Source organism: Terrapene carolina, unplaced genomic scaffold (assembly GCF_002925995.2).
Source record: "Terrapene carolina triunguis isolate 2854851 unplaced genomic scaffold, T_m_triunguis-2.0 Scaffold247, whole genome shotgun sequence".
Taxonomy (NCBI): Eukaryota; Metazoa; Chordata; order Testudines; family Emydidae; genus Terrapene; species Terrapene triunguis.
In genome coordinates, this window is record NW_020664598.1 from 7,639,422 (window position 1) to 7,693,405 (window position 53,984).

Below are 53,984 nucleotides of genomic sequence, written 5' to 3' on the forward strand. Positions count from 1 at the left end.
GGTAGACGCGCATCCTTCTTTTTCGAAGGAAAGCCGCTACCACTGACATGCATTTTGTAAAAACGCGCGGGGCTGTTGCCAGGCCGAAGGGCAAGACCATAAATTAGAAATGGCGCTGGTTGACAGTGAAGCGCAGCAATCGCCGGTGGGTGGGCCGGACGGCGATGTGAAAATAGGCGTCTTTCATATCGAGGGCAGCATACCAATCCCCCGGATCCAGGGAAGGAATGATGGTACCGAGAGAGACCATACGGAAACGTGGTTTGAGCAAGTATTTGTTTAACTTGCGAAGGTCCAGAATAGGACGGAGGCCCCCTTTTGCTTTGGGAATGAGGAAGTATCTCGAGTAGAACCCTTTTCCTCTGAGGTCCGGGGGAACCTCTTCCACCGCTCCCACTGAAAGGAGGGTCTGTACCTCCTGCATGAGAAGTTGCTCGTGAGAGGGGTCCCTGAAGAGGGACGGGGTAGGTGGGTGGGAGGGAGGGGGCGAGGAAAACTGGAGGGTATAACCTGTCTCCACCGTGCGGAGGACCCAACGGTCTGATGTTATACTGGGCCAAGCACAGTAGAAATGAGACAGGCGGTCCCCGAAACACAGGGGTGGATCCGGAACGGAGATGGGTACACTGTCCTCGATCGCAGCTTCAAAACCCTGGCTTGTTTCCCGGCTGCGGTTTGTTTTGGCCTTGGGTTTGGCCTTGGTTAGGCGTATTGTTGCGCCTACACCTGTTATCCCTGCCCCTTCTGCGGTACGGCTCTTGTCGAGGGCGAGGATGGTACTGCCTTTGCGGAGGTTGGGGCTTAAAGGGCTTTCTCTGTGTCACCGGGGTGTGCATCCCCAAGGACTTGAGGGTAGCCCGAGAGTCCTTGAGGCTATGTAGCCTGGCGTCTGTTTGCTCTGAAAATAAGCCCGAACCCTCGAACGGCAGGTCCTGGAGGGTGTTTTGTACCTCCGGAGGAAGGCCAGAAGACTGCAGCCATGCAGAGCGTCTCATCACAACACCTGACGCGATTGTTCTAGCGGCTGCGTCGGCAGAGTCAAGTGAGGCCTGTAAAGAGGTTTTGGCCACCGCCTTCCCCTCGTCCACTATGGCCGCAAACTCAGGTTGTGATCCCTGAGGCAAGGCGTCCTTGAACTTGGACACTGATGCCCATGAGTTAAAGTTGTGCCTATTCAGGATCGCTTGCTGGTTTGCGATCCGCAACTGGAGGCCTCCGGACGAGTAGACCTTCCTGCCAAATAGGTCTAGTCGTTTTGCTTCCTTGGCCTTGGGGGCTGGGGCCTGCTGGCCATGCCTTTACCGTTCGTTAACCGCCGAGACGACCAGCGAACATGGGGCCAGATGGGAGAAGAGAAAGTCAAACCCTTTGGACGGGGCAAAGTACTTTCTTTCCACGCCCTTTGCAGTTGGCGCAGAGGAGGCTGGCGTTTGCCACAGTCTTATAGTTTGACTGGACCGTTTTTATGAGCGGGAGCGCGATCCTGGAGGGACCCTCTGGGCTCAGAATGTCCACCATCGGGTCCTCCTGCTCAACCGTCTCCTCTGCTTGTAGTCCCAAGTTGAGGGCTACCCGGCGGAGCAGGTCCTGGTGCACCTAGTGGTCAATAGGGGGAGGGCCGGACACTGTTGTGCCCGCCACGGCTTCGTCCGGTGAGGAGGAGGTGGTCATGGCCTTTTGAGCGTCCTCGTCCTCCTGTAACTCCTCCTCAGCGGGGCGGCCCTCCGGGGTGCGCCCCCTGCCCTGAGTCAGGGACAGTGCCGGGCTCGGTGCCGAGTCCGCCCTCTCTGTGTCAGGTGGTCTGGAGACCGTGGCCTCCGCACGGGAGGTAGGGCGGCACCGTGGGGAGCGGGACCGGTCTCCTGAGGGGCCCGATCTCGAGGTTCTGGACGGAGGGCCTTGTTGATGATAGGCCCACGGAGTCCAGAACGGCCACTGTCCAGGATGGCTCCAATGCGGCTGCCAAGAGGCCTCGTGCTGTCTAACGGCGTGCCCTCTGCGGCCATATCTGGAAAGACCCGAGCCCTCTTCCGATGCTAGGGACGGTGACCTAGAGGGCCACGGCGGTGCCAGTCCGGTGCCGTCGGGACCGGGACCGTGAGTAGCGCCGTGCCGATCTGGACCTGGAACGGTACCGTTGACCGCGGGACCGGGAGCGGCTGCGGGAGGATGGTCTTGGGAGCCTCGCCATCGAAGCGTCCCGGCGCCTGCTCGAGCCAGGCTGCTGGGGCGGTGCCTCGCTCGCATCGGGGCCTGTTTTGTGGTCCGTTGTGCGGCGGGAAGCCGGGAGTCCACCGAGGCGGAGCTCGACCGGGACCGGCGCCGTGAACGGTGCCGAGATGGCGACCGCGATGGGCGCATCATAGCCGGTTTGCCCTTGGATGGCAGTCGCGGCGGAATGTCTTTAGCGCGGAGTGTGCTTTCGGAGGACAATTCAATGAGGTCCTTTGCTGCCTCAAATGTGTCCGGGGTGGAGGGCTGTTACAACAGTTCCTCCAGCCCTTCCTCCTCACTCAACGCGCTCGTCCCGGGGCTCGACGGGCCCTTCGGCGCCGGAGCCACTGATACCGGGACCTGTATCGGGGCCGTCACGGCCTTGGCCGTACTTGCGGTCTTTGCCGGTGCCACCTTCTTGTGTGGGGAGCGCCCCCGGGCCTTAGGCTGGCCCTTCGACTTGGCCGGCGAAGACCACCAATGCCGGGCGTGTTCTCGCGTTGGTGGCACCATGGGCTTAGTCTGCACCGCCGGTGTCGGGTCGCGGACAGATGCCGGGGCACTCCGCACCGAAGTGGACGGTGCCGCGGAAGAGGAGGGCTGTAACGCCGCCTCCATGAGGAGCTATCTAAGGCGAAAGTCTCTCTCTTTCTTAGTTCTGGGCTTGAAAGCCTTACAAATTTTACAGCGCTCCTTCTGGTGTGCTTCCCCGAGGCAACGGAGACACGACTCGTGCGGGTCGCTCACTGGCATAGGCCTGCGGCACGCGGCACACGCCTTGAAGCCTTGGGCGTGCGGCATGCCCCGCCGCCCAGGGCCGGTGCCGGGGTTGACCAAACCCCTATCACCAAGAGATTTTGGTCTTTGGGAAGAACTAATCAACTACTTAACACTAAACACTTAACTATATTATGAACTGTTAACTATTGCTAATGGCTATGCTAAGGGACACTCTCAGGCGAGAGACAGAGTTGTTCCAACGTCGCCACGGGCGGTAAGAAGGAACTGAGGGAGGGTTGGGCCGGCAGGGGTATATATACGCGAGGGCGGGGCGCCGCTCTGGCAGGAGGGGAGACCCTGCGGGCCCGACGGGAGCCGCTGAGGGAAAAGTTTCCGACGATTCGTGCACGCGGCGTGCGTACACCTAATGTGGAATGGACGTGAACAAGCACTCGAAGAAGAAACTGTATTACTGTGTGTTTGCTTCAGCTTTCTCTCTGTACAGAACCCTGATCAGAAAGATTGTTCAGGAAGAGAGATGAATTTTCTTCTTCCCTAATGCCAGTACTATTGCTACCATGATCCTGGAGATAGACCCTGAGAGCACATGTAAGATCAGATTGGGAAAAGAAAAAAAAAAGCCTGCCATTCATCTGCAAAACATACTAGTCTGAGGATGGTAAGATGGACATATTTTGAAGACAAGCCTCTTTTAGGAACTTTCGATCTTTCAGACTGCGCCCTGCTCTACTTGTCTCTGATTCTCCAAGGACACCCAGTAGGCTACTAGCAGATCTGAGTTTGGAATTTCTCACAAAAATCTTTGCAGCAGGGAGGGTTGATAAAGCTACCTGCCACTGTGGAGAGAGGAAAAATAACTGGAGAGAACTTCAGGGGTGGGGCATTCCCCAGCTGTCAAGTCTCATTTTGCCCCCAAATTGCAAGCAGGTTAAAGTAGCCAGTATAACAGATCTCTGGACCTTAGCATGAAGAAACTATAGTTTAATACAAATCTGGGTTCTTTTTAAAAAAATCCTTCAGCGAGAGCATGAAATAATCCAGAAATTGGGCTGTTCACTGCTCTGTACATTGGCATCTGCAACAACCAGCCTGTTTCTTTCACCACTAATATGCAAGATTCAGGAGAAAGGATTTTCCCCCCAAACGCTTGTTTTAAAAAAGTTTCAAATCTTTATGAACGTTTTAGCCATTTTATACGGATCACCTCTAAAAAAATATTACTTACATAATAATTCTCATTCTTATCCTTCTTGAAACCTCATTTAATAGGTCCACCTATGTTAATCTATCCTGCTATTATGCTTTCACTTTCCCAAATATAAAAAGAATTTAAATTGGTTTCCATTTGTCATGTCTCCACATTTGTCTTCCTTTTTCAGACTGCAAGATCTGCAGGCAAGGACTGTCTGTGTTTTGAACAAATGCCAAGCATGCTGATAGTTATGTTTTGCTACACAGGATTAATTTAATAATTTTGTTAAATGGGCTATACAAATTTACTCTCTGGTCCTCCAGTCCCATTCCAGTTTGTTTCTATTTTCAGATCAAAGGTCTGATTGGTCCTCAAATGAAACATTCCTTCACCCAGACAGAAATTCAGATTATGTAAAAGTGATCATGTAAGAAGTCACACCGGTTAATAAGCATTCAAATGTTTACTACACAGCTACATACTACTAAATGTGTAGTCCTAGAAACCACCTATGCATGTTGTTTTCTGCTAGAGCTTAGTTTTCAACTTTTCCAAAAGTATCTCACAAGAAATCCAGCTTCTGATAGTGTAAAATCCCCCCCCCCCCGAAGGTTGGTCCAATAAAAGATATTATATCAGCCACCTTGTCTCTAACATCCCTCCCTGCAACATTTTCTTCTTCCTCCTCTGTTACCATTGAAAACACCACCTTATTCCCAGTCACACAGACTCAGCCAGGTAGTCATCTCAAATTCCTCCCAATAGTCTGGGTACAAATCTTGCTTTTACTCTTTATTCTGTTTTGAGGCTATGATCCTTCCCTCACAGTGCCAACAGCTAAAACCTCAACCATGATCTAATGAACTCCCATCTTTACTACTGCTCCTAACTTCCCCAACACATAACAAAACTGAGCCCCCACCAGGATGTGCACATCTGAATTGAGGACCACTTAATCATATTGTTGTAACCCTCATTCTTTCTTGTCCCCCTTCCCCTCAAATAACTTAAAATCAGAGTTTTCCCCATCTGTAAGATCTTTTCAGAAAGAGCTACAGCGTAAGCTGCATAGAACTCTGCCCACAAAGCAGCAAAGAGCTGTCCATACTTTAGCTGCCATGGACATCTCCCTCTTGGAACTGAGAAAGTATCAGTCTCACAGCTCAAGAATTTTCCATGCATGGAGAGTCAGAGACAAGCTTATTTCCTGACTGTAAACTGTTTGGGACAGAGACATGTGATTAAGACATTGGATTGTGACTCTGGAGATCAGCATTCAGTTTCCTGTGCCATTCGTATTCATTGGACCTTGGGGAAATTCATTTTCTCTCTCGATGCTTCAGTTCCCCCATCTGTTAAAATAGGAATATGTTCTTTCTTCCACTATTTTTCTTGTCTAAACAGTAAGAAAGTCCTTGGTGCATCCTATCTGAAAGCACAATGGAGCTGCTGTCTTGGCTGGGATCTTTAAAGCACTATTTTAATCAATGACACTTTTGGGTGCAATAATGTAATATGGAGACCTCCCACCCCACCAAGTTATTCAACTCATAGGTAGAATCATCTCCTCTGTAGTTTTACCTTCCCCACATCTAGAAAGGAAGCTGTCAGAAGAAGTCAAACTGCAACAATTTAATGTTTCACAAGTTCCAAGCAGGACAGAATTAGAACAGTTTTGAAAAAAGGGTCACAGTCATACATTAAGTGGAAAATAAAAATATGCAGACAGCATAGGACCAAGCTCTAAACTGAAACCCTATACTACTTTAAAGCATTTAGTTACAAGAATTCAGAATAACTGAATAATACATTTTGCTCCTAACACATGCTGCAAGATGGTGGTAGAGTTGTATAGATTATAGCAAGAAACTTCTCAGACTACACTTAGTTTGCTGCAAGTTTCATAGTGTCTGTTATTAAAAAAACATTTAAATCGCTTATCAAAAAGGGTAAGGAGTTTGTGTTTTAAATTTAACACTCTAAAATGCCCAGAGTTTCCATAAAGATTATTAGTAAGGGTTTTGTTGAACGGTGAATGTAGTAATATTTGTGAATCTTTGTATAGTTGATTGTCATACCACTCTGTGTCAAGGGCTCTGAACTATCAGATGATAAACTTACATTTACTACATGGACTTCTTCAATCCCCAAAAATGGTATATGACAGATTAGCATAGCAATGCAAGATGCTTTACTCAAACAAGATGAGTAAATAATTTCTTTACTTGGAATCTTTTAAAAAAAAAATTACATACTTTAAGATTTCATTTCCACTTCTACAGAGTAGCTAGAAACTATATATTTATCTGACAGTTTAACAGTAATGATGTCTAATGAAGAAAGTTGCTTCAGATCACAGCTGAAATACCAATAGTTCAGACATACTAGCTGACTAATTTATATCAAATAGTTTACCATATCAACATCAGTTAAACAGGAATAAAAATTTTAGACAAGTGATACCTTTTGACCTTTAATTTCTACAAAAACACATTTATATCTTCCTTGTACAACTATAGCCACTTAAAAGTAAGCTCACGTGTTTAGAAATTCTCTGCAGGGACATACGTTTTTAGGAAATACTGCATACAGAATATTCACATAAAACTTCCGCCATCTTTTACAGGCTGTCAAAAGGTTATTTTTAGCTGCAGAGTCAGATGATCTTGACTAACTGAGCCTGTGTCATGTCATGCATTTAGATCCTGCCCATGCACATCCTTGAAGATGTATGAGAATGCAGCCATTCAAAGGAGTGTCAAGGTTGGAAATCTGTCCCTATGCAATTCATTGAGATGACATTTCTCCTGCTTTAAACATTCTGTCAGTCTTGTTTATTTGTTTAAATAGTACAGTGCTGTGTTTTAAGTAAAAATGTACTTGAGATATAAATGTAGTGAAAAAAATCTTTATATCTTGGTTATAAGAGATGGTGAATGGTTAAAGCAACAAACTAAACTGGTATGGCATGCAGTTAGACAGCGGCTTTTCTTTAATTAGATCACTCTTCAGTGGTTTCCAACTTCACAGCAAAGGAATTTCTCTCAAGATAACTACAGGTTGCCATCCATTGCCATATGGATCATGAACCTCGGTTTAATTGAAACTAAGCCATTTCCCTTCTATTGTTTTCTAGCTAAAAAGTCACAAGTAGTAAGCTTTCATTTGCAGGTGATAGAGTGATACCTTTAAAATACACCTGAGATTTAGCAGTATTGTCTTTAGTAAAAGATGGCTAAGTTTCAGATATCAACACATATAAAAAAAGTGTCTAAAGCTTGTTCTATGAACTGTGTTGAAATGGACATTAGAAAACATTCTTTACACAGCTTCACTAAATGAAAAATAGTTTTTCAACCATAAGGCATGAATTATTAAAATCAGTATACCGCAAACATAAAACTTTTAAGATGCCTTCTATCACAAACCATTTTACGCATACTTCTCCCCCCACCCCCATCTCCACTTCTGAACATCTCCAGTTCTGTCTCTTGCCAGCCATCACTAACAGAATGCACCGACAGAGTTTATAATCTGTATAAAAATACAGTTTCCAAAAGCAAAAAATATATGAAATTATCAGGCACATCAGAAGATGCCTTTACATAGTTCAAGGATTCCTTATCAAGAGGATGCAGAAACCACTAAGAATGGTAGCTGGCACATCATACATTTAGTACTGCAAAGATTGCCAACTAATTTTTTACTTTCACATCTTAGTCCCATACTGCAAAAGATTTACAGTAAATGAATATTCAAACATGTATTATCCCTTCATATACATGTACTTGGTTCTACATTTATCAAGTGTAACATTTCACCAGATATAACGCTTGAATCTAGGTTATAATTGAACCTTCACACACTGTGCTGTCAGCTTCTTCTGTCCCTTCAGAAGAAAGCAAAAGTTTTCCCACAGCTCTGTAGAAGATAAGTGTCTAAGACATGTGGCTTTGTTGTAGTCCAAATCTTAGCAGATTCCAATGCCACCGACACAGTATTATGGAAATCAACTAGGTCTCAGTCCTTTAGTCAGACTTATCCTTTTTCTTCCCTGTTAAAGGCACTTTACTTGTGACAGCAGATCCTACAGCTGTAATGCCCCCAGCCACAGCAGAAACGCTTCCTTTAACCAGACTCACTCCCATGGAAGGCACTGCTGTAACAGCTGTTTTGGTCACTTCCAAACTTTTTCCTCCAATCCAGGCTACACCACCGATCGTGGCACCAACAGCTCCCTTTGTTACACTGAAGATGCCACCAGTCACACGAGAAAGCATGCCAGGCTGCTGCTGTGGATGATCTTTCAATGAACCTGAAGGACAAAGTGTAAACATTTGAGTCAGTAATGTTGCGATTAAGAAGTTTAAAAGAACACAGTTTATTCATCAGTATTGCTCCTTTTACATATTGTAAGATGTGTATCGTACAGACTCTTGGCTGGCTGCCTGGAAAGCGCCAGTGTTCACAGGGTTCGTTCTTATTGAAAGGTGAGATAAATGGAGCGAAGCCTAGAAGTGCCATTTTTTCACAACACAGATTAACGGACAGTGAGTCTTCCAAGTTTAGATCAGCTTCGAAGGGTACCCAGACTGAGGCTCCCCACAGAACCCTTCAGCTAATCCCCGTCTCTTTCCCTTCCCAATCCCCTGCCCCAGGTGTCAGTTCCACCTCAGCCTCTGAAGACCTCACTACTTCCATGTACCTCTCTGCCGGGCTTTGGCTACTGAAAAATTCACTTTTTTGCTGTAGGGCTGTCTCCCCAAGTGACAGAATTTAAATTCAGTACCAGAGCATGATATCTACTGGGCCTAAGGGAAGCAGAACTAAGGTTATGTTGGGAAGGGGTTGCGGGGAGGATATCCCAGCCTGAAAAAGGGCTGTTTGGTTTCTTTTTCCTCTCTAATTTTTGTTTTGTTTTGTTTGGGTGGTGGAAGGAAGGAAGGACGGACAGACATCCAGGTCGGTTCTTTGATCCACCCACCTCCTCCCTACCACCATGCGCACACATCCAGTTGGCCTACACTGGGCCCTTATTCTACATTTGGGGGAATTCAACATACCTTAAAGACATTTTAAGAAAGTGCACAGGTGCCCTGAAGTGCCCCCTATCCCAAAAGTCACTAAGAACTGCAACTAAAGACTTCCAACAGAAAACCCACCAGTTAAAATACACAAGAAAAACTCAAACCAAAAGGTCTTGCTGTATGTCACCCTATGCATCCCTCGTTTTTTATTTCCTGGCATTATGTGTAAATTTTAATTATAAGCTCTGGGGAGCATTATTTTTTGTTAGTATTATCGAAGCACCTACAAGTCCCAGTTATGGAACAGGACCCCATTGTACTAGTCGGGGTGCTGGAACAATTTTTTATAGTGGGGGTGCTGAGGATGAAACCATGTATTTGGTGTTTGTTACTACTACTTCAAACCAGGGGGTGTGGCAGCACCCCCAGCACCACTGGTACTAGGCACTGTACAAACAAAGAACCATGTGTTTTATAAAAGCTCCTTACATGGTTTAGATGTTCTATAGTAAGCCCATATTCTATACTTATGGTACGACTAAATATTCTCAAACTAAGAGGAAGTTTTAGAGTTATAGGAAAACATCCTAAACTAGATTGCTTTTCTATAAGCTTAAAATTGGAAATCCATCCTCATTATCCTCCCACATTTTAGTATTCCAAGTTTCTAAATATAAGCTTCAAGATGAAGAGAGAAAGACAGAGTAAACTTACAGTAGAAATGCTAACACAACCTTAACTATAGAAGTATTTTATCTTCTATAAACAGAGTACTTTTTAAGCAGTTTGTAATTTTCGACACTATTAGATGCTGGGGTAGAAAAGTTTCCACCCATACACCTGACAAATAGCCTAGTCTCACCATACAGAGAGGCACCTAGAGCATTTGTTTACATGGTATTTTCAGTGTCTAAAATTTACTCCATTAATACCACAGTAAAACGAAGAGTGTTCCAATGCAGCATTCTACAGTGCCAATGTTTGTTTACCTCCCACAGTGCTCAGTCCTCACCAAGTCTATTGCTCTTCTTTCTCTGAAAGATGTTTCAGAGATAGCAGGGCACGAACAAAGGGCCATAGTAATGAAGTAGTTCAGGAGCTACATAACTCTTATGATGATAGGTATCTGAAGAAAGAAGTTTAACTGTGTAGGAAATAAGCAACACACAGAGGAGAAGCGAGCAAGTGAATGGTGGTGGGTGGAACCAAAGAAAAGAGATGCAAAGAGGAGATAAACAGTAAGTAGGGCAGAAATGACTGGGAACAAACAATCAAGGAAATAGAGAGCACATGCAGGAAAACAAGTGAATGAGGAGTAGGGCAGGAAGAACAGTAAGCATCTCAAATATTATCTCCCCAGGCATGCAGTCACTCACAGACTGCTCCAACAACAGGACTCAGCCCTGACTTGGAACAGTTGTTAGAATATAGTTCAGTTTTCAAGGCCTCACTGCCAGTAGAAGTCAGTTTGCAGTGATGAGTTTTGTGATGTGGACATCTATGCACTAGGAAATGAACGGAGATCTACAACTCATTTCACATATGGCACAAAATAGTCAATGATAATGCTTTCAGATCAGTACTGACCTGGGCCAGAGTCAAACCAGTGAATTAGGCCATGTCTAGATTACACTTATGTCAGCAAAATTTATGTCGCTCAAGGGTGTGAAAAAACACCCTGGCATAAGTGGTAGTGTACACAGCACTATATCAACGGGAGAGCTGCTACCGCTGCTCATTGGGGGAGTTTTATTATGTTGATGGGAGAGCTCAGAGCAGCTACATGAGAGATCTTAAAGCGGCGCAGCTGTATCTGTACAGCTGTGTCACTGTACGGTCTCTTGTGTACACAGCCTTAGAGATGTAAGTTTCTATATCCATTATAAATGTCCCTAGAATACTTCAGACAAGAGGTGCCATCTCAGTATTGGAAACAACAGGGGTAAAAGAAAAGAGTAGAGGACATGGTAGCCCCTATTTGGGCATTAAAATGCTGCCAGCTTGCATTAACCTTTCTAGCAGGGTGGGAGATTCACTCACAGTTGTAAGAAGTTTACAAGAAGTAAAGAGGGACAAATTAAACTTTAAAAACCAACAACAAAAAAACCACCAATGAGTCACAAGGCAAAGGGAGCCCTTATCAGCACATTTTGATTAAGACTCAACATCTCAGACCCTGGTCAATCTATCCAGGAGATAGCCAAGGTTCAGAATTGCTTAATACAAGGATATTATGTGGCATATTTAATACTAAATCTTTTTTCAATATACAAGACGCTTGAAGTTTCACAGATTGAAAGAACGGTTTGTCTAGTTCTGGGCGGTTAAAAAAAAAAATCTATATTTCGATTGCAGTCTGTTGGTATCCTACAGTAACAAACGATTCTTATGACAGGAGGAGTTCTAGATCTTGTTACAAGGTCAGTCAAAAAGGTAGCTTGACTAACTCTCCTTCTCAATAACATTAATGTGTTTAGAGTGAGTAGGAAAAGGGAGTTTGCCACACTGAAGCTAGTTATTGAAATTTGCTATTGACTCATAACTCTAATAGAGATTGACATTAGAAGGAAGGGCCATAACAGTCCCAGTCACAACAACCCAGAAAGATACTATTAAATATATTTGTCGAAAAAGGAACAGCAAGGAAGTTGGTATCCCACTTTCCTCAAGGTGCTTTAGATAGCAAATTCTTAGTCAAAAGCCTATGGATAATTTCACTTGAGTATGATTGTTAGTACAACCATGTAGTTTTAACAGTGGAAACAACATTATTTCATTTCTTCCTGTGCTGTATGTTAGATATGCAGCCAGGACTAATAATATTCCTCGCAGCTACTGGCAGGGCCGCCCAGAGGGGGGGCAAGTGGGGCAATTTGCCCCGGGCCCTGCAGGGGCCCCACGAGCCCTGGCCGAGAATCCCTTCCCTGGCTACTCACCCGGCGACAGTCCGGGTCTTTGGCGGCGGGCCCTTCAGTCGCTCCAGGTCTTCGGCAGCGGGTCCTTCAGTACTGCCGAAGACGCAGAGCGACTGAAGGACCTGCTGCCTCCGCAGACTTGGAGCAACGCCCGGTGAGTACAAGTGTCGCAGCTGGTGGTGCCTTTTTTTATGTCCGCTCCCCCGCTTTGCCCCAGGCCCCCTGAATCCTCTAGGCAGCCCTGGCTACTGGTATTTTCTAGATCTGTTCCCTGAAGCTTACTGTTCGCTAACTGGCCTCTTGTTTCTGATCACTGCAATGAAGAAAGAATTAGTTTAAGAATGTTCTGTTTATTTAAGCAGAAAACGTATAAGCACATAGCACCTGTTCAAGATGTTGGCTCTACCAATCATGCAGAACAATCAGCTGCCTACAGAACAACGACTTACAGTGAGGGCTGGCGTAAAATGACTGCAGCCTGCAAAGGGTATTTATATTTTCCAGTTTGCAGAGAGTACTAGACACATTAGAACCAACACTGCTCTACACAAAAAATACTTTGCAATTCTGTAGTACTTTTCACCCAGAAACCTCATAACCAACCTTTCTTCTTCGAGGGCTTGCTCATGTCAATTCCAATCAGGTGTGCGCATGCACGTGCACAGTAGCCGGAAAATTTTTCCCCTAGCAGCATCTGTTGGGTCGGCCTGGGTGCCCCTGAGTGGTGCCTTCATAGTGCCCAATAAAGGGCCCTGCCGACCCGCCACCCCCTCAGTTCCTTCTTACCGCCAGTGACAGTAGCTGGAACTTCCCCTTGCTCTTGCTTCGGCAAGCAGCATAGCAGTACTTTTGGATTTTGCTGTAGACAGTTAGTTCTAGGCGGTTAGTATAGTGTAGCGAGTTCACAGTTACCGGGGGATTCCCCCCCTCGTTATTTGTCACTGGGGCATGCCGCAATCCCTGGGCTTCAAGACTTGCCAGGACTGCACGAAGCGCATGCCTAAAAGTGATCCCCTCACACCTCCTGTTTATGGTGTCTGGATGAGGGTCAACAAAAAGCCGGCTGCAAGATCTGTCGGGAATTCTGACTGAACTCTTAAAGAGAGGGAGCAGCAACTTAAAATCCTCCTCATGGAGGCAGCTCTCTGACCTCAGTGGGACCCAGGCACCGGGGATCCCACACCCAGTACGTCTTCTTCAGAGGAGAGCGCTCCAGCGCCGTCTTCAAGAGATCCAATGTCGAAGAAAGACATTGCCAATGAGGCTCAGCACTGTCATGGAGTCTCTCAGGGGCACTCCAGCCTTCGGCACCGGTCCCAATTGCCGGCACAGAAGAAGAAGAGGACGGAAAGAGGCCGATCCCCCTCGGCAAGATCAGCCGGAAGGGACCAGCCATCAGTGGCACCTCAGTCAGGCCACGGCTCCGAGGCTCAGAATGGGGCTACGTCGATTCCTGCCGAAGTGAGGCAGTTGAGTCTGGGCCCATCACACTTGCCGAACCCCTCACCAGAGGCTTTTGAGGCGGCGCAGCACCTGCTGAGACTCACGGCGCCGTTCTCGTCCCCACGGCAGGAAGATGCGCCAGCACCACAGGCTCCATCCCAGCAACCCATTCAGTCATAGGGAAAGCCGGTGATGATGTCACATTGATCCCCATCACCTCGGCACCCCCCACCACCAGTGCCTCCATCCAGGGAGCGCAGTCGGTCCCCAGGCTCCCGACGCTCTACAACGAGAGGTGCAGCACTGCCCTGAGCGTCCTATTCTGAAACAGAGTCAGACTCGTACCGCTCTGATTATAGTAGGAGCAGAAAGTCCAGCTCAAGACACCATAGAGGGTCCCGCCCGATGCAGTGGCCCTCACAACGGCAGAACCCGGCTCAGTGGCCCTTTTGGACTCCGCAGGCTTTCCATCAAGACCAGGGTCAGAGCTAAGGATCCTGCTCAGGAGCTGCATCAGTGGCATCTGCAACGTTCGTTCCGCCATGACCAGCAACCAAGCCATTACCGCCAGCGTCAAGACGGTCGGCTGCGGCACCATCATCGGCACTGACCAGAGCGCCGCCCTCGACAACGCCTTCGGCACTGGAGGCGTCAGCGGCTCAGACTGCTGCTACGGTGCTGGCTGCACCTTTGGCACCAACGACAGCACTGGCATCGTCATCAACACTGGCTGCGACGATGTCGATGAATACCCTGGTGCAAATGCTATACCAGGTGTCTACACCGGCACCGGCACGGGAACCAACATCGGCACCAATACCCGCGCCCTTCGCGGCACCGGGCCAACTGACCCCAGTCCCCCCGGGTCACAAGATCCCTCGGGTGGGGATGGTAGAGAGCAACCACCTCCTCTGGTGGCCTCCTCCTCCTCTTCGCCAGATGAGGCACTGGCGGGCACTTCCGTAGCCCCAGTTCTGGAGGACTCCAGGGTACTGCAGCAGTTGCTGCGCCGGGTCACCCAGGATCTGGACAATAAGGCGGAGGAAGTGGTATATGGTGCAGATCCTATGGCCCTTCCTGTTATCGCCTTACCGTTTAAAAAGATAATTACAGACATGACTAAGACTTTGTGGCAGACCCCGGCCTCGCTGCCACCCACCACCAAGCGTAACGAACGCCAGTACTTTGTGCCCTCCAGGGGTTATGAACACCTATATTCCCACCCCCAGCCAGACTCTCCGGTGGTGGATGCTGCTAACCAGTGGGAGAGGCAAGGCTTTCAGGGCCCTTCCCCCAAGAATAGGGATGCTAAAAATTAGATCTATTTGGGCGAAAGGTGTACTCAACCGGGGGGGGACGGGGACGGGGGGACACACACTATAACGCCGAATATCTAACAGCAGGCCATCGTCAGCAGGTACTCCTACAATACCTGCTCAGCGATGGCTAAATTCATGGAGTTGCTCCCCTCGGACTCCCATGCCGAATTTCCGGCTTTGGTCGAGGAATGGAGACTGATCTCCAGGGCGTCCATGCAGGTGGAACTTGATGGGGCAGATGCTGACACCAGGGTTATGGCCACAGGAGTAGCCATGAGAAGGGGCTCATGGCTCCAGGTTTCTGGTCTCCCCTTTGAGGTCCAGCAGACCATACGAGGCCTGTCTTTTGAGGGGGAGACTCTTTTTTCGGAGAAAATGGACAAGAGGCTAAACAGCCTAAAAGACTCCAGAGTCACCCTCAGGTCCCTGGGCCTCTATACACCGTCAACATAGCAGAGACACTTCCGTCCATAGCCTCCTCAGCGGTTCGGTCACCAGAACAGCCAGGGCGGGTCCAGAAGGAGAAACAGGACTGGCAGGAGAAGGCCACGTCAACCCTCTGGCCAAGGCTTGGGACAACCCAAGCTGTCTTCAGGGCCCAAACCAGCCTGTTGAAGGCATGGTTGAGGACGGTGTACCACAAAGACCGGATCCCACCCTGCCTTACCGTCTTGTCCCAACTATCCCCTTTCTACTGGGCATGGCCCCTATCACCTCAGACCACTGGGTGCTCCGCATGGTAGAGAGGGGATACTCTATCCAATTCTGTGCCCTTCCGCCCTTCCACCCCCCCTTCCCTCTTCAGGAACCCTTCTCAAGAGCAACTCTATCCAGGAGATGCAGTCGCTCCTATCTTTAGGGGCAGTGGAGAAGGTTCTTCAGGACCACAGGGGCGAGGGCTTTTATTCCCGGTATTTCCTAATACCGAAAGCCAAAGGCAGCCTCAGGCGCATCCTGGACCTGCGAGAACTCAATATGTTCATGAAGAAACTCAAGTTCCGCATGGTCTCTTTGGCCTCCATCATCCCCTCACTGGATCTAGTAGACTGGTATGCCGCCCTCGACTTGAAGAAGGATGCTTACTTTCATATTGCGATCACTCAGCCCCGCAGGAAGTACCTCAGGTTTGTGGTGAACAATACCCACTACCAATTTACCGTCCTTCTGTTCAGCAGCACCTTGAGTCTTCACCAAGTGGAAACTCAAGTCAAATTCATCAGGGCCACCTTCAACAATCTGGGTCTCCTTCTAAATGAAACAAAATCAACTCTGTCCCCCCGTTCAGAGAATAGAGTTTACAGGGGCAGTACTGGACTTGACCCAAGCCAGGGCATACCTGCTGGAAGCGAGGTTTAAGACCCTGGCCAGTATCATTTGAGGTCTCAGACGGTTTCCCACTACCACAGCAAGAAACTGCCTGAAGCTTCTAGGACACATGGCTGCCTGTACCTACATGATGCATCATGCCAGACCTAGGCTCCGACTGCTCCAGTCATGGTTATCATCGGTGTATTGACCAGCCCGGGATAGCTGGGAGAGGATTGTGACCCTGCCTCGCCCGGTCCTCAACTCCCTCCTGTGGTGGCTCGACCCTCAGGAGGTGCGCTCAGGAGTCCCCTTTGCCAGTCCACAGCCATCTCTTTTGCTAGTAACAGACGCATCAGACTTGGGAGCACATCTAGGAGACCGCAGGACTCAGGGTCTCTGGTCTCAGACGGATCTGGCTCTCCACATCAACATCAGAGAGCTGAGAGTGGTGTGCCAGGCGTGCCAGACCTTCCGGGCATACTTAACGGGACAATGTGTATCGGTTATGACAGACAACACCACAGCAATGTTCTATATCAACAAACAGAGGGGTGCACGCTCCTCTCCCCTGTGCCAGGAAGCCCTCGTGCTGTGGGACCCTCTGTGTAGAACATTCAATACACCTACAAGTGTCAGACCTCCCCGGGTATAGAACGAGCTGGCAGACCACCTCAGCAGGTCCTTTCACAGCCACGAGTAGTCCCTTCACCCAGACATCATGAATTCAATCTTCCAAAGGTGGGGATTTCCCCAGATAGACCTATTCGCTACGCAATGCAACAGGAACTGCCAGCAGTTCCGCTCCTTCCAAAATCATAGCCCAGGCTCCAGAGCGGACGCGTTCCTCCTCCCATGGGGAGGTTGTCTCCTATGCGTCTTTCTGCCCATACTGCTCGTTCACAAGGTACTCCTCAAGATCCGGAGGGAACAAGCTCAGGTCACACTGATAGCTCCAGCCTGGCCCCACCAGCACTGGTATATATCTCTCCTAGACATGTCCGTGGAAGCTCCAGTCACCCTGCAGCTCTTCCCGGACCTTCTGACACATGATCATGGTCGTCTCCAACATCCGAGCCTCGGGTCTCTGTACTCATGGCATGGTTGAACCCAGTGGAGCTTTCCTGTTCAGATCAGGTTAGACAAGTCCTCCTTGGCAGCAGGAAACCCTCTACAAGAGCTACCTACCTTGCCAAGTGGAAGAGATTTTCAATCTGGTCGGCACAGCACCATTTGTTCCCAACGCTGGCCTCAGTGCCACTTATTCTGGACTACCTCCTCCATCTGAAGCAGCAGGGGCTTTCAATCTCATCAATAAGGGTTCACTTGGCCGCCATCTCCGCCTTCCACCCAGGCGTGGAGGGCTGCTCTGTCTTTGCTAACCTGATGGTCAGCCGGTTTCTAAAAGGTCTCGACAGGCTATACCCTCATGTCCAGCAGCTTGTCCCAGCTTGGGACCTCAACCTGGTCCTCTTTAGACTCATGGGACCACCCTTTGAACCCCTGGCATTGCCCTCCCTGCTCTACCTCTCTTACAAGGTCGCAATCATGGTAGTGATAAATTCAGACACCCTCCTGGCTGAGGTTAAGGCCCTAACATCAGAGCCTCCCTACACTATGTTCTGTAAGGACAAGGTTCAGCTCAGACCTCATCCTGCTTTCCTACCGAAGACCGTATCACAGTTTTACATCAACCAGGACATCTTTCTCCTAGTATTCGACCCTAAGCCACATTCTAGTGGCAGGGAGCAGAGACTTCACTCACTGGATGTCCGTAGGGCGCTAGCCTTCTACACTGAGAGAATGAAGCCATTCAGAAAATCAGTCCAGTTATTCGTGGCAGTGGCGGACAGAATGAAAGGTCTGACTGTGTCGTCGTAAAGCATTTCGTCATGGATCATGTGAGTGCTACAGCCTGGCAGGGGTTCCTGCACCTCCAATCACTGCACACTCCCCCAGGGCGCAGGCTTTATCAACAGCGTTCCTGGTCCTCCATTCATGCTTACACCACGCACTATGCGATTACCCAGCAGGCCAGAGACGATGCGGCCTTTGGAAGAGAGTGCTTCAATCAGTGGACAACTCCAACCTCGCCTCCTGAATTTGGGCTTGAGAGTCACTTGATTGGAATTGACATGAACAAGCACTCGAAGAAGAAAAATGATTACTCACCTTCTCGCAACTGTTGTTCTCCGAGATGCGTTGTTCATGTCCATTCCAATACCCACCCTCCTACCCCTCCATCGGAGTAGCCAGCAAGAAGGAACTGAGGGGGTGGTGGGTCGGCTGGGCCCTTTATTGGGCGTCATGAAGATGCAACTCCAGGGAACGCCCAGGCCAACCCCACGGATGCTGCTAGGGGGAAAATCTCCCAGCTATTGTGCACGTGCGCACACACACACCTGATTGGAATGGACATGAACAACACATCTCGAAGAACAAAAGTGGTTTTTTTTGGTTGAACCTCCTGGGACTAGCCAGGTGTCACATCTGTAGAATTTGGAAGCTCTTTATGCCATCACTTTACAAAAGACTGGTCAAGTGACCTTAGAACTAAGCCTTTCCTCAAAAGAGAAGCCTGCCAAGAAATTCTTAGAGAATTGATCTTCATGCCAAGACTGAAATTGGCAGGCATCCATGTTTGGCTATCTCTTTAAAGTGATGAATTTTTAGAATTGTATCAGATATGAAGGCCCCATATGACATGCAAGGCCAGAAAAGTTCTTCAGGACAACTTAAACATTTAATTACAGAAGTTGCATAACTAAGCACATAAAATATGAAGTCTGCACTGGAAACCCGAAAAGTCATCCTCAGAACTTTTGCCCTGCTTAGGAGTTCTATTCCATTTCCTCCCTCACGCCAATTAACGTCTGCCATGTGAAGACTAGTTTAGGGTCCAATTCTGACACCCATGCACAGGTTAAGAAATTTCTTTCCTCACAGACAGTCCTACTGAAGTCAATAGTAACTCTCACAGAATAACACCAGAATGTAGCCCACTGAGATTTAAGATACAAATGAGAATCTGACATCATAAAACAGAAGTCCACTGAATCCAATGGATTTCACTTTCATAATAATAGAGGAGAGAGTAAGTAATATCATGCCTTCATGATTAAGACTGAATTGATTTGATTGGGAAACAATACGTAATAAATATTTTACTCAACTAATTGGGGTGTTTATAGCTAGTTGAAATTGACATTTTTTCAAGTCAGACATTTAAAAAAAAAATTCCCTAAAATACCAGAAAGATTTTTATTTACTATTTCATACATTTTCTCCCCTCTGACCAGTTCTGTCAACCCAAATACAAGGTTACACAGAAAAAAACAAACCTGCAACTGTTTATTCTCTTACTTGCATTCAGTCTGAACATCTTTCCCCTCCATACTCCATTTTTTTGGGGGGGAGGGAGAAAAGAGATCGCATTCCTCTCTGCAATCCTCCTCCTCAGCCATCTTTTTGTTAACAAATGAGCAGTAGCTCCTCCATAGTGTTTTTATCCCCTTCTCTCTCTCTCTCTGTTCTGTCAGTTCATCTTCTATTCTTTCCCCTTCACTCTTATCCAGTTTTGGCAGTGCCTTAATTCCCTCCTCTCTCTCTTCCTCTCCCCTCCCCCACTCCCATCTCTCTACTCAGATGATGTGCTATAATAGAGTGTTGCCAGATTAAGAGACATCAGTTTATGATACAAAGGGATGAAGAGATAAGTTTACCTTAAGTAATTCAAGAATTTTTGGAGAAAGATCAAAATACTACTGCTAAGTTGGGAATCTGTCTGACTTGCTCAAGATAATGAATGTAGGAAGCTGAGAAAAAACACAGCTGTCTTATTTGTCTTCCACAAAGACTGAAAGTTAACTTGAGCTATCCTATGTACACAATTTGAGCAAGACATTTAAATACAACCCATTCTCTATGGACTTAAAAACAACAGTACCAGTAGAACACCAGAGTTACAAACTGACCGGTCGATCACACACACCTCATTTAGAACCAGAAGTATGCAATCAGGAAGCAACCGGGGAGAGGGGGAGGGGGGGAAAAAGGACGACGGGACACCAAAAAATTCAAATACAGTACAGTACTATATTAAATGTAAACTACTAAAAAAAAATACAGGGAAAGTTAAAAAATAGATTGGACGAGGTAAGGGAACTGTTTCTGTGCTTGTTTCCTTTAAATTAAGATAGCTAAAAGCAGCATTTTTTGTTTGCATAGTAAAGTTTCAAAGCTGTATTAAGTTAATGTTCAGTTGTAAACTTTTGAAAGAACCACCATAACGTTTTTCCCCCAGGTGTTCGAAACTGAGGTTCTATTGTACCTCTTTAAAAAAACTAAAACTTGGGTACAACATGCGAGAGCATAGGCTTGACAGCCTGGGGATTGTGAACAGGTCTCAGAACATCCTGGCCACCTTCCTTTTCCTTATAGCTAGGAATGAGGTCTCAAGACTTTGCTGCCGTAACATGGGTTTGCAGTATGGAAGAGGTTGAGAACCACTGTGCTAGGGAATCAATTTGCTTTACTTCCCCCACCAACCTTGCATTTTGTACTGATTATCCCTCACTACTGTTACCAATAGGACAATATTAACCCACTGGACCCCCCCTTCCTCTACAGTTAGGAGGCACTACTAAATAGTAAACAACTTATTTCATTTTAAATGCGTAACTAATGCTGTAAGAAAATTGTGACTTTTTTGGTCCAAAAGTTGTGGCCAGTTTGTTAAAGTTGCAGTTTGAGGTGTATGTCGGACTTGAACTATTGTTCTGTAACTGCCTAGGTGTTGAGTTGGCAGCAGGGTCCTTTACCCTCTAAAAGGGGCTGGATACCCTGTCCCTCATTCCTCCAATCCCCAGGTTGGGGGTGGAGGGGACAAGCCCCTGTATCCCAGAGCCAGCCCCACCTCAGAGAGCCTTGGAGGTCCTGCGGGGTGGGGACTGGCACCACTGGAGCTCCCCTATCCCAGCCCTGTGTAGGCACAAGCCCCAGCTCCTACCTGGCCTCACTTATTGGGGCCTCCCCAAGCTCATCCCTTGGCGAGACTGTGCAGCCATGAAAGACAAAGTCCTGAAGGTCACAGAAGAACCACTGCTGCTTGGTGGGCCCAGCTTGCACCACCTAGCAGAGGGAGAACTGCACCTAGGCAAAAAATGTGAGGATAGTGCCAGCAGGGCCAAGTGCCAGCAGTGGCATTTGGCACAAAACCAAGCCAGCAAGCAGGGCCAACCCCATCCTCCTCCTTGTCTCCCTCTGCCACTGACTCACGATAGAGGGGTGGGTGAGCCAAATGTAAGTGGCATTGAGACCTCCTGCACGAAGCCACAAGGCCACTCCGTTTTCTTACAGCCTTAGCAACAACCTACAAAAAGACTGCACACAAATATAGCTTTCAAGTACTATTATATTCTGAAGTGTGACTAAAGAACATGGGATCCTGGGTTCGGTGTTTGTCACTCAGTGATCTCCATAGCAAGTATGCTCAGTTTGTGAGGGGGGGGGGAAAACACACCCCCAGCAAAAGAGTGACAACCTGGCTGCTGAAAGAGTGTTTGTTTTAGGAGATTACATGCTAGACAGGATTCTGCAAACAGAACTCTGTTAATAATTCTGATGATGCACAACCTAGAAAAGTATCAGACGGGTAGCCGTGTTAGTCTGGATCTGTAAAAAGCAATAAAGAGTCCTGTGGCACCTTATAGACTAATAGACGTATTGGAGCATAAGCTTTCGTGGGTGAATACCCCTTTGTCAGAAAGCTTATGCTCCAATACATCTGTTAGTCTATAAGGTGCCACAGGACTCTTTCTTGCTTCTAACCTAGAAGAGAATCCAGCTCACTCGCCTATAGCCATATTTCTCCCCTGCAGCACTAACAGAAGAAAAAGTTCATTAGAAAAAGTGAACAGATTTGATTTTGGTTAAATTCAGTTTCTGATGACTAAGATGCTTTTATATAATCCAGCAAGTTTAAGTAAGTGTGGTTCTATTCTGAAGACACATTCCAAAACTGGTCATCAGGTTCAATGTTTGTCTCAATGATTCCTGAATCAGATGCATTTTAACTAGATCTTTTTGTTTAAACTGCCAGCCCTTCAAATACAGCCTGGGATCTGAAAGTCAAACCGAGCTCTTTCCATCTCACATATTAACACTAGTAATAAAGGTTCAACTGGCAAATTGTGCTTTCAGTTACAATAATGCAAACTCAGTCTTAAAACTATGCCTTTCAATACTTGTGCAATCTCACTGCCTTCAATGGGTTTGCACTGGGCAATAAATTGTTACTTAGTAAACAATTCTGTTGTTGTGCAGGTAGAATAGAATTCAGCTCATTCAATCTTAAATGTGTTAGCTCTTCAGGGCTAGAAGCAGTAAAAGAATGTCATTAAAACAAAAATTAGAGTACTTAGCTTGATCCTTGTGTGTAAGGATAAATTATTCTCACATAGTCATTCTTTTCAGAAATGAACTGCACTTCAGCTCATTTTCTTACTATCAAATAAAAGATTACAGAAACTTAGTATCTACCTTCTGGTGGTTCGTCATTAAGGTATGAAGGAACTTCCTGTTGATTTTTGTCCGTTTGATTCATTATTGCCTAAAAAAGAAATTCACATCTACTTTATATCATCTCTGGCAAAATCTGAAACAATTTTAAAATTTAAAACACATGCACATGAAAGTTCCCTCAAAAGGACCTTCTTTTCTGTATGGGATAATAAGCAAACAGCATATTCATGACTATTTTTATCGCTGGCTGTTTGCAGGTTCAGATTCATCTCCCCAATTTCAATACTGGTGAAGAGTCCTAGAAAATGAAGTCTTTAAGCATAGACCAGGGTCAGCAGATACAGTGTAAGCCTCCTCGCCTCACTAGCATGTCTCAACCCTGCCTTGGAGGGATTGCCTTAGAGTTGTTGGAGAAAAGGGGGTCGTGAAGAAGCCAATAGGATACTGCAATACCTGGCTATAAATTATAGAAGAACAGATTAAATGGTAGAGGTGCGGGAAAGCATACTATACCCAAGAGATTCTTTAGACCCTAGAGAGACAATTTAAGTGATAGGGAACATACAGCAGAATTTGAATGGGTACAAATTCCAAATCATAAAAATACACCATTAGGGTTCTATTACTGGTTTCCTGATTAGGGAGAGGCAGCAACAGTAATAATGGGCTATTTTAAACATCCACACAGAGACCCATCAAGTTGCTTCTCTATGCCTTAAACAACTGCTTCTTGGACCAGCTAGTTCTAGTACACACAAGAGGAGACACCTCTCATCTCGGTCTTAAGTAAGGATTTTGTTCAAGTCTCAACCACAGTTGAGCCCCCTAATAGCAATCGCTATATAATTAAGTTAGATACTCTCAAACGTCATACCAATAATGAGTACTGAATTTCAGAAGTGCAATATCTAGTCAAGAAAAACCCTAAACTGGAAAGTAAAATTAGAGTCCTTAGACTTATCATGGAGGCTACTAAAGCAGAGGTCTCAGAATACATACATACCTTTAAAGAGAAAAGGAACTAGGAAGGCAAGAAAAAATAAGCCGCCAGGATGGTTGGCTAAACGGCAAGGATCAAGAGATTATCTGAGCCAAACAGGTATCCTTCAGAAAGTGGAAATCCAAACCTGGAAGACAATAGAAATGAGCATAAGCGATGGCGGATAAAATGTAAAACTGCAATTAGGGCTAAAAGGAATTTGTAGCGCAATAGTTGAAGTATATATATCAGAGGAATGCAGTTTGTGAGATGCTACGCCAGTAGGAAGCAACTGAAGCTCACAAGGACGCTGCAGAAAAACGAAGTTATTGCTTTGCATGAATCTTCACTACAGACTATGTTGACGAGATAAGTACCTCAGACTACTCTTGTCAGGTAATAAAGATGAGGTAATAAGAGACTCAAACAGTCACAGAGAAGGTGTTGCAACACACAGAAACTAAGAGAGAAGTCAATAGGCCCAGATGTTATACATCCAAGAGTTCTGAACGAACATAAGAGCAAAGTGACTGAATTGCTAATGAAAGTGTTGTGACAAATTGCAATCCTTAAGAGCAGTTACCCTGAGAGAACTGAAAAATAGCTTAAAAAAATAGAAGATGCTAAGGCAGATATTGAGAACTACTGACTAGTAAATCTTTCAGTACCTGGCAAACTGATTAAAGTGATAATTAAAATCAGAATTAGAGACCAAACAGATGAACGTATGATAGACTAATCAGCTTACCTTCTATAAAAATTATGCCTTTCTAAGCTATCAGAATCCTTTGAATGCGTCAACTAAATAGTGCCTAAAGGAGAACCAGCTGAAACAGTTTGTTTGGCCTTTCAAGAACTTCTGTAAAAAATCCTCATAAGAGGCTGGTAAAGAAATTACGGAGTCACATAGGATAAAAAGCAACATACTGCCAGGTATTAGAAACTGGCTAGGGAGACAAAACTAGTCTAAATAATAAATGGACAGTTCTGAACATGGCAAAAAGATTAGTAGCAGGGTCCACGAGGTTTAATGCCAGGACTACCTGTTTAAATATATGTACTAATGAACAGAAAAAGGAGGTGACCAGTGAGGCAATAAGTTTCACAAATAATTTGTTGTATTATGGTAGCACCTATCAGTCCCCCAAAAGAATCAGGGTCCCATTGTACCAGGCATGGGTACAAACATGAAATAAAGACAATCATGTCTGCCCCAAAGAGCTCAAACTATACACGTCAGACAAGAAACAACAAAATAGACAGATGGGAGGGGGAGGGGGAGTAGGATAAAGAGGTAACTAAGTGAACAGCTATACAAAGTTTAGGTTAGTCAGCACAAGAAGATAACTGTAAGAATTTCAAATGGACCTGACAAAGGTAGGTGAACATGTAGCAAGTTGGGAGATGAATTTCACATTAGAAATTCCTAAAAATGAAGCATAAAAGAAAAAAGGATAGCAGTATATAAAACAAGAGGTATAGAAAAGGTAAAAAGATGCTTTTATTGTCCTTCATATAATAAAAGAAGGAAAGTATGTTCAGTGAAACTGAATAGCAGCAAATCTGAAACTGATAAGGAAAAAGCTTTTTGGGGGGAAAGCATAGTTAACCTGTGGAACACCCCGCCACCAGGAATCTTTGAAGCAAAGAGCCAAATAGGATTTTTTTAAGTCAGATATTTCTATGGATAATGAGTATCTAGTGCTACATTAGAGAGGGGTAAAACAATATTGTTTTAGTGGGATATATACCATGAAGTATGAGAGTTTAAGACTATCTCTGCCCATTAGTGGATTTGAAGAAGCTTCCCCTGTGAACAGATTATTCCATAATTGTCCACTTCAAGATTTCTTGTCAATTCCCCTGAAGCATCTGATATTGACAAACAGGATACTGGATTAGATGGGCCACTGGTCTGATTTGGTATGGCAATTCTTATTTACTAGTCTACATCTCCCTTTAGGTTATTGGGGTATTTGATCTGAGCCCATTGTAATGGAAAGTTCTTTTAAAAAAGCTATTTTATACATTAATAAAAGGACACTCACCATGATGTGTAGGTGACAAACAAAAGAAAAAAAAAAACAGGAGCTTTCATATTCCTGAAGAAAGTGTACTAGAAAGCAAGTTTTGCATTTTAAAGTAAATACAATAAAGGTTTAAAACTACTACATTGAAGGTTTTGTGTTTTATTTTGTTGTGATACTTCAGTTAAATAATATTGCTATGTTTTATAAAACAGCGGCTGTGTTCTACTTCAGAAGTGACTATTTTTGAGGTAGGTAAATGGATTATTCTAAGCACATATGAGGCAAGATGGAAGGATTATTTTAAGTCATTAAATCACTTGATTTTTAAGAACTGATTTAAATCAGATTGAGACTTTGTAAAACTAATTTGAAGATTTGTGCCATTTCAATTTGAGATTAAAATTCAGGATGAATTACAATATAAAAAGCTGGCGGGCTTTTGTTTTTTTAAATACCACTACTAGTAGGATAGCTTGCTTGAAAGTTAAGAAACAATTACAGGCAAAAGCCAAAAGGAAAATTAAAGCCCTGATCCTGAAAATACTTAAGTAGGTACATAATTTTATTCATAGGAATAATCCTACTGACTTCAGTGGTATTACTCATGTACTTAATTTTAAACATATGCATAAGTGCCTGCAGCCTCGTGCTAAACATTTATTAAAGAAACTATTGGCATAAGATGTTTGTTGCTTCAAAACAAAAATTGACCAAGTGGTTCTAACAATGAAAAGTTGTTTAAACTTTCAATATATTATTAACATAGTTAAGTGTTATTGGGTTTTTGTTTTCTTCAATCACAGGCCAAAATCCTCAAAAATAGGACCGTAAAATTACACTCCTAAGGGAGGGATTTTTCAAGAGCTCCTAATTGACTTTGAAACCAAAGTCCCATTGATTTCAAACTCCAAACCCTGATGGAGTATAGCCTGGTCAAGGTGTTTCAACTTTCTTGATTTGAGGAATTTCAGTGGATCAGAAGATGGTGTTGGTCGCAAATATAGAACAGGCTACATGCTTATCAATTTTGTGTCGCTCTCACAACAAGAATGTGAATGAGACCCTGGACTTTATATACAATGTTACTGGTCTGGACTTTAGTCTGTTTGCACATTATAAATGTGATCAAGTCATGATCACTGGTACCTAAGCTATTATTAATTTTCATAATATAGAATTGCCCCATAGTGGATACAACACTTTTTGAGTTAGGAAATTGTATTTTTAAATTCGGAGGATGTTTTAATACTGGCTGAATGAGGCCTCCAGCATATGTCACTCAAAGTTAAGTCCCCCATAATCACGCAACATTTTTTCCTACACATTATAGATAGGCACAGAAGGATGTTTTACACTTAGTTCTTTTGTTCCCTAGTTGTTGGTAGGATTTCGGATCTACTAAGAAGTTTTCACACTTAAACGCTTAACTCAGACTCACAGACTTAAAAGCCAGAAGATATCATCACAATCATCTAGTCTGACCTCCTGCACATTATAGGCCACAGAACCTCCCCACCCACTCCTGTAATAGACCCATAACCTCTGGCTGAGTTACTGAAGTCCTCAAATCGTGATTTAAAGACTTCAACTCTACTGTAAGAAACAAGTCCAGGGTCTCATTCACATCCTTATTGTTAGAACAATGCACACGCACCATGCCTTTAAAAGGGCCAATTTCACAAAGCTGAAAACAATTATGTCCCAAATCAGCTAGAAGGAAGAAATTAATCAGAAAAATGTAAATGCTACTTGTGAATTATTTAAGAACACTTTACTAGATGCCCCAAACAAAAAAAAACGAGGACGGCTGTACTGGTTAGAAAACCAACATGGTTTAGAGGGCAATTAAAAAAAAGCGGGGGGGAAGTTGATAGTAATGAATATAAATCTGAAGCTAGGAATTGCAGAAAATCGATTCAGGAAGCAAAGGGACACAAGGGGAAAATCTATGGCCAAAGTTAAGGAGTTGTTTAAGTATATTAAGAACAAAAAGAATCCTAACAATGGTATTGGTCCATTACTAGAAGGAAACAGTAGTGATCAATAATAATGCAGCAAAGGCACATGTGTTCAATAAATATTTCTGTTCTGTATTTTGGGAAAAAACAAGGATGTAGTCATATCATGATAACACTTTCCATTCCACTAGTATCTCAGGAGCATGTTAAACAGCTGCTACTAAAGCTAGACATTTATGTCAGCAGGTCCAGATAATCTGCATTCAAGAGTTTTAAAAGGCCTGGCAAAGAAGCCTGCTGGACCATTAATGCTGATTTTCAATAAGTCTGAGAACACTGGGGAAGTTCCAGAAGACTGGAAGTAAGCTAATGTTGTGCCAGTACTCAAAAAGGTTAAACTGGATGACCCAAGTAATTATAGGCTTGTCAGTCTGACATCAATCCTGTGCATGATAATGGAGTGGCTGATGCAGGACTTTAATTAAAGGAGGGTAACATAATTAAGGCCAATCGACATGGGTTTATGGAAAGCAGATCCTGTCTAACTTGTTTTTCTTTTCTTTTTTTATGAGACTACAAGTTTGGTTGATAAATGTAACAGTGTTGAGATAATACACCTAGACTTCTGTAAGGCATTTGACTTGGTACCACATGACTTTTGATTAAAAACCTAAAAAGATATAATTAACATGGATTAAGTGGATTAAAAGCTGCTATAGATCTCAAAATGCAACTGTAAACAGGAAATCATCATTGATACAAAATCATCACTGATACAAATTTGCAGATGACTGAAAAAATGGGGGAAATGAAAGGACAGGTCACTGATACAGAGTGATCTGGATTGCTTGGTAAGCTGGGCTCAAGCAAGCAATATGCGTTTTGATACATGTAAATGTATACTTCTAGGTATCAAGAATGTAGGCCATATTTACAGGATGGGGAACTCTATCCTGGGAAGATTTGGGGGTCATGGTGGATAATCAGCTGAACGCGAGTTCCCAGTGCAACACATTGGTCAAAAGGGCTAATGTGATCCTTGAATGCACACAAAGAGGAATATTGAGAAGCAATAGAGAGGTTATTTTACCTCTGTATTTACCACTGGTCCAACTGTTGCTGGAATACTATGTCCAGTTCTGGTGTCCAGAGTTCAAGAAGGATGTTGATAAATTGGAGAGGGTTCAAAGAAGAGCCACGAGAATAATTAAAGGATTAGAAAACATGCCTTGTAGTAATAGATTGAGTTCCTTAAATCTATTTAGTTGAACAAAGAGAAGGTTAAAGGGTGAGTTGATTATAGTCCACACGTATCTACATGGGGAACAACTACTTGATAAATGGAATCTTCATTCTAGCAGAGAAAGGTCTAACACGATCCAATGGCTGGAAGTTGAAGCTAAACAAATTCAGACTGGGAATAAGGTGTACATTTTAATAGTGAGGGTAATTAACCACTGGAAAGGTTGTGGTGGACTCTCCATCACTGGCAATTTAAAAATTAAGACTTTAGGAATTATTTTGGAGAAGTTCTATGGCCTGTGTAATACAGGAGGTCAAAACAGATCACAGTGGACTCTTCTAGCTTTGGAATCTACAAATCCAATTTAACAATTAAGACTAAAATCGGAAGTAAAGCATTAGCAACATGTAAATAAAAATCTGGTTTAAATAAAGAAAAATCAATTTTATTAATCAATTTTATCCATCCTGATATATGACTTAACATTCATAATTAAAGTAGCAAGTTATGTATTGAAAGCCTCCATTTTCCGATCAATTTTTCCAAAAAGTTGTCTTTGGTGGGCTGAAATTTTGCTAAACATATTATTAGACTGAAATTTTCCTAACAGACTTATTTTTTGGTAAATGTGTAGAAAATCCATTCAGCTCTTTTTGAGTTATTGGGTCAGGAAATTTCTTTCTGAAAAAAATACAAATGTTTGTACATGGCTACTTCAAAAGATGGGTAGATCTCAATAAGAAATACTGTAAGACAGGGATTGGCAACCTTTGGCACGTGGCCCATCAGGGAAAGCAGCTGGCGGGCCGGTTTACCTGCAGCGTCCACAGGTTCAGCCAATCACAGCTCCCACTGGCCACGATTCACCGTCCCAGGCCAATGGGGGCTGTGGAAAGCAGCGGCCAGCACATCCCTCAGCCCGCGCCACTTCCCGCAGCCCCCATTGGCCTGGGACGGCGAACCACGGCCAGTGGGAGCTGCAATCGGCCAAACCTGTGGATGCTGCAGGTAAACAAACTGACACGGCCCGCCAGCGGCTTTCCCTGATGGGCCATGTGCCAAAAATTGCCAATCCCTGCTGTAGGATGAAAACAGTAAATTATGTAGTTAAGCAATCAAAAAGTGGGGTTTTGCTTAAGTACAAAATAAACTGCTGTTTTAAGTTGCAGAACTATGAAGTTATGCAAAAAAGCCATGCAACTATATTATTATGTAGGTATTTTCAGAGCAGATAACTACACAGCTCTAAGATGCCTCAGCTAGAGGTTGTTGGTTCTCTTTTTATGACTTCAAAGAAAAAAAAAGTGCAGAAATGTACAATATGGAAACAGAGTTGCATGTTTCACAAAAGACAGGAACTATGTAAATTAGAATTCCTGTATCAATGTTAACTCATCTACGTTGCAGATATTCAGTACTTTTGATTAACCAAGAGTAGGGAATACATATGGGCTATTCTCAAAGGGGGGAGGGGGAAGAGTTACTTACCACAGTAAACAGTGGTTCTTGGAAAGGATGGCCCATATGGAACCCCATGTCTCAAATTAAGGATTCCTATGTTGGTGAAAGAAACTGGAGGGTGGTTGGAGGGACAAGGTGGGCCCATCTGGGTTTTAAAGGACACTGCTTGCTAGAAGTTGTTGATTTTGTATAGGATTCTTGCATCAGACTGTGCAGGTTGGACAAAATACAGTGAGTGAGACAGCTATTGAATATTTATTTTTATCCTCACTGTTCAATGAGTGAATCTGTCTCATTCACTGTATGCTAGCCAACCCGTGCATTTAAAGAGCTCTGAAACCTGGCCTCATTTATTACACAGAGTGTAATATGTCCACAGAAAAATGTTAAAAATGTATCCTCAACTACAATATAAATCCAGATTTATGTGGATAATTGCAGACAGAATGTAGCCAAAAATAAAGATTTCTGTGAATTTTTGCCTCATTCCCCCTGCACCATCCAACCTGTATACTAAGTGAGACAGAAACATAAGACAGTATGAATTAATGTAGCTAAGAGGCTCATCATAAAGCGTATGCACAAGCAGCAAAGTTAAAGTTGTATGAGGAACCTGAATTTTGGTACTTCTTGATTTTTCAGTGTAACTCTGCAACCTTACCATACTTGAAATTCACATGATTGAACGTAGTTTTTGGATGGAAAACAAGTTCTTAGAATACACGAGATCCAGGGCTCTTGCCTTATTGAGAGTGTAAGACCCTACCTCATTTAATTCACATTACTAGATCATACAGAATGAGACACGGTTTCTATGAAGCACTGCCTCATTGCATACATTCTGAGAGTGTGCATATACACCTGCACATGCAAGGTGGTATTTTTCTTTCTATTTCCTCTCACATGTGCACAATGCTAATAAAACATAGGGAGATCATTAGTTTAAAAGCTTACTGCATGTTAAAACCCAGTGCACATGTCAAGTCCAGTTTTTAAACCCTCAACTTAGTGAAAATCCATTTTGGTTTGACCAAGAGGTACATCTCCAACGTAGGGTCTCTGTTTCTGCCTAAACCTTTGAGGTACTAGAGCCATTCAAAACAGGAATTGTAGTTTCTCTTCTTTAACATACAGGCAGAAGTATTTATCACTCTCCACATTAAAAAAAAAATGGCTGAAAAGGTTTTGACTTATCTTTCAAAAACCCTCATTCTCGCAGACAAAAGCTATGGAAAGTTTCAGCCCAAAAGATGAAAGTTTTACAGAATTACTGAAAAAAATAAAAAGTTCTTTAGAACAAAAAATGAACATGGGTAGGCAACCGTATGCACAGGAGTTACTACAGGTGCCAAATACAAGAGTCTACTCAGGATGTACAAAATGATAAAATTAACACTGCTGTAGGTACCTGAACAAAAACAGAAAGTGTTAGAAAATGCTAAGATTAGTTGTGTAACCTTCATGTGCATTAATACAGTTATTGCACTGAATAAAACAAAGGTTATCACTTACCAAATATATTACTTCATTCGGCAGTTTCCACAATAATATTCTATATAAACTTAAGAGAAAGTAACATTTTTAAATTACATCTTACAGAGCAGTGTTTCCAAAGTGATCTGCTTACTTGTGTCATTCTGCCATGCATTTGTGGACCTCTCACTATACACCCTCTCCCCAAAAACAATATCATAAGGACACCCAAGTACTAAAGGAAGGAACCAACATTTCACAAGCTTTATTTCACCTCTAACGTCTGTAGTCTTGGGCAATGGGAATAATGTCCACCTTCTCCACATAGTGTCATGTGCAAGGCTTGGGAACTAGGTGTCAAGATGGAAACTTTCCTTAACAAGCTGGGGGTCTTAAACCAGCAATTTGTGCAGAATTTTAGCTTTTCATTTAAGAGAGAGTTTGGTTTCTAGTTGTTACGGTTTAGATTACCTTCCATACATGAACTAATGCAGCACTATCTTTCTGAGTTTGCAGACAAAACACCCCCAGTGTTTCCACAGCTAGGTGTCCCAAGCAGCAGCGTGAAATCTACATAACTGGTTTGTTTCAATGATGCTATTCAGAACCCTGTGGGAAGGAGTGAAACTGACAAGAAGCAGGTCAATTTTACTTTGGTACTGCTGCTTGGAAAGATTATGAGAAGCGGCTGCAGCAGACACTGGAACTATTTACCTGGGAAAAATGCTCCAAACCAACCAATTACCATGTCAGGCTTACCATCCCCCTATATGCTCCCAAACAGTAAGGAGCAATAGTGGGCACCTTGCAGCCCGACAGGGCAAGCCGCTGGCGGTCCACCAGATCGTTTGTTTACATTTTCGTGGCTGTGGTTTGCCATTCTTGGCCAATAGGATCTGCAGGAAGTGGTGCAAGCCTGTCCGCCACTTCCCGCAGCTCTCATTGGCCGGGAACAGCAAACCACGGCCACTGGGAGCTGCAGGCCCTCGTGCAAATGTAAACAAATGTCTGGCGGCCCGCCAGCGGCTTGCCCTGACGGGCCGTGTGTGGCCCACAGGCTGCAGGTTGCCCACCACTGGTCAGGAGGCTTGGAGATTGAGGTCATGAGGAAAGAGTTCCTCCTCCTTTCCAGCAAACATAGGAGACTTCAAAATGTATCAGACACCTACTAGCCATAGGCGGATACAAAAGGTGCAGCCCCCAAAACAAGATGCAAGGAACTGCACCTTAGAAAGAATCCTAGCACTTTCTACTACAGCATAAGTGTGGGATAAGAAGGGAGATTGGAAGGAAAGCCTTCCCACTAAGGTTCTCATCAGGGTATTGTTCCCATGTTGATTACCCCAACTACTAATTCCCTACTTTAAACCTTAGTGCTAAGTGTTACGGTTAGAAATGCTAAATCTTCCTCGGCACGCCCAGGGGTTTCCATGTCCAGCAGACACCTGAGGATACCATCGCGGAAATCCTATGAGATGTGGCCAGGATCAACTCCTCCCTACTGGCACCATGGCAGAAGATCAATGCCTTGAACACCTTCCTGTTCGCCCGTATTTCATTCATTCTGAGGGGATCTGCTGTGGCGAAGGTACCTCTTAACAAGGCAGACACCGCCACCAGACAATTGGTGAAGAAATGGATGTTTCTTTCCCAGAGGGCCAGCAATGAACTGGTGTACATCTCACACAGGCAGGGCGGCGCCAAAGTCCCTCGAATAGGTGATCTGTGTGACGTTGCGGTGATCACTCACACCTTCTGCCTTCTGACATACCCGGACACCACGGTAAGGAAAATCACAGAAAGTGCTATGCAGGATGCCATCAAGAAATGAATCGCAAGGACCCCCTTCAACCAAGATGTCACCACGTACCTGAATGGCTCCCTGGAAGAAGAATTTGGAAGAGAGGGAGGAGACGTTGCTTCGCTCTGGACTCATGCCCGCAATGCTACGCGATGACAGGGGAAGCGTATCGGCTGCCACTGGACGTGGTACAAGGAACGCCAGGAGCTGGGAGTCCTGGTGCCACAGGTGAAGAATACAGATCATACCATCATCACTCCGAGAGCTAGAACCATGCTGGAGAGGACCTTGAAGGATGCCATCTGCTGCCAATACGTGGAAAACCTGAAACGGAAGCCGGAGCAGGGCAAGGCATTCGAGGGGACGTGCAAGTGGGACGCCAGCAACCACTTCCTCCACGGGGGCAGCTTCACCCGATTTGCCGACTGGAGGTTCATCCACAGGGCCTGGCTCAACTGCGTCCCGCTGAACGAAGCTGTCCGCCACGGGAATCGGGACAAGCAATGCAGGAAATGCGGCTACGCTAACGATATGCTACCCCACGTCCTGTGCAGCTGCAAGCCCCATTCCAGAGCCTGGCAGCTGCAACACAATGCCATCCAAGATCACCTGGCCAGAGCCATCCCGCCGCCCATGGGGAAGGTTGCCGTAAACTCTGCCATCCCTGGAAACGACAGCCAACTGTGACCAGACATCGTCATCACCAACGAGGACCGGAAGAAGATCATCATGGTGGACATCACAGTGCCCTTCGAGAACAGGACCACGGCCTTCCACGATGCCCAAGCTCGAAAGGTAGAGAAATATGCCCCTCTGGCCGAAACCTTGAGAGCTAAGGGTTACCAGGTTCAGACACACACACACTGATCGTCGGAGCCTTGGGCGCATGGAACCCCGGTAACGAGCGAGTGCTGAGAGAATAAGGAATCGGTCAACACTACACTCGGCTGATGCGGCAACTCATGATGTCGGATGCCATCAGGTGGTCGAGGGACATCTACATAGAACACATCACCGGACATCGACAATACCAGGAGAGATGAGCTGGAGTTCCGATGAGAAGCGCAGTCAGGAAAGTAACTGAAATACTTTCCTCATGGATTGTATTGTCTAAAGGGACAACCTTCTAATATCTAAACTGTATTGTTAAATCTATTCACCTAAATTTGGGTTATTGCTGATTATGTACTCTATGTATCATACGAGTTTTAAAAACAAACTTTGTATTTGTGGATAATCTAAGTACTATACCCAGATGCACAGACACTCTATTCTCAACCTATTATATAATTTTTTAACATTAGCTTTCATAAAAAAAATAAATATGTTCTTATTAGTTCAGCATCCACCCAGACACGCTGTAGGTCATGCTACTTTCCAGGAGAGGGGCATGTCTTGTTTTTGCTGCCCCTCTCAAGAAATCTATTTCAGTTAATTTAGGTGACTGGTCTGAAGTTTGTTGGGTTTCTGAAACAAGAGACAATGCATCAACAGCATCATACACTCAGCCAGAAATGCATTAAGGACACAACAGTGTGCCCAGTGTTAGTATTATGGAGAAACAGGACTCCTATTTAAAACCCAATTTTCAAGCCTCTCTAAAATCTACACACACAGTGAGATCAGCCTGAGAACTGACATACCATTTCTGGGGCCAGGGCCAGGGTGCAGTTTGCAGGGCAAATTTGAGGTCAGTTGATCAAAGTGTACCTGAGATACAGACCCTCCTCCACATGAGCAGCTTTAAATTGTAAATCTTTTTGTAAACTTTTTTTGGTGCAGAAAGAGAGAAGAAAGGAAGGAGTAATCAAACAAAAAATATATTATATCCCTGGACTGTGATCTAGTATCCAGCAACAGGCTTAAGCTCCAGAAGTAGAGCAAAAAAAATACTGGATGTTCTTTGGTTCTAGAGATGAGCTATTCCTGTATCAATGCTGAAGTGGGGAGGTGCCAGTTGCGAACAAGACCACCACCAAAGAAAGAACAGTACCAACTAAAAGCAGGCTCATTGAGGAAGTTTGGAGGAGCCAGCCCAGTTAGCGAGCAATCTACTACATTAAAAAAATAAAACATGTTAGAAGTCTGAAAGTGCAGAGTCAAGGTAACATTTGTCCCACACAATACCAACCTTAACTCATTCCCTGTAGTAATGCCAAGAAGAACTGGGAACATTGCAATACCTAACCCTAATAGAACTTGAAATTTTCTCTACACCCATAACAATCTGAAATCAGAACTCCTTACTTATGTACTCCAATGGACCCTCAATATGCTATAGACAGCATCACTGCTCTGGAGAGTACTTGCTGCTGGTAGACAGAGATCACAATGCAGAAAAAGGTTTAGGGAGGTGCAAAGTACTGAATTAAATGGGGCAGAGCTAAGGTTATGCAAAGTGACCTTCACTCTACATTTGCTTGTTTTCCAACATGTGTATTTTGGAAATTAAACTCATGGTAAGGAAAGTGGCCTGTCCCCCACTATCTAACATCTCTCATCCACTACCAAGATGTTATCTCCCATCTCCACTTTGCCAGTGAAGTCAGCCTTCATTGCCTACTTTAAGTTTTCCAAATGAGCACTTTTGTGCTGTCTCTTATGCCTGAGATGAGTTCCTTGTCTTCTTGCAAATTCCTCATTACATTTCCTTTGCTAGGATACCTAAAAAAAAATTAAAACTTGACTATTCTTGTCTTATACTTAGATTGTAGGCTCTTTGGATCAGGGACCTTCTTTTTGTTAAGAATTTGTACAGCGTCTAGTACAACGGAGTCTAGGTTGATGACATAGGTTCCTAGGCTCTACCGCTATACCAATATGAACTCTGAGTGCCTACAACCTTGACTTAATGGCAACAAAGGGTTTTGGCTTTTTACATATGAATTTGTTCTTGTGACAGACAAGTAAACAAGTGTTTACTGGGTAGCCTTAGACGTTGGTATATATAAGCTAATGTTAATTTGTGCATTTAAATTACCTTCCCACTTACAAAATTCTACTGTACTTCTATCCTTCCTCAAAGGGAGATTTATGAAAATGCATAGCTTCTTTCAGAAGAATTTCCATTCAGTGAGCTATGCTTCAATAGTAAGTATTTCAGTTTAAAGCTAAAGGTAAAAAAATAAACTTGTAGTAACTCAGCAATGCTATACACATTCTGCAATTGTTTTCTATATGAAATCTACCATATCTTCATTCGTAGGGCTGCAAGTGAGAGCTTTAACAAACAAGTGCAGGGACCTGCCCAACAATATTTGCACAGAGATTGTCTATTAGCTTAGTGCAACCATCACAGCTAGTGGTGTGGTTATAAAATAATGAGTTTATTTTCAGGCTACACCACGTAGGTAGCTGTATTAAGTCAATAATGACCAAGTTTAAGTAATGAACTATTTGCATACAATTTGTGGAACCTTATTCACATCTATTTTGCCATAACAGCCTATTTAGAAGACAATGCAACTTACTATGGGGAACACTGGTAAAAACTCATTTTATCTCTCTAAGTGGTCTCACACCACACCCAGAAGGTGTGTTGGTTACATACTTCCCCTAGCAGAGGAAGCGCATCCCGAGCTTCAGCACTTCCGCTTCAGACACTTCCCAGTTGGTAAAAACTGTGGCAAGTGTTTAATATTTTTACATTACGACTGTATCCCAAAACAATTCTGAATTGATAAAGGATAGCGCAAACAAAGAAAGAAAGAGGAATGATCAAGGAAGAAAAGATTTTCAGATGAAATTGTGAGAGAATAGCTGAAGCAGAGAGATAAAGAAAAAGAGTAATAGCTGCAGAGAAGGCTTTCACACCAACTGTTGCAATAAATAAAATTCTATGGAAGAGTGGAGCAAGGGTCAGCACCAGACAAGCTGAAAGGGAAGAGAATAAAGCCAGATCCTTGAGCTAGCCTGAAGTCCATGGAGAAATTAAGAACCCAGGCACTTTTGAGCTGGATCCTGAAGTTAATTGAGAACTAGAGGAATCCAAGGCTGTAATGCAGCCCAATTTCTTTCAATTTGCAAACACAGGTAACACCACTGTGACATTAATTCATACATTAAAATGTTACAGACTCTCCAGTGAACCAAGGAGTATTGTTTTGAAGTAAAATCCTGCTCCATCCCCTGGTGTTTTTCCTCCTCCATTTTATATTTGGAAATCTCCTAAATCAGATTTTAGGACAAAGAACATATAAGCAAATTTCCACATAAGTTGTGAGAAGACAGTTTATCATTTCTCTATTTTGAGTAAGCTCTGGGCACTTCTGGCCCAATGTAGCCAGCTGTCAGATGGGGCCTGAAAACAAACTTGAGTGACATTATAACCACTGCCTTTGTAACTGCAGTTCCTTTCAATGGGGACCCTGAAGCCAGAGAGAGAACTTTTTTGGACAGCAGGAATGACGTGGCAGGAGAGGCAGTGATTTAACCTGGAGTCTCTGCCACAGGCTGCCTGGACTCCTTCTTTGCCCCCACCCCCTTCTTCTCTTCCACGTTGTACACAACCTTCGGCTCCAGACACAAAGTGTGAACACCTCCCTCCCCTGCCAGATTGCACAGAAGGCCGAATTCTGCTCTCACTTACACTTGGCCAAGCCCCTACTTTGGGGGGGGGGGGTCAGACGCAACTAACGCCCCCAAAGCAGCTGATGCTAACTTCCCTGGGGGGGGGGGTGTTAAGGAGCGATGTGCGTGTACTACAGCTAGACACATCACACCCACCGCTTCCTTTCTGCAGCACGGAGGGCAGCAGAGTCACCCCCTAAGGCACAACGAGGCCCAAGGAAGAGAGAGACAGAGCAAGAGGAGCCCCGGGGCAGGTTACACATGGAGGGGGCCCCGGGCAGGACTTTCCTTTGTGCCCTCTCCCACCCCCCGCCCGGGCTGGTTGCTCGGGGCGGCTCTGCCCCCGGCAGGCTCCCTCTCACCAAGCAGGGCCCCAGGGGGGGGGTCCAGCCAGAGACACCCCTCCCCACTGTCGTGACACAGCCCCCCCCCGGGCTAATGGGAATCCAGCTCCTCTCGCGACACGCGAGAACGGGCCCCCGCCAGCGCTGCCCAGCTCCCCGCGACCCGGCGCCCGCCGAGCAGCCAGGCTGCTCCGACCCCGCGCCACTCACCCGCCGGCTGCAGCCCGCTCCCTGCCCGGCGCAGACTTTACTCTCCTGCGCCGCGGCTCTGCGGCTGCTGCTGCCGACGTGGCGCCCTACGCTGCCCGCCCCGTCCGCCCCGCAGACCCCGCCCTAGCCCGGCCCCCACCCCCCGGAGGGGCGCGCAGGCGCCGGCTCCCCGCCTGCCTCCATGTGTCGTCCGGGGCCGGGCAGGGGTACGGCCCTCACCCTTCAGGAGCTGACTGGTTGTGCAGGGCGATGGGCCCTAGCCCCTCCTCACACGGCCCTGCTGGGGGGAAGGTCGGGGGTGGAAGACCAGCCAAACTATGGACTGTTCCCCTCTCCCTACGTCCCTCCCCCAAACTCCTGCTCTTAGAGTGCTGTGGTGTGGTTAAGAAGCACAATCCCCCACCCTGTGGCTATCTCTGTAACTTTCTAAGGCCTGGGCTACACCTGATTGCTGGGCTCTGCTCTAGGCTGAATTACAGCATTCAGGGCTGTGAAAATTTTCATGCCCCTGACAGTGGAGTTAAGTCGATCGACAGGAGAATTCTTCCCTCGACCTAGCTACCTCCTGTGGGAGAGGTGGATTTACTATAATGAATGATGAAAGAGCCTCTCCCATTACTGTAGTAGGTGTGTATGTTCCAGTGGCACAGCTGCAGCTGTCACATTTCTAGTGTAAACATAGCTTAACATGTAGGTGCACCTAGCTACATCACTCAGGGCTGTTAAGAATTTCACTCCCTGCCTGAGGTAATTAGATCAACCTAATCCCCACTCTAGACAGAGCCAGATGAACAGAAGAATTCTTCTATCGACCACTACCTACCACCTCTTGATGGCACAGATTTACTACAGTGACAGAAAACCCCCTTCCATTGCTGTAGTAAGTGTCCCCACTGCAATGGTATAGCTGCAGCACTTCAGCCGTGTCACTGTGTAAACATAAGCCGTGTCTACACTACAAACTTTTGCCGACGCAAGTTACATTGGCACAAAGACACCGCAGTTAGGCTAGGTCTACGCTCCAGATCTATATCTGTATAACTTTGTTGCTCAGAGGTGTGAAAAATCCACACCCCTGAGGGCATGTCTACACTTGCCATTTAAAGTGGAAAAAGTCCCTTTTTTGCGCAAAAACCATGGGAGCATTTACACTTGCCAATGACTTTTTGCAGTGAAACTCAGAAGTTTCACCATAAAAAGAAAACCACCACCACGAGAGGCATACAGCTCTTACCAGTGATGCTTTTGTGGTGATGTGCAAGTGAAGACAAATTCTTCCTGTTTACACAGCTTTTAGTCTCCGGAGGATATCCCATAGTGCTTAGGTGACCACTCTGGACAGCAGCTCTGCTGCTCTGATGCCAGGTAAACAGATATCCACCCCTCCCCCTGTAAAACCTGGGAACTTTGAAACTCCCCTTCCTGTTTTCTTGGCAAGTGCTCACTTATCTGGCCAGGTGACAATGCCTGCTCCATGGAGCAAATGATCCCCTGCTTGGAGCAATGCTGAACTACTGGAGCTTATCAGTGTTTGGGGAGAGGAGGCTATGCACTGTGCAGGGACCCAGGATGCCCTGTGATCACCCCCCCCCCCCAAGACCCATGGTCAAACTGGAGAGAGCTGCACTGTGGGATAGCTGCCCTAGAGTGCTGCTCTCATCCACGATGGAAGTGCTACTAATGTAAACACTCTCTGATGCCTGAGGAATTAAGTGAGTACACAAACCAGCACTTTATGTTCACCGGTTCCCTATCACCGGTGAAACTTACAGTACAAAAACTCTCATACCCTGAGTGACATAGTTATACTGACCTAACCCCCTGTGTAGACAGTGCCTCCCATTGACACAGCTGCTGCCTCTCAGGGAGCGGATTAACTATGTTGATGGGAGAAGTCTTTCATCAGTGTAGCAGCATCTTTACTAAAGCACTACAGTGGCATAGCTGCGCCGCTATAGCACTCTACGCGAAGACAAGCCCTTAGTATACAAGCCTTTGTGCATGTGCACACTTGGCTCCTTGCATCGGTGCTGCACGTACTCACCAGGAATACTTGTGTCAATGCCCAGTGCGGTGCACCATGGGTAGATATCCCAGGGTGCAACCAGTGACCGTCCAGTGCCCTGTTTTTTGGGAACTTTTGGCACTGCATGGTGGGGGAGAAATAATTCACGCAAGGGTGACAGGTAGCAAGGGGTTAACTTCCCAGAGTGCAATTATCTCCATTCCATAATATCTATATCCCATAATTTTTGCACCTTTTTAAAAAATCCCATGAACCTGCATGGCCCTTCTCGCTGTCTGCCATCTCTGACAGAAGTATGGCGTCTGCACAGCCCTGCACTATTGTCATGAATGTTGGAAGCACAGGACGCACTATCCTTAAGTATTGCAGAGCCACCAGAAGAACCAAATCAGCATGGAACATGACAATTTCTTGAAGGACAGATTGCTGCGGGACATAGCGAGATCAAATTCAAGGCTGTAGGTGGCATTCACAGAGTAGTTGCAGATGGTGGAGTGCTGGTTCTGGGCCCAAGACACGAACAGGGACCACATCATAATGCAGGCTTGGGCTGATGAGCAGTGGCTCCAGAACTTTTCGATGTGCAAGGCCACATTCCTGGATCTGTGTGCTGAGCGTGCCCAGTCCAGCACAGGGACACCAGAAGAAGAGCTGCAGTGAAAATGAAGAAGTGAGTGGCGATCACACTGTGGAAACTTGCAACGCTGGATTGCTACTGGTTAGTGAGAAATCATTTTGGAGTTGGAAAATCCACTGCGGAGGCTGTTGTCATGCAAATGTGCAGGGCCCTTACTGTCTCCTGTTACCCAGGACTGGGACTCTCAGCAATGTGCAGGACATAATGGACGGATTTGAAGCAGTGGGGTTCCTGAACTATGGTGGAGCAATAGACAGTACACATATCCCTATTTTGGCACCAGACCACTTTGCCACAAAGTACATCAACAGAAAGAGCAATTTTTCTACGCAAGCATTGGTGGATCACTTAGCTGACACTAGTGTGGACTGGTCAGGGAAGGTACATGACGCTCACATCTTTAAGAACGCAGGGCTGTTCAGAAATCTACAAGCAGGGTCTTTCTTTCCCAACCAGTGGATTAACATTGGTGATGTTGAAATGCCCCTTACTCCTCTGGCTCATGAAGCTGTACACTGGCCACCTTGACAGCACCAAGGAAAGATTCAACTACTGGCTCAGCAGGTGCAGAATGACAGTTGAATGTGCTTTCGGTAGATGCTGGTGTTGTTTACTCACAAGACTGGATCTCAGTGAAAAAAAGGGAAAGTTGCCGATGGGGTGGAGTGCAGCGGTGAAGCAGCTGTATGTTGCGTTTGAACAACGCAACACACGGCGATTAGAAGAGCTCAATGCAGAACTATCCGGCTCAGGGAAGGTTTGGAAGAGCACTTTAACAGTGACCCACGGTAATGCATTGCCGTGTACTGTGTTCTACCTGGCCCTGCTGTTTTGGGGCCTGTTAGGAATTGTGTGGTGCTTGGTGCACACCAGTGAATATAGCACTGTCAATGCACCTATTAATTTTGTGTTGCTTAATGTAGAGTTGTGATTATTACACTGTCACTGATCCTATGAGTTGTGTCACACTGTACAATAACAAATAAGTGGGTGCTCTCAGAGCTGCTAGGCGTTCTGCAGCATATATTGTGAATTATTAAAGATGAATTATTTTCCAAATAATAGAATTTTATTCAGTAACAAAACCAGTGCAAAGAAAAATCTGTGCAATTTAAAAGCAAATACATTAAAAAATTAATAAATTAATGGAACAGAATTTAGCAAGGAGAAAGAACATTCATGTCCCTTTTACCTGCACATACAGCAACTATGGCTTTCACAGGTCAGTGTATGTGAAGCTGTGGTTGTCCTTATTGTCCCCCAGTGTGGAGGTGGAGGTGGAAGTAGGGGTAGGCATGCGGCCCCTGATGCCACATGGACTGTTGAGGAGGGATATAGGGAGCTGCTGTACTGGAGTTCTCCGAGCACTGCATAGGGAGGTGAACCCATGATTGTTGAACCTGTAGGTCCACAAGAGTTTGCACCATCTACATTTGCTGCCAAAGAAGCCCCATTATGTTCTGGTGCAGCTCCCTCTCCTTTTCCTGTGGGGACTTCTGGGTCTTACTCCTGTCTTCTCTTTCCCTTTCCAGTCTGTTTGCAATATTCACCTTCCAGGCCCCTTGCTCATGGTCTGATGCAGCACTCGCTTGCAGGATCTCACTGAACTTGTCATCCCAAGTCCTCTTCTTTCTCCTCCTGACCTGGCTCAGGTGTTCCCTGGGTGCGGACAGCAGACCCCTCAAGGCTGCATCAGCAACAGCTACAGATAAAACACACAGAGATAGCATTGTCAGTATAGTCACAATGGAAAGCGAACGTTAAGATTCAGAACTCCCTTCCCTTGCACCCCCTAAAGTTTTAAACGAGACACGCTCATTGACACTTCTATTTTGGAGTGCGTGTGCACGGCACCACTCACAGCACCAGGCATGGTGAGTATGGCCTTCCGGGGGGAGGGTAATGAGGAAGGAATTCCTCAGTTGCATGAAGCTTTGAGTATAAGGCAATGGCACTGAACACTAGCGCCATTTTCCACTGGTAGTGATGATTTTCGCTGTTATCTCACTCATGATGGTAGCAAAAACACAGAACACAGCTGCTGCTGGTGTCTGAAGTCTTCCTGGCCCATATGCTGCTAGCCTGTGTATTGCAATGGTGCCTGCTGAAGTTATTGCTGACTGGCCTGGGAAAGTGTCCTACTGTGGAGAAAGAAACAAGGCTGCCACCCTAGAAACCTTCACAAGAGGGTTGCAGAGTAGCTCCATGAAAGTTTCATTGAGATCTCTCAGGAGGATTCAAGGGACACCACTGCATACACATGCAACCTGCTCTGCATAGCCTAACCTGCCTGACTCTACAGGGGAATGAAAAGAAGTTACCAACTCTATCTCTTTCTGTTGTACCATTACATCTTCTAAGTAAATTAATTAAAAGTCAATAGCTGTGTCCTGTTAAGTTGGGAGTGCCAATCAGTCCATTATTGTAGTGGGAAATACAATTACACACTTACCTGGTGTTTCTTCCTCTGCATCACTTTTTCCTGAGCTTGACTGCTGAGACTGCTGTGGAGTCTCAAACAGGTCCTTCCTTGTGGCATAGCTGGATCCCCTGGCTGCATGCCCCCATCTTCCTTCTCCACATTCTTGCTGTTCATGCCAAGGGCCTGTGACTCAGGTATCCACAGTGGTGTGCAGGGTGGTGGAGAGGTGTATGCCACTCTTTGCTGCTCTATGGCATGCAGCTCTTTGTAAAAGCTGCTCTGCACAGGATCAATTGTTTGCCTCCCTGGCCTTCTGCGTGCCTGATGCAGTTCCTTCACTTTCATGTGGCAGAGCTGGTGATCCCTGTTGTATCCCTTCTCCTGCATCCCCCCTGCAATCTGTTTGTAGACATCCACGTTTCTATGGCTGGTCCGTAGTGCTGCCTGCACAGCCTCTCCTATCCATAAGCCCAGAAGATCCAATATCTCCCGACTACTCCAAGCTGTAGCATATCTGGAGCATGTTGCTGGCATGGTCCACTAGACAGTTGTGCACAACAATGGAGAGCTGCTAGGTGTGCTTGCCAAGGTGGATAATCAGGAAAAAAGTATTTCAAACGTGTGGAGCTTTAAAGAGGTAAGGAGGCTTTCTGATCTCTGTGAACCCTGGGCAGTAGAGTACACAATTGTGACCAGAGCAGTCAGTGTTAGGCATTGTGGGACAGTTGCTGGAGAACTGTTAGGGTTAACATGAGTAACTCTGTGTCTACACTTGTGCTGCATTGACCTCAATACACCGACCGTAGCTCAATGCCGCTCAGGGAGGTGATGTTACTGCATTGCTGTAATGGGTCGCATACATCGATGGGAGACAAATTTAAGCTTAGACACATGCGCAACTAGATAGATGCCATGCAGCTTACAATGACCTAACTTTGTAGTGTAAGCCAAGTCATACCCTAACAAGCAGGAGACTGAGATCAGAGGCCTAGGACAGCCCCTTTCCTGTAGGATGGAGAGCAGCAGCCAACATACAGCAGACTGCATACCCTGCATCCAAAACAATTTGTGACTAAATAAAGGATCGTGCGGAGACCTTGTTCCAGGCACAGCTCTCTTTGCTATAATGGGCCAGGTCCTAAGGTCCAGCCAAATTACACAAAGCAAGCCAGGGTGTGTTTGTGTTTACATGATATACAGCTCATCTTTGTACTCCCCTGGTCCCACGGGCCACTGTGTGCAGGCCTGGTCTCAGTGTGTTGAGCCCAAGGACAGTTCACCCTGCGTTAGGCTGCTAACAGCCCCAAAAGGCCAAAATCAAAGCGATGGAATGGTGCAGGTTAGTAGGGTCCTAGCCAGGTCACGTTTCCTCCAGCCACACCACCTGTACTGTCAACAGAGGGAAGCACAGGAGCCTCTACACCCCCTGAGTACTGTGCTGATCCTCTTTAGACCAAATAAACCAGCTCTATACCTGCAATGTGGTGCAAACTGACATTTATACTGTGCCTTTTATCCCAGCTATGGTATGTATGTGCAGCACACCTGAAATGTCGCTTGTAAGGAGGACAGTGGCAGCCAACTAACACAGGGCTCAGGAAGAGAGAATTTGTTAGCCAACACCACCAGGCCAAATCCCTGTTCTGAATGCTGGCTAAAAATGAAGAGCTGAGTAGCATGCAGCTTTGAACACATGTTTAGAAATAGGGATTCTGTCTGCCTGCAAGAAAATTAAATAACCCCCACTACTTTTTGTTAAAGTAGGTTTCCACTGTTGTGCAGAGTGCTGGTTGTCACCCTCCACTCCAAAGGGGTTGCATTTCAGTTATGCTTTACCTATGTAGGGCAATATTCTTCCCCGTTTCTGAAAAATAGAGGAGAGCCAAAACCACTAGCTCCTGGCTAAGTATATGGAAGAGTGTAGAAGTGAGTGCTTGAGGCCTCCTTCCATATGCTTCTCCACTGCAGCTCCATTAGCTTACCCCCGGATTTGCAGGGGGACATAGTGCAGCTGGGGGTTAAGCTGTTGAGGATCTAATCTCTTGCAACATGCTCTTCTCCACTACCCCTCAGATTTTTGATGTGAAATCCAGTCAGACTAGACTGCTAGTGCCACAGACTGTTGCTAGAACCAGAGACTTCCCTCGGTGGCTGCTGTTGTGAAGCTGCAGTGGGAGTCAGTGGTAGGGTAGCTGTGCATAAGCACAGGCTTGCCTGGGTGTCAAGAAGCCTGGTGACTTAAAGAGCTAAAATCCCTGCCCACTGCATGGGAGGAGACAAATTCTGTTCTTCAAGGTAGCTTAGCTTTGAGAAGGGAAACTCATAGCATTTCCGGTCCCCTGCATGGGAAAATCCCAGCTAGGGCAGAATAAGGCCCCTAGTTTGTAAGACAATTTGAGCTCCTTCAGGATTTAAAAGGTATCAGAGATGCAAATTATTATTATTCTTTAAAGATGCCAAACACACTGGATTCCCAGTCTGAAGTCTCACCTCCCTAAAGCGAGACAGGTCAGGAACTCTCCTGGCTGTTAGCGTGCGGTGGCAGTTGGGAAAAAGCCCCTTCCCTTATCCCATTCCAACTGCTACAGCTCCCTCAGTCTACAGCCTTCTCCATCAGTCCCTCTCTGACCAGAGTCAGTGAAGGAGCTCCCCCTAGGAACTGTGCGCTGGGCTGCATCCATTGCTGCTCCAGCTCTTCAGGAATCCGCCTTTCAACTGCTCCGCTGCATCCTTTATTGCATCCTTTATTTTTTCTGTCCATTCTGAGCCTTTAGACTGAGGTGAATATAATGGATTCTTTAGATACATTGCTCAGCCTCTCTGGGATAGGTAAGCCTGAGGCTCTGAGAGAGTTGTGTCTTCAAATGATCAGGCTGCCGCCAAAAGAGGTGTATTCCGCTTGAAGCCTTTAATTGTCGATAGGCTTTAGGATAAGGGCTGTCTGCAAATGTTTTGCCTACTATTGTTACACATAACACTTTAAGATTACTATAAATTTAAGTCAGTACAGGGAAAAAATCACTTTTTTCAGTTATTATTAAACATCTGGTTTCACTGTAAAAAAGAAACGTACTGTCATCAGATTCCCACGGTTGTGTTCTTTTTTCGCACAGCAAAAAGGAAAAAAAAAAGTGCTTGTAAAACCACAAAAGTTGGCAGGTAGGCCTCAGGAACAGGTGTAGTAACTGTAACTGCTTTTACAAATTGACTAGATTACAAATTGACAGTGTCCCTTTAATCCTTCTATGCAGCACTTTAAAAGTGGGTGGGTGGGATTAAAAAGGTAGTCAAACTTTTTTTGCACATCAAAAAGTTTCAGTTTGGGTGAACATGCAAGTTGATTCTTAGTTTCTCTCATTGTAACCAGCTCCCTTTTTTCATGCACTAATCTGTTTCCTTCCCAGCCTTCAAATGCCTCCTTAAAACATACTTCTTCCATGATGAAAGCTTTCAGTAAAGATTTATCTAATCTGTGTGCTAATTGCATGACCTTCCATAGTAGTAGTATATGAACACCTTGCCAAGTATTTAAAAATAGAAACACTCTTTCTCTTCCCCTTCTAAGTGTGTAGGAGGTACAGTGTGACTAGTTTAGAGGTCATTTGAGTCTGTGTGTGAAGAAATAACTGAAGGAAAGCCAAGTCAAAGAAAGAAGTTTTGTATTAGTTCTGCAAGCAGCAAATTCTGTGATTTTTTAAAATTTATATTACAGTACCACTCCAGGCTTTTCAGTCAGGATCAGGGCTTCATTGCACTGGTGCGGTACAAACACTGAGTAAGAGACAGTGCCTATGCTAAAGATGGTCATTCTTCTCTCCTTACATAAATGAGTTCAATAATGGAAGTTCCTCTCCTGGACCTCTGAGCCTTCCACTTCTGGCTGACAGTTTAATTTTTCCAGTGGAAGGTAGCTGTTGTGGGGGGCAGGGGTTCCCTCCAGACCCTACTTCAAATCCTTATACTGTCTTTCTCTCTTCCCCCACCCCCACCCCCGGCAGACACCCAAGGGGGTTCTTGGAGCAAACAAAACAAAAGTTCTCTCCTCTCTTCCCTTCTGGGAGAGGGGACTGTGACATTTCCCTCTGGTGTTATCTGGACCGGTGATCTGCTAGGCCACCCCAATCCTTGACTCTGGGAGCCAGTCTTACCCTGCTCTTCTGTGAGAACCCTCACTCCTGGGCTGTTCATGCACAGCCTCTAGCACGTAAGCTGCTCCCAACTACTTGCAAGCGAATGACACTAGCCAATATCTCCCATCCCAGACACAACCTCCATCTTGCAGTGCCCAGTTATGTCCACTGGACGCTGCAAGCTTATATAAGTTCATCAATTGAACAAATAAACTGATATGTACTGGGCTTGTTATCCCAAGGGGAGCCTCTGCCACACTGCAAACCAAACGCACTGCTTCGGGTAGGATAAACAAACAGATTTATTAACTATAAAGATCGATTTGAAGTGATTATAAGTCAAAGCGTAACAAGTCAGATTTGGTCAAATGAAATAAAAGCAAACCGCATTCTAAGCTGATCTTAACACTTTCAGTGTCCTTACAAACTTAGATGCTTCTCACCACAGGCTGGCTCTTCAGCCAGGCTCTCCCCTTTGATCAGTGGTTCAGTTGCTTGGTGGTGGTGGTGGTGTCTGTAGATGTAGGTGGAAGAGAGAGAGCATGGCAAAATGTCTCTCCCTTTTATCATGTCCTTTCTTTCCTCCTGGCTTTGCCCCCCGCCCCCCACTTCAGAGTCAGGTGAGCATTACCTCCTTGCAGTCCCAAACTGCCCAAAGGAAGGGGGTGACTCCCTCAGGGGTCTAACAGATTCTTTTGCCAGTGTCCATTGTTCCTGTGAGGCTGGGCTGGGTTTGTCCCATCCATGCCCTGACGAGGTGTGAACTGCCTCTCTGTTCTTGGAGAGTTTTTGCATGGGTTTGCTTTAAGCCATGAGGATACATTTTCAGCCTCATAACTATATACATGAAATTATAACCTGTAACATTACTATAACATTACTGTAACAGTTACTATAACATCACTATAACAACCATGCTCAGTGCATTATGAGCCTTCCGAAGACACCCAACACGACAAACTTTGCATTGGATACCGCACAATCATTTTATAAAGATGAACGTGGGGGTGTAGGGTGTTCCCCCGAGGTACAGAGCATCACAGGGAGTCCATGGGAAAACAGAGAGAGGTAAGGGTGATGTGGAACCCAGGGTCAGCCCTTTGGGTGGACCTAAATGGGGTCCACTTCCAGCCCCTCCTTGTGGGACATACTGCTCTGAGGCTGGGTCTTGCAGCTTCGGGGGCGATGAGGCTTGTTGCTGCCTCCCTCTCCACGAGCCTGTTCCAGCTGTCTGAGGCAGGGCAACCTTCTTCCAGTTCACCACCCCTGTCTGCAGCAGATTTTCCAATTTATGCTCCCCCCACCCCCCAAGGCAGAGCAAGGCTTGCAGGTGTACCTTGTTGGTATTGAACAGGCCCAGAGGAGCTCATTAGTCAGGACAGATAACTTGGATCGGACTCTCTGTTGAACAGGGAATCAGAGCAGTGAGACGTGTACTGGGGGGGGGGGGGGGGATGTGCTCAATCCTGTATTAAGCAGACTAGCTTCTATGTTTTGTAACTCTTGGAGCTTTTTCAGAGCATACAACTTCATGTCTAGACATCATTTGCATGATCAACCCTGGAGGTTACAGCTGCATAAATAGCCATAGTCACTTCTGGGTGTGATGGAGTGAAATCTTCGAGTGAATAAAGTACACCAAAATATGAATAAAGTCCCATTGTAGATACACATCTCTGAGGAACTGAGCAAAAAGATTAGACTAGACTCTGTATTTCCATATTACTATTTGCAAGTTAAAAATGTACATCCACTTGGGGTCTAGAGGTTGGTTCCCTGGATAGATATTCCAATATTTTACTGCAAGAAGATAAGAGCTAAACTTATTTCCAAATTTTACAAGAATTTAGTTAATGACACCACTGGCCAACAATATTGTAATAGGAAGTGAAAAGGCACTGGAGTGAAAAGCCTAGAGAACAGCTGGGCGTGAAAGACTGGGCGAGAGCTGCTCAGATGTCCAGAACATCTTGATTTGCTGCACATGAAAGGAAATGCTTATCCTACTCCTCTCTCCTACCTTCAGATCCAGCTTGTTTCATAGAAATTGAAACCAAATATAGCTATCCGTATGCTGGAAGAAGAATTGGGAGACCATTTCAAATTGCGTTGGGACATTAGGAAGGGAGATAGATTGGTTATGTAGGATTTCCAAAGATAGTGCACAAAGTAACAGGTAGAACAATGAGGTACTGCTGCTGTGTTGGAGGCCAGAAATGAGGTCGGCCTAATTCTCCTGACACAATTAATGACTTTAGAATTACTGTGGTCTAAATCAAAAGGTAGTGAGAGTAGATTTTAACTCTTACTTACATTGTAAGTTCTTTGGGACAGGGACTGACTGTCTTTTCTCTTGCCCATACACGTAGGCCCGGAAGAAGAGCTCTGTGTGGCTCAAAAGCTTGTCTCTTTCACCAACAGAAGTTGGTCCAATAAAAGATATTACCTCAGCCACCTTGTCTCTCTAATACCCTGGGACCAACACGGCTACACCAACACAGCAAACATATCCTCAAACAAGGGTGCTGGGACAATATTTATAGTGGGGATGCTGCTGATGGAAACCATATATTTGGTGTTTGTTATTATTACCTCAAGCTGGTGGTGGGGGGTGTGTGTGTGTGCAGCAGCACCCCCAGCATGCCTAGTTCCAGCACCACTGTCCTCAAAGGTATTTAACTGTCCAGGAAGCTAACTCCCAGGGAACTCCATAGAGAGCTTCTGGAAAGGTTCCTGAAGAAAACAGCTTTGGGGAAGCTGCTGGAGGAGCTGCTGAGAGCCCAGAAACACAGTCCCAGGAAGAAGGGCTGAACCCGAGGGGAAATACTACCGGCCAGGGAGACTTTATTTTGCATCTGGGTGCGACATGCTTTATTTCAAGTTTATTTGGACTTAATAAAGTAGAACCCCAGCAGGGGATTTTTGTCTGATGCCGTTTAACCCGTGTGGAAGTCCTAAGAGCCCTGAGAGAAGGGGAAACTGAGACAGAGCCACACTTGACCAGCAGGAAGTGCTAGAGGACAGGCACGCCCTTTTACAACCTTCAATAGGAAGATGTTCAAAATAAGCAAAGTAAAGTATAAATTCACTTCTTTAAGAGAAAATAGGCTGACATGATAGCAGGAGACATTATTGCTCCACATATTGCAAACTTTGTAAATTATAGCTACCCAATCACTCTGCATCCCAAACCCACAACCGTTATTAATGTGAGTGGTCAATGGGACTACTAAAAAGAGCCAGGGCTGCTGACATAAGTAAGAGCTGCAGGATTAGATTCTTGCCTTGTAAATACTGAGGAACGATAATGTTGTTTAATTTTCAAGGTGTGGTGTGCTGCATAAAAATATAGCAGCTGTTGTGGTTTCCTGCTGTCCTATCTGAGCGGTTATTTCTGCCATTCTCTGACTGTCTACTGGAATTAAATTGTTTTATTTTTTGGTCTGTTGCTGGGTTTTTTAAGGCAGAAAATTGACAAAGCTCAAAGCCTGGGTCCAGTTTTGCTCCCTTACGTAGCCTCTAGCTTCTGAAAAAACATTACTGGCACAAGGACGGACATACAAAAATGACTGAAAATTAAAAACAGCAACTGACACATTGAAGATCCAGGGTTCAAATCGTGCTGACGACCCAGGCAGGAGAAAAATGAATATGTGCTCATGTAATTAATCAAAGACTGTATCATAATGCACACATACAAGGAGCATGAGTGTGAGAAAGTAAGGTTGCATGGGTAACATTAATTCTGACATTTCTTAATGTAGGAGTGCTTGACTTTGCAACCTTAATGTAGTGTTTCTGTATGTAATTATATATATCTGACCTCCTCTAAATTAGCACTTACTGGGGGACTGGCTGCCTCAGGAGGTTGCTAATGGACAACAGAGTTTTTCACCTGTATGTCACCACTTGGAATCAAGCTGGGGACTCTCCCATTGAATGAAAGTTTGGGGGGGGGGTCTCAGTTCCAGCTCCCTCATTACAAACGCACTACTATGCTTTGAATTAAGTGGCAGACTCTTCAGGGAGCCCAGAACTGCACAGACCACAGAGCATGAACTACCAGGTCTGTCGCATCTTACGCGCATTTAACATGCGCGATTTCAGCTTTACGCAGTCCACAAAAACAAAACAAAAAACAAAAAAAGAGAGAAAAATAACAATTTTAATACTGTACCTGTAGTGCGGGCGATTCTGCCCGCCATTGAACTCAATGTAATTTTGACTATACGCGGTTTTCGCTTTATGTGCTAACCGCGGAACGGAACCCCCGCGTAAGATGAGACAGACCTGTACTCTATTGCTTCTGCAGGATGAGCCTCAGGTCAGGACTGAAGCTTGCCCAGCTTGTGAACAGAGGACTTAGTTCACCAGGGCTGTCAAGCAGATGCCTTCACACAATCTTTGTAAAAACTGAAGTTTGATTATTAGAACATAAGAATGGGCACACTAACCAATGGTCCATCTAGCCCAGAATCCTGTCTTCCATCAGTGACCAATGCCAGGTGCTTCAGAGGGAATGAACAGAACAGGCAATCATTGAGTTACCCATCTCCAGTCATCCACTCACAGCTTCTGGCAAACAGAGGTTAGGGACACTCAGAGCATGGGGTTGCATCCTTGCCCAGCTTGGCTAATAGCCATTGATGGACCTATCCTCAATTTGTATATGCAAATATACAAATAACCTTAGTGAATAATTTGCATATTTTTCACGCAGTAGTAACCAAAGGCCAGATTTTCAAAGGTATTTAGGGACCTGGTAGGATTTTCAAAAGTGCCTAGGCACTTAACTCCCAGCACCTAAATATTGAAAATTTGTCCCCCAATTTGGGCTCTAATTTCCCTCCCCTAAAAGGTGTGAACCTTTGGTGAAATCTAAGGCTCAAAGACGTATTTGCTCTCCAAAAGAGGTTTGGAGGACCTCAAGGGGCACCACCATGGGCGGAGGGTGAACCCCCGCTATGGGGAGGCAAGCCCGCCGGCTCCACCCCTTCTACCCAAGGCACCGCCACCCCACATGCCGGAGCCCTGAAACCCCCCTCCTACCTTGTAAAAGAAGAAGCCCTGACTCTGAGGGGCCCCCGTGACCGGAGGAGTCCCGGCCCACCCACCCCAGCCACATTGGGCCGAGCTGCTGCCACCGGCCCCCTGAGCACCAGGTTGAGCCGTTGGCCCCCCACCCCTGACGGCCCCCCCCCAAGGCAGAGTCGGGCCGAGCTGCTGGCCTCCCACAGCACCAGGCCAAGCTGCCCATCCCTCCCGGCCCTCGAGTGCCTGCTGGGCCAAGTTGCTGGCCCCCCTGACAAAGTCGAGCCAGGCCGAGCCGCCATCCCCCTAGTGCCAGCTCCTCCTGCCTCTGAAGGCCCTGCCCCTCCACCAAGCCACCAGCCCTAGTGCCCAGCCGAGCTTGCTCAGACCTCCAGCTGCTGCCTCTCCGCGTCCCTTCTCACTCCCTCATCCCGAGGAGGAGGGATGTGGCGAGCAGCGGGGGCGGAATGGGGTGTGGAGTGGAGGAGGCGGTGGGGGTCTTGGGGCACAGCCGGGGCCACCGCGGCCCAGGTGTCTGGCAGTGGGTCGGCGGCAGCACCAGGGAAGGCAAGGCGTTCCCTGGCCTATTATACCCACTGCCCATAGGCACCACTAATGGTAGCTGAGATTAATAATGGAGTCTTCATCCAGGACTGAGGCTCGCAAGTGCTACAACAATAGAAATAGCAACAATAATGATAGGGCTCCAAGGGGAAGATTATAATTTCACCCTCACTATTGGACTGAACCCTAGTGACTGAGTTACAGACTCTTTAGCTTTTCTTACAGTGTTTGCCCTTTGCGGGCTCATCTACTGTACAAAATGTTCAAACATGATTGTGAAAAGTCGGGTTAGCTGAAGTGATGACTCTGACCTATGTAGGCCAGGAAAAGCAGTGTTCAGCATTGTGATAGTGCACCATGACTAAACTAGGGTTACCATCCGTCCAGGTTTCCCCGGACACGTCCGGCTTTTTTAGCTTTAAATGGCC

The 53,984-nt window shown here is 45.5% G+C and overlaps 1 protein-coding gene across 4 annotated transcripts; it reads right to left on the reverse strand.

Annotated features, from left to right (window-relative positions):
- Positions 1-5,764: 5,764 nt before the first annotated feature.
- On the reverse strand, positions 5,765-38,837 carry TMEM263 (transmembrane protein 263). Of its 4 annotated transcripts, none has more exons than XM_024212954.3 (5): positions 38,747-38,835; positions 31,862-31,910; positions 23,682-23,805; positions 22,697-22,766; positions 5,765-8,462 (listed from the first exon to the last, which is right to left on the reverse strand). In XM_024212954.3, exons 4-5 carry the CDS (start codon positions 22,758-22,760, stop codon positions 8,176-8,178), a joined length of 351 nt encoding a protein of 116 aa, XP_024068722.2. In that variant the 5' UTR covers positions 22,761-22,766; positions 23,682-23,805; positions 31,862-31,910; positions 38,747-38,835; the 3' UTR covers positions 5,765-8,175. The 4 variants fall into 4 exon arrangements, with proteins under 4 accessions (XP_024068722.2, XP_024068723.2, XP_024068721.2 ...); XM_024212955.2 differs by lacking the exon at positions 38,747-38,835 and adding an exon at positions 33,693-33,947; XM_024212953.2 differs by lacking the exon at positions 31,862-31,910 and having other exon boundaries at positions 38,747-38,837.
- Positions 38,838-53,984: the final 15,147 nt, after the last annotated feature.

Bases quoted from the DNA above. Each gene is read 5' to 3' on its own strand.
- TMEM263 (XM_024212953.2), bottom strand. From the start codon at position 22,760: ATGAATCAAACGGACAAAAATCAACAGGAAGTTCCTTCATACCTTAAT. The intron at 8,463-22,696 runs GTAGATACTAAG...TTTGTCCTTCAG, and splicing joins TAATGACGAACCACCAGAAG to GTTCATTGAAAGATCATCCA.